This window comes from Beta vulgaris, chromosome 8 (assembly GCF_026745355.1).
Source record: "Beta vulgaris subsp. vulgaris cultivar EL10 chromosome 8, EL10.2, whole genome shotgun sequence".
Lineage (NCBI taxonomy): Eukaryota > Viridiplantae > Streptophyta > Magnoliopsida > Caryophyllales > Amaranthaceae > Beta > Beta vulgaris.
In genome coordinates, this window is record NC_079209.1 from 43,129,630 (window position 1) to 43,201,718 (window position 72,089).

General features: G+C 35.3%; 3 protein-coding genes and 3 long non-coding RNA genes across 6 annotated transcripts in view; 4 read left to right on the forward strand and 2 right to left on the reverse strand.

Moving 5' to 3' along the window:
* LOC104901563 (endochitinase EP3) overlaps positions 1-9,565 on the reverse strand; it is a 10,400-nt gene extending 835 nt beyond the window's left edge. The window contains exon 1 of the mRNA XM_010689152.4: positions 9,055-9,565. Within this exon, the coding sequence (XP_010687454.2) occupies positions 9,055-9,478 (424 nt within the window). The 5' untranslated portion in view covers positions 9,479-9,565. The remainder of the gene's footprint in view (positions 1-9,054) is intronic.
* On the forward strand, positions 2,361-6,329 carry LOC104892037 (uncharacterized). Its single transcript, XR_789881.4, has 3 exons — positions 2,361-2,406; positions 2,455-3,878; positions 6,011-6,329. It is a non-coding gene; the product is annotated as an uncharacterized LOC104892037 (long non-coding RNA).
* Positions 9,566-14,566: 5,001 nt separating the features above from the next.
* On the forward strand, positions 14,567-17,009 carry LOC125492210 (uncharacterized). Its single transcript, XR_007268651.2, has 3 exons — positions 14,567-14,848; positions 15,699-15,838; positions 16,787-17,009. It is a non-coding gene; the product is annotated as an uncharacterized LOC125492210 (long non-coding RNA).
* Positions 17,010-27,312: 10,303 nt separating this feature from the next.
* On the forward strand, positions 27,313-29,992 carry LOC125492211 (uncharacterized). The gene is made up of 2 exons (XR_007268652.2): positions 27,313-27,614; positions 29,098-29,992. It is a non-coding gene; the product is annotated as an uncharacterized LOC125492211 (long non-coding RNA).
* Positions 29,993-49,986: 19,994 nt separating this feature from the next.
* Positions 49,987-51,969, forward strand: LOC125492747 (uncharacterized). Its single transcript, XM_048635463.1, has 3 exons — positions 49,987-50,148; positions 51,249-51,455; positions 51,619-51,969. Exons 1-3 carry the CDS (start codon positions 49,987-49,989, stop codon positions 51,967-51,969), a joined length of 720 nt encoding a protein of 239 aa, XP_048491420.1.
* A 10,114-nt stretch (positions 51,970-62,083) lies between these two features.
* Positions 62,084-63,569, reverse strand: LOC104901561 (endochitinase EP3). The gene is made up of 2 exons (XM_010689150.4): positions 63,061-63,569; positions 62,084-62,682 (listed from the first exon to the last, which is right to left on the reverse strand). The coding sequence occupies exons 1-2, from the start codon at positions 63,464-63,466 to the stop codon at positions 62,282-62,284; spliced, it is 807 nt and encodes a 268-aa protein (XP_010687452.2). The 5' UTR covers positions 63,467-63,569; the 3' UTR covers positions 62,084-62,281.
* Positions 63,570-72,089: the final 8,520 nt, after the last annotated feature.

Genomic DNA, 72,089 nt, shown 5'->3' on the forward strand with positions numbered 1-72,089 from the left:
TTGTTGGATTGAATTAGATAAAAAAAAATTAGACCGGACTTGATTTCAAATTTGCGAGTTCAAATATTTTCGTACTAGATTTGGACTCAACTCTTTGAAGCCAAAAAAAAGTTCAGTTCTATCCAAAAATATTACATAGTGCATATATAGAAAAAATCTTTGATATTATATTTGAAGTTTTGGACTTTCAAATTGCAACTTTAAAGTCTGCTAACTAGTGCCTGATTTTAAATCACCTTAAAAAGTGAAAGGTCCAAAAAGTTTAAATTTTGTTATCTTGCTGAATGTTAAGAATTAAGATTATAAGAAAGGTATTTAATTATTATTTTTAAGTTGCGTTTTGTATTTTTAAATTTGCATTTTATCATAGTATTTGAAGATGGATTTAACATTATTTATGTAATGTATGTAATGAATTTGAATTTTTAAATTTCAATCATCAAGAAACATTGTGAACCTTAATTGAAAAATAATTAATATAATATTAATGGACTGGTTTCGAGCTCAAAAAAGTTTCGTACTAGACTGCACTAAAAAGCCTCTAGATCCAATTTGGACTCACTTACTCGAGTCCCAAAATCTTTGGGTTGTATTTGGATTTGATAAAGTCCAACCTAGTCTAACCAATTTATTCCTCGAACATATGTTATCTCAGAGTTGGTTAGTTTGGCTACCTAGTTGAAAAGTGCTCAGCCTAAAAGAACAGTGCATAAGTTTCAAAAAATTTAAAGGATTTTTTGATAATAACCACCTTATGTTTCACCTACTTTGATAATAACCACCTTATACTTTTTTTTTATTTTTGCCACCTTATCTTTACTAACTTTTCTAATTTCACCGCCACTTAATGTTTTCCGTCTATTTTTTTGGGAATTTGTATCATACACCCAGGTGTACCATGAACATGGTACACCCAAGGCTATATTTTTTCTCATTGCTCATTTATCATTTAAAACATCCAAATAAGCATAATCACATAATAGATAGAGCTCCAAATGAACAAATGAATAACAAATAGTCTTGGGTGTACCATGCACATGGTACAGCATGGTACACCCGGGCGTATGATGGATGCACTCTATTTTTCTATCCAATGTGACTCCACCTATTGATGTCCCTCAATTCCATCCTATAACTTCATGATTCTTCCATTCTCCTCAAACCTTGTCCAATCTCTCTCAATTGTCGAAATTCTTCCAACTAAATCTACAATTAGGAGAGATTAGATTCATATATTGACTTTGTAGTTCAATATATGACGAAATTTCAAAGATTACATTGACATATCGAGGAGGGATAAAAAGAAACAAAAGGAGCGAAACAATATTTTGGATGAAAAATGTTAGTGGTGCTGAAATATAAAAGGTTAGTAAAGTTAAGGTGGTAAATTAGAAAAAAAAAAGTATAAAGTGGTTATTTACGTAATGGGTAAAACATAAATTGGTTATTATCAAAAGTCCAAATTTAAAAAGTCTAAATTCAATATTTTTTTTTTGTTGAAACTGCTCCAAATGTAATGCTAATGAGTCCTAATTTTTAGGAGTCAGTGGCTATTGGATTGTTTCATTCTAATATGATCTTGTATGTGGTCAACGCCTCCCAGATCTTAAGTACCACATATCTGGTTTATAGAAGTACTAGAAATTGGTATCAAGATCTTGAGGTTACATCCACAAAATAGAGAGCAAAGAAGAAGACGGTAAACATATATAACATGAGAGATGTCATCGTGGAGTCCAATGGTTGAAACTCCCACCTCCCAACCTCATGGTCGAGTGTTTGACTCTCTAATCAGCCTCAATATGAAGAGTTTGTGTAAGTGTTTTGTTTCAGGGTATAAATTCCTAGTTTCCAGTAAACTCCTGAAAATTTTTAAATAAAGTTTAGGAGAGAAAAAAATTGTGGGTATTTTTGTAATTAACCATTGAAAGTAATATTTTCTTAAGATGTGTGGACAGGTTCCTCAGCATATGAAAAATAGGAGTTTCCCCATCCCATGAAATAGAGGACACTCTTCCTTTCTGGTGAGGGGGCAATCTTCACAAGCAAGTTAATTAATTAGATAATTTCCTATGAAAAATGGTGGAAGTTGACGTGATCAATATGCAAGACATACATCAAATCGAGTTGAAGGTGGGTAGTGCTCCAAATAGTCAAACGATTTGTTGTTGACGATGATGTGCATCAACAGCAAATGCAAGTGTCAGAGAAGTGCATCACAAATAGAACGAAAGCTCCAAAGTTGAAAGTTGGTGAAATGTGCTTCAACAATGAAAATTGATGGTTGTGATGCGTGCATAACAAAATTTTGAAGAGAGGTGCTCCATAAACATCAAGAAATTTGTTGGAGCAACAAGGGCGTGTCGATAATGCTCCAAAATTACCGTCAATGAGTAATTGCTAGTGGTTTTATTATCCCATGATCTTAACTGGGCAATGCCTCACATATTTAAGGTAGCACTCCGATTTCTTCTAGGAAGTGCTATTTAGTAGAAACCTACCTATATGTTACTAGTTGAATTATATAATTTGCAGTTCATAAAAGAAATGTGTGTTTTCTAGCCTTTTTTCTCTCTTATTTTCCATTTATTTGGCTTATTTTTCCAACATTTTTTAGGTTTGGATTTTTTTCTTTAATTTTAATGGTAAGGATTGAGTTTTCAAAAATATTTATGTCCTTTTTTGTGTTTTTCAAATGACAAAGGTTACTAATTTTTTCCGATAGTTAAAAGTGGTTCAGGAAAAAAAAAAATCAAGACACTACATGAAGCATGCACTGAGCGATTGAGTCCCCTCTTTTATTATGTTTTCTGAGAATTTTTAATACTACGTAAGACCAAATAAAAATAGTGTTTTGTAGGAAAAGATCTAAAGAAAATTTGATGTAAGAGTCGATCAATTTAGTATAATTGGTTGTTACTTGATGCTATATATATTGCAACATTCCGCAAAAAAAAATCAACTTTCACTACAAGAAAAGGCCAAAACAACGACGGCTTCACTGCGACGGCTCTAAAAACAGTTGTTATTCTTGTAGTCAGCGACGGTTTAAAACAGTCGTTGCCACCGACGGCTTTTATAGTGATCAGCGACGGATAAACCGTCGTTGTTTATCAACGACCGTTTAGAACAGTCGTTAGTTTTATTATTTTAATTTTTAGATTTTTTTCAATTTAAGCAACTGTGTTAAACGGTCGCTGATGAGTGATGACAAAACAAAGTTTCGTGTTCTTCAGATCTGCTCTCTCTCTCCTCATTCCTCCCTCTCCTTACTCAACCGGTCAACCCTAATCCCTCATCTCTCTCCTCTTCAGATCTGCTCCTTCCTCCTCCCTCTCAATCCAACAGAGCAACGAACGCTTATTGAAGAGATAGAGACTGAGGAGAGAGAAAGTGAAACGGAAAAAAAGAGAATCCAAAAAAAGGGTTTCAACTCCATCTCTAAGAAGGTAAGGGATTTTGATTTCAAGTTTTTATTTTATTTTTCATCGTCTTTTTTTTAATTTCTCGAGTTCTAGGGTTTCCAATTTTCGATTTTTTTGGGTACTGATCTGAAAATCTGTCACATTGTCGGCGGAGAAATCGTTCTTGAGTTGAAATTGTAGTACGTTTTTGTTTTTTCACTAATTTGATTTTCTTGTTGCTATTTTATCATGTTCCTTTATGTTTAGTTTTGATTTTTTTTTTTAGAAATTTTTGATTGTTTATTTTTTCAGGGTTTAGGTGGGAAATTCATGAGTCCCTCGGCTGTGAAAATGGAAGAATCAAAGCCTGCAATTTTGAACAGTGAGAACGGTTGTGAAATCGAAGCTCGATTCACTGAAATCTGCAATGTTCAATGTCTTCTTATCGACAGCACCACCTGACCATCTCACCAAGTAATTTTTTTTCTTTCTCTTGTATCCAAATCTCCCACTTTGAAGTGCAATTCAAACAAATTATCGTTACTTACAGAAAATACACTATATCTATATCTCTTTTGTTAATTCATTTGTTCCTACAATTTTAGATAATACTTGCTCACTTGTTCTTGTTGTCAAATCTACAAATTGATAAATACTCTGCTTTATGGTATTGAAATTAGAAGCAACTCACGCTCAATGTCTCTATCACGCTGAACTGCTAGTTTAGAATTGGAGAATACCTCTAGTTGTGAGAAGTAGAAACATGAAACATACACAAGCTGATTTCTTTTCCACTCAAAACAAGATTTGAAAAAAATGATATTTCTGATCTTTGAAAAAATATTGAAATCGGATGGCAACACATTGTTGGTCTTCAACAAAAGCTTTTTTTTGAAAAATGTTTATGGAGATAGTTTGTAAAGAGACTGAGATCCATCTTCAATCATGGAACTAATGTATGTTAGAATTCTACAGCTAATTTCATCTGTAGAAGGATGTAGAGTATTCGACCTCCGATTTCGGTCCATATTTTGAAGGACACAGAGACCTAGCTATCCACATGATGATGGACACATAGACCTAGTAAGAACCATGGTAGGGGACAGTAAGAAGATTGCCCCAAGATGCTGTGATTTTTAATATTTTAGTTCTGATCCATTAATTAAACAAGAGTACTGAGTATTGTTTTTATAATCATCTTAAAGTGTGAGTAAAAGATATTAACTGATTGTCATAGTTCAAGGTACATTTAGAAGTATGGTTTATTATCACTGTATGGCAATATGTAGCAAAGTATAAATAGAGCATTGATGCTAAATATCACTCGAAGTTTATGAATTATGATGACTCAGTGGCTATGTTGCCTTGTTTGGCTCCAGCTTGGAACTTTTTAGAAACCCTTGTTGCAGTACTGCAAATGGTGAAAATTGGTTACATACATACATATATGTGGTACTGTACGTACTGATGGAACTTCGAACATATTCGAGGTTATTGGAGGATGTCAAAAGTCGGAAATCGGAATCTAGTATGCGACTAACCCATTATCCTGAATATTTTAATTATAAGTTCATCATTGGCTGCAACTGGTAGAAGATAATTACTCTTGTGAGTCACACTTCTCTAAGAAAAATGGATTTAGGTTATTGAACGAAGAGAAGAAGAAAAGGGGGAAGGGTGAGTGGGGGAGAAACAACCTTAAAACATTGTTTGTGCCTGGCAAGTTGAATCATACTAACTTGAGGGACTTAGCTGCAGTGAGATTGGAATTCTACAGTAAGTAAGAGGCATAAACATGAAATGAGCCACTTAAAATTGTTGAAGTAGGGGCTCAATCTAGGTGTTGTTGGACTCTTATTCTGTAGCAAAGTAATGTACAGCACACTAAAATGCAATGGAAGTGACTTTATGTGCTGAAATGAGTTATAAACTAGCAGCATTTTGCTCTGTGGAATCTGAATTACTTTTAAATGCTTTAAATTGATACATGCATTGTTAAGTCATATTTTATGCATTGATCTTGTGGCTTGGGAGGGTCTGGAGTTTGGCCTATGAATTGAGGAGTGACTGTGGTGTATAATGGGTTTTCTTTTTTCCTACCTCTCTCTTTTGGATTGACAAATGGTGATAATATCCTCGCAGTATTGGTGGATTTGTTCCAGTAAATTTTTAAAGTGAAGGGACTTCTATTATCTTTTACATCTAGAACTTGTTTTGTAATAGACTAGGCCTATCTTACTTATCCAGAATGTTGGGTTGCTTCAGTACTAAATGTCCAGATGCTCGAATGGAATGGTTTAGTAAGATTACCACTCTTTTTTCATTCAAGTCAATTTTGCGATAGTCTATAAGATAATATATATTTGTGCTGCATTAGTAGTTCACTAACCAAACTAAACCAAGCATCAATTATTTCTGATAAGGTTAAGGCTCCTACAAAAGTATATTGCTCATTTTACGTTTTTTCTCATTAACTTTTTATGCTCATTTTAACTTGTGTTGTCATAATTCCCAAATTCGGTTATGTGCTTGAATGTGATTTGTTACCGATTTATTGATGGTTTGACTTATGCGATAAACTCATCGGATGATTTCAACTTTGACAGGTTGTACATACACAAGCCCATTATTTATCTGATGATGCAGCAAGCCATCAAGGAAGGGAAGTTAGTCCCTGCTGCAAAACATTTTTGTAATTTATGAGAGTTAGAATATGTGAAGAAATGTGACTTTGAAGCTTTTGTTGTCACAACATACTTATGATCTTTGTGGTCATTTTCAATCTTGCGTCTTCTGACTTTTAGGGAATTTTTGTGTAAATTAGTTATTTAGTTTATAAAGTACTTTGACCAATACTGTGGAATGGTAAAAAAATTATGTCTACAATTTTGCTTTGTGATATTAATTTGTTGTTGAATTCTCTAATTGAATGATTATTCAATTGTTATTCTTCATTCTTTTCTATTCTCAAGTTTCTTCCATTGCATTTTATTCTTTGTGATATTAATTTGTTATTCTTCAGCCTGCATTATAAAAGACTTGAATTAACGACCGCTTTAAGCAGACGTTAAACAATCAACGACTGCTTTAAGCAGTCGTTAAATCAACGACTGTTTTAAACCGTCGCTGATTTAACGACTGTTATAAACCGTCGTTGATTTAACGACAGCTTAAAGCGGTCGTTGGAATGAAGTCAACGACGGCTTCAGGACGCAGTCGGTGATTGGGTGCAGAACGGTCGGTGATACTTCACCGACGGCCGAACCGTCGTTGATTACTTAATCACCGACCATTTCTCCAACGTCCGACTTTCAACGACGGCTGGCCGTCGTTGATCATAATAGCGACAGCTTTTTTCTCATTAGCGACGGCTTTAAGCGGTCGTTGTTGACGTATTTTCTTGTAGTGTTTCGGGGTTAAATTTGTATTTTGTGCCGTCTTTTTTTTTTTTCATTTTGTTATTCAGTTAAGTGGTTTGACAAAGAGTCAATTTATTGTTATGTGGAATTGCTCAAAAAAGGACGAAAAATATAAAGGTGAAACAAGAAGTCAAACCCTAACTTCCCCTATTCCTTTTTTACCAGTTAAGGGATGTCATGGATGATTTCATCCATGGCAAGCCCCTCTTTCTTTTTATTTTCAATTTTTAGTTCATTGGAACAAAGTAGTCTCTCTTTATGAGATTTTTTTCAAACCTTGTTATGAGGATTTTAGTCTCTGTTGTGGAGATCTCCTTCTCCCATGTGAGAGTTGTGAGTATGATTTTTTGTCTTCAGGTATCAATAATTGTTCTCATTGGTTGAACTTCGAGACTCAACGTGAAGGTATTGAAATATCCGCTGCGGTTTACATGGCTCGATCAAGAATGGTCTTCTCAAACTATGTCAGAATGATAAACTTACTCATCAATAGCTACTTGATTCAACAAATACAAGGGGGTTGCGATATATTGCTCGTCTGGTTCATTGTAGTTTCTTGGAAGACGAATCTGATGTAACCTTGTTTGATTGTTTTTTAATTTGTTTTTTCTTTAATACCTATTGTATATTTCGTTTGGCCTTCAATTAATGAAATTTCTCTTTTAAAAATAAAATAAAATAAGAAGTCAACCTATTTCACTTTTTTTTAAGAGGTGCCAACATCTTTCACTTGAAAGTTGCAATTTGTTGTTTTTTCTATTTTTAATAACTTGTCTCATGTTTGTTCTACTATTTTTCCAGACATTTTGTTAATTTTTAATTAAATAAACCTTCTGTAGAATTTCTTTCTCAATTTTATTAGGTTTTCTTTTTTTTTATTTTGCCATTTCTCTCTACCTTGTCCGTTTTTCTATCACACTTTTGGACTTCCACTTTCTCTCTTAAAGTCAAGTGAGTAAATTTCCTTGAAAAAAAGTTATGTGAGTATGTTAAGAAGGAATGAAAGCAGTACTTATTTGGTTTCTTCATACCAAAGAAATAATTTGAACTTTCCTTACAAAATGCCCTAATTTACTCTAACTAGTTTTAGGCCCGATAATTATATATTTTTATTATAAAACAATAACATCAAGTATTACTTGATTTAGTGGTTAAGACTTCGAAGTTTTGTTAATATATACCACACTTTGGACACTTTTAAAAAATAAGTACCTAGGTTGTCTGGAATTTTATACAAATACCAACTTTCAACCATTGTTTTTGGAATCAGTACCACTTAATAGATTTTCGCAAAACCGTTTGTTTTGCTCCGTTAGTGACATGTGAAATTACTTTTTACCTTACATTATTTTCATCCACCACCAACATCTCCAAGACTCCATGAAACTCACTACTCTTGCGATCCTTTTCTCTCCTAACCACCATTACGATGTAGTGGTGATAGTATTGTGAGGTGGGTCGATTGTTTGGTAGGTGTAGGTGGTGGTGGTTTTGTAGTTGGTTAGGATGGTGCACTTTTAGAGTAAATTGGATGGTGGAGTGGGATGATTTTTGAGTGGGTGGAGGTGGTGATGGTTTTGTAATTGGTTGTGGTTGTGGGTGTGTCGATTTTTGGGTGGGTGTGGGTAGTGGTGGTGGCGGTAACGGTGGCAAGCATGGCTGTCGCATGTAGTAGGGGCGGTTGTGATGGTGGTGGAAGGGCAAAGTTGTAATTTCGTGTGCCACTAACTGAGCAAACTAATGTTTTTTGCAAGATTTGTTAAATGGTAGTGATTCCAAAAAAATTTAATCAACCTTGGTATTTATATAAAATTTCAGACAACCTAGGTGTTTATTTCAAAAAAGTGCCCAAAGTATGGTATTTATCAACAAATTTTCCTTAAGACTTTAGTTTATTTTTTTTTATTCGAATGAGTAAGACTTTAGTTTATGCTTGTGATAATAGGATCGAATCTTATACAATACATTTTCTATTTTTTTTTTATTATATGTGAATTAATAATTATATGGTGTTAAACACTCTACGAAAAAATACCACGTGGCATCATTTATGGTTTACGAAAAAAAAAACTCTCGTTTTCCTATAATTTAAATATTAAATCCACATGAAAGTACTAGTATTATTTTTCTTCATGGTTGTTGTTTATGCATTGATTGCATTTTATATTTCAATTGGTACTATAACTCATTCAACATTATTAATAGAAGGCAGGAATATTGTTAACACTTACGTCCAGTTTCATGAGTGACATGGGCAAAGAATGCAGCAACTTCACGCTTAGTAACGTCAGAGGATCCTCCAGTGCCAAACTGAGGATAGGATTTGAGAGCATTCAAGAAAGCAGACCTGGTGTAGAATCTCTTACCAGCACAGTTAGCGTCAGCTTGGCCAATGATCCCATTAAAGAACTGATCGGTCACCAAACTCGGGACCGAACCACCACCACTCGGGGTGGAGGGGGTTGACGGTGTGGGTTTAGAACGACAAGGACCTTGTTGGCACCCATCGCCGCAGTAGGCGTCTGTGGTGCCGCAGAAACCAAATTTGCTACAACATAAATTAGAGGCACAGCCACAGTTTTGAGCCACGACTAGGGTGCTTGACATACAAGCAATTGCCATGAGTATGGTAAAAATTGGACCAAGGGAAGACATTTTGGAGTTTGATGATAGGGGAGGAATGGCAAAGCAAGTGTGGATGAGGAAACTAGAGACGAGAAAAGAGGTTTATATAGAAAATGAAAGAGAGGTTATCTATGGAAATACTTTTCTTTAGGGGAATCTAAGGAATTACATTTCTTAAGTGGTTTAGCCACTTAATTACTAGCTCATATGCACGCGATTCGTGCGACGACATATTATCATCAATACGTACTGACATTAAAAAGCATTAGAGACGCTAATATTATTTTATTGTAATTTAATTTGATAATTGTAACTTTTTTTTCAATGTGATAAATAAACATGTATCATAGTATACTATGAGTTGATATTATTGGATGATATATAATAATGTTTTTATATATATGTGCAATTTATTGCTTAATATTACATTGAGAAATTGGATGGTATAAACCTATTTCTTTAATGTATATAAGATATAAACATATTTATAAATAATATATATATATATATATATATATATATATATATATATATATATATATATATATATATATATATATATATGACATATTTCTACTTAAACAAATAATGAGATAGTTTATCCCATCTAACACAAACAACTAATACGAACCCTAAAGAAATTAATTGATAAATTATCCTAACCGGCACATACGAAAATTATAAAATAAAGCCAAAAAAATTTAAAATAAAAAGAGGAGACTATCCTCTTATTTCTTGGTATGTTTATGGAATGTTAAATGTATGTTCTTTGAAATAGTAATTGCGAATCGAAGATTAGGTAGAAAAAAACTTTGTAAAATTTTGGTTTGTAATTGTTTGAAATTGCTTTAGTTATATAATTTTAATTTTCAATCAAAAATTTCACTTTTTAAGCATATTTTTTAGGAAAATTTTATGTATACATTACATCTTACTATAAGTTAGGAAATTTTAACTTTTCTTACTTCGCATAATTAGATTAGGAAGAAATTGAAGATTTTAAAATAAGTACTTTTTGATAAATAAAGGACAGAAAAGTAACTTTACAGAGGAAACCATAGCTTCCCCATAGCGCTTACATAATAGAGATTAGTAAAATTCTATTTTATTATTTCTTTTTTTTTAAAAAAAAAGTGAGTTATTTTGACAGAAAAAGAGTGGATATTTATTCACTCAAAGCAGCTATACATCAACCCTAACAAAGATTTGAGCTTCACATATAATCTCTCCAAGCCATACACACATGACATCTTACTCTTACCTAATACCTACTAGAAAGCCTTCTTTATTTTGACCTAAAACCTGTTAAACAAGTTAAATTACTTTTTTATTTTTATTGACACAGTTGGATCATGTAAGACATTCATATTACCCAATACACTTAGGGAGTGGCAGACAAGCTCAAAGATGAGGTGGCAGAGGAGTCAAAGGTTGGTAATGAAGAGTAATTAGGTTGTTCCCTTGTGGTAGCGGTGATTATGGTGGGTGTGGAAATTGAGAGGGGAGAACGATTAGTGTGGTGGTGATTGGAAGTTGTTAACGGTGTTTTTGTTGGGTGATGGGGTGGGAGCTGGTGGTGATTATTTGCTTGTGATAAAGCTGTCTTGGAATAGGATTGGTCAAGTGTAGCGGTGGAGGTGGTTATGATGGTGGATTAGTGGATGCAGAGGAGTAGAGAGGATTTCAGAAATTAAAATTAAAATTGAAATAAAATAAGCTTAGACTAATTAGAATTAGATACATATCCATTTTTATTTAATAAACTGGTTAACTCAATTTAACAACTAAATTAAATGCTCATCTCAAGAACATTATGAATAAAGGTGAGATTATCTTGAAAATATTTAAAGGTTACACAATTAGTAGTAAATCACCAAAAGATGAAATTATTAAAATCAAATTTTCTAAATTATTAGGTTTATTACTCCTTCTATGCACAAATAAATCCACCCAATATAGTCAACTTATCTAAATAAATGTTCCTTTACTATTTATCTCTCATGGATACGTGTTCTCATATCCACTAGATAATATAATACCCAAGCCATCTTCGCTTTCTCCAATTATTGAATGTGTATGTCTTACGTGTTATATTTTACGGTATAACTTATTATGTAACAAAATCTCATATGTGCAAATTATTATAACTGTTTCATGTCATATTAAACTCTTTTATACCATTATTAGTGTGCTTCATATTATTTCAGAGCTTTTTTAAATTTCTTTCATGTCATTTATTAAAAAAAACGTATGTCATTGTTTGTATGTTCATGTAGTTATTACTAAATTATATGTGATTTTTCAGCAAATTTTTATCATTTTCTCATATTTCATTATTAATTTTCTACTCTTTATATATATACCTCATCATTACACAAATTAAACTAATATCATTTTTAGAGAAAGGATAAATTATATCATTATTACGCACTTTTATATCATTATTCAACAAATTTGTAACATTTTATCTTATTTCATTATCATTTGTGAACTCTGTGAACTCTTTATATACCTTATCATTATCGACAAAATAATATCTATAAGAGCAAGGATATGATTTTATCCATTTTTATGTCATTTTTTTTTTTTCAAACTTCTATTATTTTTCCCTGCTTCATAATCATTTGTCAGCTTCTTTTATATACTTTATTTTAATTACATAAACTGATATTATTTATAAGATAAACGAAATCATTATCATTTATTTCAATGTCATACGTTTTAGCAACTTTATGACATCGTCCCCCCTCCTCCCTGTCATTTCCTTGTTCACTAATTTCATCTTATCTTCATTCTATCTCGAACACCTCCACCTTTTTTTCCTTAAATCCTACTCACTCTTATTTATTAACATTAACTTCCATCAGTTGGAGTGTTTGACCCATTTTTAACCCTTTACTTCTCCAGAGCATTTCTGATTATCCAGAACTTCTACTCTTCCCTGACAGCTAACTCATGCAGTCATACAAAGTTGCTTTAATTGCAAGAATTTTCTGAACCAAACTTCCTCAATTACACAATGACATTACAATCTCAAACCCTAAAATCGGAAAACAAAATACCAGGAAAGGAGAGAAGGCTAAACGAGATTATTATCAGTGCGTGATATTCTTCTTTGTTTTCTTCCTCTCCACGTTATATGAAGATTTTAGGGCAATTATAAATAACACACTAATTTTGAATGTCTTGATCAAAAAAAAAAGTGCATAAGATTAATTTCAAGTGTAAATTCTTAATTACTGTTTGATAGAACCTGAACTCAATTCCAATGCTATAATTTATCAAGTTTAATATGCACATGGTGTGAAACTAGAAGCTAGTATAAGAACGAAACTTGATCAACTACAAAAGACAGTACTCACAAATTTAGGTTTGACACGATTGCCAAAAGAATTAATTAATTAAAGATAATTTGTCGAAACTGAAGTTTTGGCAACCAAAATAATGATTTAGAAAGTCTTGGGTGAACTTGGTTCACGAAATGACTATGTCATGAAATGTCAACGACATTTAATATAAACTAACTATATTAGAAAATCGAATATATTATTAAAAAACTGACTATTCAAAAGGTGATTATATCATGCAAAAATTGATCAAAGAAAGTAACTATATCAAATAAAAACTTATTTGCATCATACAATACGCAACTCACACTAAGTTATTCTTTAACTGGTCCATTCAATTTCTTTTATTTATGGTTTGTGTCTTTTGATCGAATTCTCAATTCACAATTTATAAGATTACAACCTTTTATTTAGAACTCTAAAAGAAAAGATCATGATCAATACTTATACTAATTAAACTATATAAAACAAAATAGCTCCTAAACATACTCGTCATTTACTCCTAAGAACAAAATACTCATAATTAGTGCGCTTAATATAAGAAAAACCTATCTCCAATAAAATAGTAACAATTGGTAACCTTAATCCAACACGAATGCTAAAGAAAGTTAGGATATGCAGAATCCCACTGAGAGTACACTTCTGCTAGCTAGGAACTTCCAAGAATCGTCTTCAAGAATTTTCAAAGAATGTTTGAGAATCTTCCAAGAACCCTCCATGTAATGTTTGGAGGTAAATCTATTTTCGTGGCTTCTACGATATTCTATGCTACCTTTAGTTTCTTTGCAGTTGACAATTTTTTTAGGTTGTTTCACTGAGCATCCTTCAGTTTTATATTTAATAATAATGCACAAAGTGCTCTCAATGTTTTAAAATTCATCAAGTATCCTCAAGCTTTATACAAATATAATACAATATCCTTAATAACTGACGATTGTCAATTTCGTTAATCATAACTCCCAATAAGCTTAATTAAGAATGACTAATTACCCCATATAATCCCTTATTAACCCAATTAATCCCAAATTAACTTAATTAAGAACTAATTAACCCATATGATTCCTTGTTAACCTAATTAATCACAAATTAACCCAATCAACCCCCAATTCAACCCTAATAGGAGAAGCATGTGCCCCGTGTTTTAACATATCTTACCCTTTTCCCTCTATTTTTTTCTCAAATAACACCAAAATCACTTTTCTTATGCTTGAAAATAGCCTGAAATTGTATGAGTCAATGCATGAACATAGGCTAACGTTATATGATACAAAGAATTTTTTTTATTAAGGTTTAAATTGCCTGAAACATGTCCACCTAAGGTCCTGGGCAGGGTGAGCAACTGTACATGGCCCCCAAAATTTTAAGGGCCCAATTATTATCTTTGACTGCCCAAAGTAAAAAAAAAATTCCAATTTCACACTTTTTTAACATAAACTTGACGCTTTTTTTTACAATTCCTGAAACCCCATTAGTGATAGCTCCAACGTTTCCTATTCCCAAAAAAAAAAATATAGCTTACAGTACTAATCCTTAGATTTTTTCGCCTAAAAGAAATCAAAAACACAATAAGAATCTGCCATTGTAACGTCTGAATTTAGCGTCCGACAGTATAAGTGGACGATAAATTCAAAATTAGCGTCTGATATATAACAGACGCAAATTAGCGTCTGCTTTCTTGTTTTTAGCGTCCGTTCTTGTAAACATACGCTAATTAGCGTCCGTTTACAAAAACGGACACTAATTAGCGTCTGTTTAGTAAATTAGCGTCCGTTTGGCAGACGCTAATTTATTGGTCTTACCAAAATCAATCGACCGCTCCCTCAAACCTTCCAATTGTCCTAAATAAGAAATAAAATCCTCTCTTCACCGCTCTCACACTCAATTCTCTCTCACCTCAATTATTTCCTCTGTCTAACCCTTCATTTTCCTCATATCTGGTATTTCGTTATTTCTCTCGTTTAGATCTGGTATTTGGTTGTGGTTAGGGTTTTTTTTTGGTTATTTCTCTAAGCATCATCGCCGTCTTCAAGCATCACCGCCTCTTCATTATCAGGTATATTTTATTTTATTTTTAATTGTCGTTTGAATTTTCATTTTTGGATTTTTAGTTTTTGAATTCTCAGTTTTTGGAATTTCAATTTTCATTTCTGAATTTTCGTTTTCGGATTTCCGTTTTTCGATTTTCAATTTTTTAATTTTCGCTTTTTTAATTTTCAGTTTCTTAATTTTCGCTTTTCGAATTTTCATTTTTGGTTTTAAAATTTCAGTTTTTGAATTATCGCTTTTTAAGTTTTTAGTTTTTGAATTTTTGTTTTCAGTTTTCGCTTTTTGGATCTTCGTTTTTGGATCTTTGTTTTCGCTGTTGTTTTGGTTTGGGTTTTTGGATCTGTTTTTTTGGTTTGGGTGGGTCTGTTCGTGGGGTTGTTCGGGGAGGGTGGTGCTTTCCGGTTCGTGGGTGGTTTGGGTATTTGGGGTTAGGGTTTCACTTTTTTCATTGTCTTGTCATGTTCATCAAATTTCTGGTAATTGTTCTTCACTTTGATCTTTCCTCCATTAATAAACGTGTGGTTTAGGAACATCTATTAGTATTAGTATTATTTTGTCTTAGACCGATTTCAATTTCATCAAATTTCTGGTAATTTCTTCAATTTTTTCGGGCGAGTAGCATAATTATGTGTTAGACAATTATTCCTGCGATTCAAAAGTTTAATTAGTATATCTGAACCTTTGTGTATTTAATATTTTTTATGAGAAATGGAAATTACGCATGTACGCCCTATTTTTGTTGTTTTTGATTAATTTTTGGGAATGTTTTATTCTTCGTTTCGTACTGTTATTATGCAAAAATGTGCTGCTCATTATATTAAAACTCATAGATTTCCCTTGCTTTCTACCTAGTTTAGTTGGAGTGAGAAGTAAGAAAGTGTGTTAAAGGAGGAAGAACAGAATGATTTACAGAAAGTGGAGTCTGCTGAGCAGCATTGGGGTAATAGCTGGTGGCATCGTCGGTGCGGTTTTCCTCGGCAACCTCCTCTTTGTGAATGTTAGTCATTCTATCTCTTTGTTTTATAAAGCATAGTCATGGCCATTTTTGCATCTATGTTCTGAGAAAGTCTTTAGCTATTATTTTCCGTTTGCACCTTTGGTTTTAAGGTCTTTCTAGTTGTTATATAAAATTTAAGATAATACTTACATTTTCGCAATTTACGTTTCGTGCAACAAGATTAATGCACTATTACCCAAGTGCTACGTGCTCCCTCCATTTTAGAAGAAGTTCCTCATTACTATTTTAGGATGTTCTGAAATAAAGTTGCTTGCTTTATATAGTTCATTTATACGTGATAAGCTGGTTAGCATTAACAAAACTAAATTCGAACCAGACAGTCAATTGCAAGTTTCTGCATGATCTTTATTTTGATCTGACTCTTTAGAAATTAAAGGTCATATTGATATTATTTGAATGCTTGAATCAAAATGGTTTGAGGATGAGATTTGGATTGGTAGCTTGGTTGATTATGTCATGGTGTCGTGAAATTTGTTATTTAAGTTTTGCAATTTGATGGGTGTTGCTTAATTCATGCCTTCATGGTTGCATTCATTGTTGAGCAAGTTAAATCTAGTAAATACTAAAAATTGGTGTCGAGTTCTGATCCTTGTGTATGTACTATGTAGTTTTGCAAAGTTAATGATTTAGCCTTTTGGATTATGTTACAATTTGAGTGAGGAGAGCAGGGGTTTGAGATGGAACTCGTTAGTCATCATGCTTATACAGAAATGAAAATATTGATGGATGCATAATACTATATATCTTCAATAATTTCATCCACTATGATCCAGGCATTTGTCTGGTTTAACTAATATGCTTTTCGACATTTGTTCAGATCAGGCATCTGTTCCAGATTTATTTAGTTATTCATTTAATTTTTGTTAATAATTGTTTTTTTTTTTCTGGTTAATTTCATTAATTTCTTTGTTTTTGTTGATTTGCAAGGTTATGAGATTTGCGTTTGAGTTGCAGATTTGAAGTTGGTTTTGATCCAGATACCAGATTTAAAGTCTGTTTTGGTTCCAGATTTTGGTTGTGGAGTTTAAAGTGTACGTGTAATTATATGAGATTTGTATTAGATTTTGTTCTAAGTATACTAGAATTTAGTTCTAGAATTATTTTTTCACTTGTAATTACATTTGTTATCAATAATAATTGAATTGATTAATTTGTTTGCCTTAATAAAAAAATATCATATTTGCATCATTCCATATCTTATTACATTTAATATCAATTAATTAAAAGCAAAAAGCTATTACATTTAATATTAGTTAACCAAAAGCAAAAAAAAAAAAAAGAAAAAAAAGAATTGCAAATAGGTACCAAAAACAAAAAAAGAAAGTGCAAATGCGTATCTGAGAAAACGGTCGCTAATTAGCGACTGTCTAGGCGGTTGCTAATTAGCGTCCGTAGTTCACGGTCGCTAATTAGCGACTGCTAAGGAAACGGTCGCTAAATTCGAAATATCATACGCTAATTTTTTAGTGTCCGCTTTGCGGACGCTATTTGGAGAATTAGCGACCAAGGGTTTTGCATCAGCCGTTTAGCGTTCGTTGGCAGACGCTAATATATTTAGCATCCGATTCCGCGTTTTTAGCGTCTGATTTTTGCGGACGCTAAAGGCTGACATTCTTGTTGTGAAAAAAAAATCTTTTTTTGAATTACCTAACCCCATCATCCATGTTAATTACACAGCAAACACCACTCGCATCTTCTACTCGATTGGTTGATTGACAGGGTTTGATGGGTTGTAGCTGTTATCTCATTACTAGAGTTCAAAGATCCTAAAAGTGACATCCATAGATGAGTACAAGAGTGATATATTCAACAATTTGAAATAAGACAATGTTATATAATTCGATTTCAAACTTTTAGATGTATCTAAATTACATCATTTTTGGTTAAAAAGGACGTCTTATATCAGTATAAATTCTTATAAACTTCCTCGAAAGACGACTTAGAAATTATTTATAAGGTCGATTAAATATATGTCTTACTCTTACTATATTAGATTAATGGATTAATGTAACTATACTAGTCATTAAGCTCTATGCATTTGAAAACTGAAAACATATAATCGACATTAAATAAATTAATAGTGGATTAGTTCAAGGTATCTATGTGAATCGATAAGTTAAATCAAGACAATAGTACTCCATTTAAGTTAATTGTTAACAAGTTATATTTAATTTGAAACTCATGTCTCTTAGTCAAACTGAAAGAAATTGATGTTACATTAGATGAATGTATCAACATGTTAGTCAATAAATTAATTCAAGATAATAATAGTACTTTACTTAAGTTAATCATCTTTAAGTTGAATTCATTTCGGAATCGAAAGCATCTAATTCAATTGTAACAAATGTAGAACAATGTAACTCAGTATATTGGTTCAATATAACAATACTCCATTTAAGTTAGTCGTCTCCGAGTTCTTGTATTTACATGTTGCTTTATGTTCTTAAATTTTTGTTTCATCTACTTCATAAGATAACAAAAAAAATACTTAAGTACATCTAATTAACTTCATATTTTTGTTAAATCTCAACTTAGGACGATTAGTTTATGTTAGATGATGTAAGTGAGTGAAGGAGTGTTAATGAGCTTGAATGGCTCAACTTAGGACGATTAGTTTCGGCTCGAGCTCGAGACCATAACGAGCTGAGCGTGAGCTTCCTAAACTTCGGCTCGAGAGTTCGTGAGCAAGCTCGGAAATATTTTAGATAGTCTTTATGTAATAAAGCAATGTCCCGTATTGATAAAAAAAAAGTAAACACCAAACTTCTTTTCCCTATATAATCTTATTACCCTTTAAATCGTTGACTATAATTATTGTTTGATTTGTCTTATTTTATAATATTCGACAGTCATTAAATATGCAAGATCCAAAAACTTGAACTTACTTAGTATAAAATTAATTATTCTACTATAATTCCATCATTTTAATTATTTGTGTAAACATCTTGGAAAAAATGAATCAACAAACCTAACAAACCATACATATAACACTTGTAGAACACATGCATGGTGGTATTACATACGTGCAACAAATTTATTTAGTTGGTTTTAGAAATCCCACATCGGCTAGGAATGAAAGGTTGAACATCACAATTGCTTATATAAGGCTGAACCAGGCAAGCATCTCATAGACTTTTCTTGGCTCTTGCTGTAGCGCCAATAGTGGAATCTTTAGTTGAGACTTTAGTAGTCCCGCATGGCAGAGGAAGCAAGAGTAACAAGACACCAATGAATTAAAAGGGCTTGTATAGGTAGGAGTGTAATGTATGATTGTTGAGCCTTAGATATTTAATATGCTGAAAATTATACTAACTTATGAGTTTGACAATATTTTATTGGGTTTTTCCTAAATAAAGGCCCGATAGATGTAAGTTAAGTTGAATTTTCTTTTGATTTTTGAAATTCAAGTTCACGAACAAGCTTGGCTTTGATCTTTTCAAGCTTGAGCCAAGCCATCATTGAGCTCGTCGAGCTTCGAGCTCGACTAGAGCTCAATCATAATCATTCTCGAGCCCAGCCGAGCTTGAACATGTTCGGTTTCGGTTCGACTCATTGCCACCCCTCATGTAACTACGATCTAGTTTGAATCAATAAATTAACGTTGGTCAAGTTCATTATCTCTTTGCATGATCTTCGATTTTCATTTGTAATTTTCTGCTTTTTAGTTCTTTGAATTGGGTGGCAAGATTGTTTTAGCTTTATTTTCATTTTTATTTGTTTCTTGCTTTTCAAGTAAGTATTGTAATTTGTTACTTGGTTTATACTAACACTCATCGTTAAACATGCATGGAAAGATCCTCTAAGGAAAAAACTAATGCTACTAATACACACTCTACAATGATTCATGGCATTATATTACTCCTAGACTCCCACATCGAACATAATAATAAAGACTAAGATGGAATGGAGAAAAGTTGAAAGTTCTTTAGTAAATTAGTCATGTGCCTAGAGTCCCACATCGACGTGTGATAAAGAGTATGAGAGATGAAATACAAAAAAAAAAAGAGTTTAGAGCATGCATAAAAATTACACTTACGGGCCTAACAATTCCGAAGCCATATAGTCCTAGTTAGATGATGGGCTAAAGTAGTGGACAATAATTGAGGAATTGAAATCGTAAAATTAATTTTATTTTCTTTAAAAAATTTATAAAAAACTAAAAACCATGTTTACATTGTTAATTAGTTTCGTAGTAAGCAATCAAGTTGTGCTCAAGTCGAGTTTTTCGAGATAACTAAGTTCGAGTCAAGCTTTTCTAGCAAATCGAGCTCGAGTCGAGTTTCTCGAGCAAATCGAGCTCGAGTTGAAACAAATCTTAAAGAGCACGAGTCAAGGAAAAGTTTAACGACCTTAATGAGCAAGAGTCGAGTAGAATCATAAAGTTTACGAGTCGAGAAGATGTAGGCTTGGATCGACTCACACCCCTAGTGAGAATATATCATAAAGTTGAGTAAAATTTAAATTGAGTTTGGAGTACCAGTGAACTTGAAATAGTTGAAAATTATCAAGAAATTAAGTTATATGTCATAAATTCAAGTACTAATAAAAAAATTATCATGATAAAATTTGTATGTGAATTGGAATACAATCATAAATTTGGATAATATGTGAATTCGATTCGTGTACAGTTAAAAAATTATCATGATAAAATTTGTATGTGAATTGGAATACTATCATAAATTTGCCTAACAGCAGATGCGAGGAAATCCAAGGATAACAATGAGTTGCTGGAGGTCACCCCTCTTAGCCGGACTTCAGAGGAAGAGGTTGATCAGGAAGAACATGCGATTGATCAGGCGGTTTCGAAGCAAGATCATGCAGCAGCATTTGAAGCAGCACGAAGTTTAACCTCCTCTTGGGTAGCTTCGATTCATACTCCTCAGCTAGCACCAGTTCAACCATCACCTCACCCTATGAGCCAGTTGGAAAGTAATCCAGGTAATACTAGCTGGCGTAAATGATTATTTCATAATATTACGGAAGAGGGTCTTGATATCTGTTGAAGTAGGATAAGAGGACAAGTTAATGATGAACAGGGGTGTTGTGGGGAGAGAAAAGAGGGTGATGGTGTGCATATTACCTTTGAGGATGTGCAACCTGAAATAGAATATTGGGGGTCTGCGGTGGTTTGCTATATATTAGGGATCAAACCTCCGTTTCATATAGTGGATGGTTTTATTCATAGGGTGTGGAGAGCGCATGGAGTCCACAAAGTGGTCATGCTTGACAAGGGGGTGTTTATGGTGAGATTTAGATTAGTTGATGAAAGAGAGAAGGCGATAAAGGCATGTCATATCCTCTATGATAGGAAGCCTGTTATTGTGAAAATATGGTCACCTAAACTGGACATTTCTGTTGAAAGTGTCAATGTAGTGCCTACTTGGATTCAATTCCCAGGCATACCTCTGAAGTATTGGGGCCAGAGTTCTTTACATAAAATGGCTCTCTGATTGGGGTGCCACTTAGGACTGATCATGCCACAACTCAGAAGGACATGCTTGCATGTGCTAGACTGTTGGTGGAGGTGAAGTTGGACCAAGATTTCCTAGAGGTAATTTCATTTACAGATGAGAAAGGTCAGCTGCAGACCCAGAAAGTGGTTTATGAGTGTAAACCTATAATATGTAATGATTGTCATGGTATAGGTCATACTATGGACCAATGCAGACAAAAATGTTATGAGGTAGCCTAAAGAAAGATATATACTACCAAGGAAGTTTTGGGTTGTAAAAAAGGGGCCAGGGACTAGTAATGAAGTTGGGATGGCTCATGTTACATCGTAGTAGGCAGATTACCTACCATAGATGAGAATAAGGGGGGAGAGGAGGAAGTAATACAGAGTAATGTTCTTGTGCGATCTCTTAGAATTCATGGAGGGAAGGAGGGGCATAGTGGAGGAAATCAAGAGATGGTAGGGCATCTATAGATACCTCAGGAGAATTCAAAAGCTATTACTAAACAGGGTGAAGGAGATGAGAGGCCTACTGGTGGAGGGGGAGATGGGATGATTTCAAATGGATAGTGTATCCTTTTGGAATGTGCTAGGGCTTAATAGCCCTAATAAACATGGGGATGTGAGGTGTTTAATGCATCAACATTCTGTAGGGTTGTTAGCATTGCTTGAGACAAGAGTGAAAGCTTGTAATTTCTCTAAGGTGTTTCCTAAAATAAATAACAACTGGAGTATAACTACTAATTACCAGTGTCATTCAGGGGGGAGGATTTGGTTGTTGTGGAATCCAGCTAGGATTGGAATGAATATTTTAAGGGTGACAAATCAACTTATTCATTATGATGTGTATCATATAGGTTCTGTTAAGATGTTCTGGCTCACTATAGTATATGGTGTCAATGATGTTGTTGGTAGACAATAGTTGTGGAAGATTTCAATAATGTGTTAAATTTTGATGAAAGGATAGGGTCAGCTGTATCTTTGGAGGAAGTGGGAGTATTTAGACAATGTCTTAGGGATTGTGAGCTACATGATGCAGTGTGCTCTGGTCCCTTTTTCACTTGGTCTAATAAGCAAGAAGGTGTTGAAAGAGTATTTTAAAAAATTGATAGAATTTGTGTGAATGACATGTGGGAGGATATGTTTCCTGGAGCATCTAGTACTTTCTATCCTGAAAGTATATCTGATCATTGTCCTTGTGTTGTTAGGCTGGATAGCAGAGCGATGGCTAAGCCTAGGCCATTTAGATTCTTCAATATGTGGTGCCAGGATGGAAGTTTTGGTGCTATTGTAGAGCAAGGGTGGCAGAAGAGGGTATATGGGGTGCCTATGTATAGGCTGGTGGTGAAGTTGAATGCTCTTAAACGGGCTCTTAAAGGGCTGAATAGATCTAGGTTTTCAGATGTTGATAATGAAGTTTAGATGGCAGCTGATGCTCTGAAAATAATCCAAGCTCAAATACATGATAGGCCTCATCTTGCTGACTTGCACACTCAAGAAAAGGTTACGCGTGGGAATTATGATAGACTGAACAAGGCTAGGCTGAGTTTTTTAAAACAAAAAGTGAAGCAGGAGTGGCTGGGTGGAGGGGATGCAAATACAGCTTACTTTCATGCCTGTTCGAAGCAAAGAAGATCCTACAACCATGTCTATAGGCTGCAAAACATGTAAGGTGTATGGATGGAAACTCAAGTGGAGGTTGAAGAGGCTTTTCTGCAGTTCTATAAGGGCCTACTTGGTTCCTGTGATGAAAATAGGACAAAGGCTAGTCCTTCTATTGTGAGAGAAGGGAAGCTGTTAAATACTGACCAGCAAACTGAGTTATGCAGAAGGTTTGCTGAGGATGAGGTTAAGGTAGCTCTATTTGACATTGAGGATAACAAAGCTCCTGGCCCTTATGGGTACTCAAGTTGCTTCTATAAAAAAGCATGGCAGTATGTGGGTGCTGATGTTACTGAAGTAGTGCTGGATTTTTTCCTTACAGGGAGAATTTTGAAGCAAATAAATGTCACAATTTAGACCCATAGCATGTTGTAATGTCATTTACATAATCATATCAAAAATGCTATGTGCTAAATTAAAGAAGATTTTGCCTACTTTGATTAGCTCTAATCAGAGTGCATTTATTGAGGGGAGGATGATACTACATAATATCTTCTTATGCCAAGATATTATGAAACACTATAAAACGAAGAATCAACCCGAGAGATGTACCATCAAGGTGGACATGCACAAAGCATATGACTCCATTCAATGGAAGTTCATTAGAGAATTATTGCAGTCCATGAAGTTGAGCAATTTTGTAGCCTGGATAATGGCCTGCATTACCACTCCAAGTTATTCTCTCAGTGTGAATGGGGGCCTATGTGGTTTTTTTTTTGAAGGCAAGCAGGGGATAAGACAAGGGGACCCTATATCCCCCTTGCTCTTTGTGATTCCATGGATTACTTCTCAAGATTGATGATAAGAATGGGGAAGAGAAAGGAGTTTAAGTTCCACCCAAGGTGTGGTACACTAACTATTAATCATCTCATCTTCACTAGTAGAATAATTGCTAATTGCTGCGGTGGTATTGCTGCGGTTTTACCCATACGCAACAATATATCACGTAAAAATAAAACGTAAAATAGAAAATAAAGATATTGCTGCGGTTTTGGCTAAAAACCGCAGCAATATGCTTTCAATAGGAAATTTTGTGAAAAAATTGACTTTTTGACCAAACCTATTGCTGCGGTTTTGTCAAAAATCGCAGCAATATATTAAAATAATATTAAAAAAATGATATTTTAATATATTGCTGCGGTTCTGATAAAAACCGCAGCAATATCATTAAAAAAAAAGTATAAGAGGCGTGCGGCACTCTTGCTAATAACTAGGTTTTTATTTCTTCACATATTCTATCACAACCGCTTGCCTTCACCTTCCATCCTCCCTCCTCTCACCCTTCACCTTCCATCCTCTCACCCTTCGACACCCTTCACCTCCCTCCTCTCGTTATCGTCATTCACCTTCAAGACCCTTCACCGTCCTTCCTCTCGTCATCGTCATTCGACCCTTCCCCTTCCAAGTCCAACCTCTCACACTCCGTCGGCCGACTGGGTCTTCGCGGCATCATCGCGAAACGACAAACCGCATCTTCGCGGTCCAGATCTGGTGGGTATCGACTGACCCCATCGACCATGGCGAAACGAGAAACGCCGTCTTCACTCTCATTGTCGTTCACCATATCGGACCATCAACAACAAACGAATCCGACGACGATGAATGATGAACTTGCTATTTCGGTTTCGATCTGTCTTTTTCTTTTTTTTTTCCGGTGTAATGTATAGATTTTTTCCGGCTCTTCACGACATACGACGATGAATGATGAACTCGTATGAATTTTTTTTATTTTTATTATTTCAGATTTTTGGTCACTGTAATGTATATCGTATCTCAGATTTTTTTTTTTTTCAATAGTTTCATTTTTGTTTTTATTCTTTATTCAGTTTTCTTTTTCTTATTATTGTTTTTTCTTTGCTAGTTTCATTTTATTTTTGTATCTTGTTTTTCTCTTTGTTCAGTGGACTTATTAATTTTTTTTTCCTCATTCATTTCGTTTCATGTTCTGTATTGTTTTGTTGCTGGAAGTTTCTGATTTTTTGATACTTTTTTATTTTATGAATTTAATGGCAAAATGCAAAAAAAAAAAAAAAAATTTTGCGTACACATGTACCTATTGCTGCGGTTTTGGCTAGAAACCGCAGTATATTGCTAAGGTTTCTAGAGAAAACCGCATCAATACTGTGTATTTAATAATAAAAAAATAGGTATATTGCTGCGGTTTCTAGCCAAAACCGCAGCAATATGTTCAAATATTGCTGCGGTTTTAAACCGCAACAATATATTAATTACCTATTGCTGTCCCCTTAATTGCTGCACGTCCAAAACCGCAGCAATAGGTCACTTTTTGACCGCAGCAAACAGCATTTATTCTACTAGTGCTTTGCAGATGATTTGATGCTGTTTAGCAAGGGTGATATTCAGTCTACTATGCTACTGAAGAGAACATTGAAAGCCTTTGCAGCCACATCAGGGCTGGAAGCTAGCCACGCTAAGACAACAGTTTATTTTGGAAATGTAAATGAAGAGTTGCAAGGAAGAATTCTTTAGATAACTGAGTTTCAGAGTGGTGAGTTCCATTCAGGTACCTTGGTATACCTATAACATCTAGAAAATTAAACAAGAATGATTGTGATCTGCTTGTGGATAAAATGCTCAAGAGAGTTACCAGTTGGAGCTCTAGACATCTCTCCTATGCTGGTAGAGTTACACTAATCAATGTTGTTCTACTTAGCCTGCATACCTACTGGGCGCAAATTTTCTTGCTCCCTAAGAGTGTGTTGTACATGATTACTCAAATATGCAGGGCTTTTCTTTGGGATGGGAAGGTTTACTTAGCTAAAAGTCCTCCTGTAGCATGGTCTTGGGTTTGTATGCCTAAGAAGAATGGAGGGCTTGGCATTAGAGATTGTATAACCTGGAATATGGCTGCTGTGGGGAAGCTAGTCTGGCAAATAACTCAAAAGGAGGATGTTCTATGGATCAAATGGATTCATAGTGTCTATCACTATTACAAAAAAGGGTAAACATAACACCCCTAAATTAACTCTTATTTAAGGGCCTGTTCTCTTCGGCATAAAACAGCTGAACTGAACTGAACTGAACTTATCAAAGCTGAACTGAACTGAACTGAACTTATCGGAGCTGAACTGAACTGAACTGAACTTATCAGAGCTGAACTGAACTGAACTGAACTGAACTGAACTGAACTGAACTGAACTGAACTAACTGAACTGAACTGAACTGAACTGAACTGAACTGAATTGAATTGAATTAAATTGAATTGAATTATATTACATTGAAATAAATTGAATGTAATAAATATATAAATAATATTTTAAACAATAATAATATGAATATTAAATAATAATTATAATGATAAGTAATAATAATGAATAATAATATGTAGTATTTTGAATATCTTTAAATGATAGTTATAAATAAATAATATTAATAATCATAAATTAATATAATAATAATAATTAATGATAGTAATGATAATTAATAATAATTATTTTATATTATTTGTATTAATATATTAATACTTGACGATGATATATAATAACAATAATATCTAAGAAGTAAATTAATATTACTATTTTAATAATTAGATTTAATAATTTAAAAATATTTAGTAATAAAAATAATATTGGGTTGGACCGCGAAAATTACATCATAAACCGTCTTGACGCGATTTGATTGGTTTATGGGCTAAAAAAAGTGGGTTTATTTGTGCTTTGACCTAAACCATGTTCCTCCTAATAATAATAGTAATAATAATTAGTAAAGCTATAATAAAAAATATATATAGAAACAACAACAACAACAATAATAATAATAATACTTAATAGTAATGATATATATTTAAATAATAATAATAATAATAATAATAATAGTAATTAGTAAAATAAATTATACCAACATAATAATAATAATATTTAACAAAATGGTTATAAAAGAATAGAGCTAACTGAACTGAACTGAACTGATCTGAACTGAACTGAACTGAACTGATCTGAACTGAACTGAACTGAACTTATTGGAGCTGAACTGAACTGAACTGAACTTATTGGAGCTGAACTGAACTGAACTGAACTTATTAGAGCTGAACTGAACTGAACTGAACTGAACTGAAAATAAGCTGGGGAGAACAGGCCCTAAGCAACCGTTATGTAAAGTCTAAATTTAACGTTTTAACCGTAGAACTGTTATCTTAGGTTGTATTGATAATATATCACTTAACACTTATCTGAATTTGTGTTATCTTTGCTATGAAAATATTATGCATGAATCATGATAGATTAATTTTTTATGAGAATAATAAATTTTTTTATCTTTGCTTTATTATTATTAATAATAATAAATTTATCAAAATAATTAAATTAAAAAAACTGTCATGGCTGAAAATTAGGAGCACTAAGTACATAATCTTAACCCCCCGTTTTCAAGTTCTAAATTGTGTAAACCCTTCATCTTCCTTAAATGAACAATTCTTGAATTACCTGGAATTCCAGGCAGATAAAATTCCACCGGGAAAACGAGCATCATCACGTACTACCTTCGGCTCTCATCTCCCGCGACGTTCCACCTCAATTCCATTGCAGCAGACAACGTCGAAAATTCATCACAATTCGCAATTTAGCAAATCGTTTTGGAAGAAACCGACTACTATATCACAATTCGTACGCAATTTCATTATAGGTAATTCTTAATTTTCAAGTTGTAATTTTCACAACCGGTTTCGCTTTTCCCCCATTTTCTAGCTTTTTAGTCATGTAGTATTCCGAATACAAGTTTAATCTGACTTAAAAAAAATTGATCTTACTTAATTTCGCAAAAGTTGATTTCTTCAACTTCTAGGGTTCCAATTCAATTCCATAACATAAGCATAAAATTAACGAGATAGTAGCAAAGCACAAATCATCAGAAGTTTGTATCCCACCAAGAGAATATGGTGTGCGAAAAGTGTAAGTTTTTCTCTTCCTTTATGTAATCCAATTTCATGATATTCAGTTTTCAATTGCAATATTTCGTTTATTCAAAGACCTGAATCACGAGGCATCAAAATTAGAACTGAGCTTTGCTATGATTTTCTTTTATATTGCAAATTTAGTCTGTTCTTTGACATCAGTGTTCAATTAGTTTGGATATTGAGGACAAGTCGGCAACCCAATTTTTTAAAGGGTTAGGTTCTATGTATAAGCAATCGATGTCTTAAGCACTTTGGCTGCTAGTGCACTAATATCTTTTTAGGATGTATTAGCTACTTTCATCAATGTGTATGTTTTATGAAAACTCTTGATCTCAAGTTCCAAAAATGACTATATCCTCAATAACCATAATTTTGGTGGGTATGGTGAAAACTATAGGAAATTCTTACAATTTAGCCATGCTTAAGGCAGTAAAAAAGTTTACCTGTTTGGTACCTTGTAACCATTCCCGTTTATTGAGAGTGTTGATTCCTATGGTGATAGAAGAGGGATTGTTCTTGAAGTTGTGCCATAGAAAGGCATGGTATCCAACACTTAGGAACAGACTCAAAGGAACCAAGATGGTATCTAAATAATTTGCCACTGCCATATTTTGAGGCCTAAAAAAAATGTAAGACAACTTCTTTGGAGATCTATCGAAGGTTAATTAATTAACTAGAGCTCCCAAAAAATAAATGGTTTGGAAGTTTGGTGAGATGAGTATTGCTTAATAGTCCTACGAATACTAAGGACAGTGGAGTCTTAGTCATGAAAGCAAATTAGTTAAAGCTTTTATCTGATGGAAACCAATAATCCAATACTATAGTTTGTTCTATTGCTTGGTGAGATGAGTATTGCTTAATAGTCCTACGAATACTATAATCTATTCTATTGCTTGGTATAAACGACCTATACTCTTGTTCAGTTTACTTCAAAAAAATATGCAGTAGAAACTTATTGGTCTATCGGTATTGTCTTGACTGTGCAGCAACATAACAAAGAGCTTTTAGTTGGTATGGTGAGACAACAATTTAAAAAACACGTACATATCCAGAAACTAAAGGATGAGTAAGTTTTAGCTCCATTCTCCTGAGCACTTGCACTAACACAACAAAAAATGTAAAATGTCGCCTCTAAAATAGAAAGAGCAACCTTAGTATCATACTAAGTTGTTTCAAGACCGTCTCATACAAAACTTGCGATAAAATTTTCAGTGTGCAAAGCTAAGGAGGTGTTTAAAGTTGGTTACAACAACATATGGAGCACAAGCACTAAGAAGTACACTGCTAAGGAAAGTTATAAATAGCTGAAAGGTCAATATGAGACTGTGGGTTGGCATCATTGGGGGAATAGTCTTAATATTCCAAAACATGCCTTTATAAGCTGGCTTATTGCATTGGGAAAAGTTAAGACAAGAGATAGGTTGAAGGTTGCTGGAGTCTGTAATGATGTGGCATGCTTATTGTGTAACAGTGGGACTGATAGTTGTCTGCATCTTCTCTTTAGGTGCCACTTTAGCAGGACAGTGTGTGTAAATGTTATGAATTGGTTGCACATCAAAGTGGGGAATGATGATTGTTTATATACTGCATGGAAAAAGTGGGGAAGAAGATACAGAAGTAGAAAACAACAACAGATTTGCTATAGTGCACTGGCAGCTTCTGTTTACCATATATGGAGAGTAAGGAATCATTCTCTGTGGGGAGAATGCAGTGCTTCAGCTTGATAGAGTGGTGTAGTGCATAAATCAAGTAGAGGTTGTTGGTAGAGTCAAAATGCAGATGAAAGAGTCTTGGCCTGAAGCTGTAAGAAATTGAGTAACTGTAATCAGTGGCTAATGTAGCTGCTTGTGTGTGGTGTTTGTGTGTATTTAGTTGTTTTTGTTCTGCAAGTGTTTGTACTAGTTTGGCATAGGCTATAATGTTGTCTGTTGGCTCTCAATAGTTTTGATAATATAATTCTTACATTTTACCAAAAAAAAAATCAGTTTAAAACAATTTAAATTTAGATTGGTTTAAATTAAGTTCAGTTTCAGTTTGAATTAGTTCAGTTAATTCAGTTACATATTCAGTTCAGTTCAGTTCAGTTGATCGATCAACTTTTTAGTTTTTTTCCCAGTTATTTTCAGTTGCAGTTTGTTTTAAAACTGTTGCAGTTCAGTTTTGGTTTTTTATTTACAGTTTATTTCAGTTTCAGTTCATCATTTTTTCAGTTGATGTCAGTTACAGTTACTCTCTGTTCAGTTTAATTCAGTTCAAATTTCAATTATGTCAGTTCAATCAGCAGTTCATTAACCAAAGTTACAGCTCTACTTCCACCCAATTTCCTGGGTGAGATATGCTAAGAAGGCAGCAACTTCACACTTTTTATCGTCATCGGTCTTCCAGTGCCAAACTAAGGGCTCGTTTGGTTGAAGTTGGGAAGTATAAATACCCATGAATTTGCATTGCCCATGACATTTAACTTCCTGGGAATTACATTTTTTTGTTTGGTTGAACATGGGAAATTCTATTTCCCATGGGAACTTCCACTTACTTAGGGTGGCCTAGGTATGTTATTTCCTCCATTTTGTAGGAAATAAAACTTCCTAGGAAGTTTTACTTCCCATGTTTTTGTCAACCAAATAACAACACATTTACTTATTTCCTTGGAATTCTTATTTCTTAGGAATTCTAATTTCCCATGCATTTGAAGGTTAACCAAATAAGCTCTAAGTACAGAAACTGATAACTTGTTTGGTTGATCACCACATTAAAGAAACAACACCAGTTGTGGTGGTTCAGCAATAACATGGACATTATCGGCATCCTTCGCGGCTGTAGCCAACTGTGTTGTCGCAGTAATCAAATTTGCTACAACATAATCCAACGATACAATCACGATTTTTTTGGGTATAATATAAGTATATATTACCGAATCAATAAAAAAGCCACCAATTTACATCCTAAACTGCAGAGAAACAGAACTCCTCAATGCAGTATAGACTAACAAAATCTATACACACCTATTTACAAGTATATTAATCCAGTATCATTTGTTCCTCATCAAACCACTATAATTCTACACAACTATTGAATCTCCCATAAAGTCTCTCTGTATCTGTTTAATAATCTAAATTGGACTCTTAACATCATCATTCCACAACACGAAATTTCTATTGTGCCATATATGATAAACCAAGTCAGTAAGGGTAGCATAACAAATGTTTTTGTTGTTTTTTATTTTTCTATATTTAACCCCATTTCTTCCATCAAACATAATGACTCTCTTGAGTAGTATATGTAATTTCCAGCCAATCCATAATACCATGGCAGACTAGCATGCTACCTTCACATATGAAGAATAGATGTTCACAGGTCTCCTCTTCAATACCACAAATCATACAGTTCTTATCGTGACTTACACCAGCTCTACAAAGTTTTTCTTTTGTTTTCAACTTACCAAATGCTGCAAGCCATGCAAGTGTTTTGGAATGTTCAGGGTATTCCAGGCCCTATGATGCCAAGGAAAGTGCACTTGTTTCCCCTGTAGCCAAGCAAACCCGTCTTTGATAGTGTATTTTTTTTGTCTGTGTGAGCCAAGTGTTGGTGTATGCAACCTTAGACACATCCTTCATCTTCCATATTGCTCTCCAAACCCAACTTGCACTGGATGGTGGTACAACCGCAATTTCGTGCCATATATAACTAGGGCACTTTACAAACAAGCTAAGCAACGGCCAAGATTATGGCATATATTGGTCCAAAAGAAGACAATTTGGAGAAGTATGATGATAGAATGATAGGGGAGGAAAAGCAAGCAATTTATGAGATGAGGCGCCTAAAAATGAACAAACTTAAAAAGTGTTAGGTATAAGAGCGCAGCGGAAACGTAATAAGATCGAGAAATTAATAAGAAAAATAATGCAAGAAAAGCAATAAGGGACACACAATATTTAACGTGAGAAAAATCCTCAAATAGAGGTAAAAAACCCACGGACGACGAGTACCCAAAATCCACTATATAAAATTATGAGAGTACAAGTACCCCAAATTAATAGGGTAAAGATAAAATTACAACTCCCACAATTGTTAATTACAAACTCACAAAGGAGAAAATTAGAGTGAATAGTGGAGTAGGATATTGTGTGGATGGCTTTTTGTAGATGGCTTTTTTTGTAGTTTTTATGGGATAGCCAAATGAGGTTCAACACCTCTATTTATAGGTGTTCAATGTCGGCTTAGGAATAAAAAAAATCATTAGAATGCTCTAGAATTTTATTTGATGCATTTGTTCTCCAAGAGCCACGTAACATGTTGTTGGAGAATTCTAGTGGGATCATGACAAATCATGATCAAAATATTGATCTTCATACTACCAAATATTGATGGTTTATGATATAAACCGACATTAGCTTGCGGGCTAATGGAATTTGGGCCATCTTGACCCAACAATCTCCACCTTGGAACAAATTCCGTAGGTCACTCGTCGTCTGATCCCCAACGGGCCTAGCAAGCATGAATTCCCACTAAGTCTAAGCAATGATCGAACTTAGTGGTAGGAAGTGACTTTGTAAGCATATCTGCTGGATTATCTGAAGTGTGAACTTTTTTGACAATAATGTCACCTACAGCAATTGTATCTCTGACATAGTGGTATTTGATAGAAATATGCTTAGTCTTGGAGTGATATGCATCATTCTTGGTGAGAAAGATAGCACTTTGGCTGTCAGAGAAGATGGTAGTGATACCTTGTGAAACACCACGATCCATAACAAGACCTCACAACCATGTAGCTTCGTTTATACCTTCTGTAGCTGCAATGTACTCTGCTTCAGTTGTTGAACGAGCAGCTTTAGATTGCAATGAAGCTTTCCAGCTTATTGCACCAGAACATAGAGTGAAGATATAACTTGAAAGTGACCTTCGACGGTCCAAATCACCACCATAGTCAGAGTCAACGAACCCAACAACATCACTTGAAGATGTTAGAGTCCTATCAAAGACCAACCCCAGATCTATGGTACCTTTTAGGTAACGGAATATCCATTTAACGGCATTCCAATGATCTTTTCCGGGGTTGTGCATATACCAGCTCACCATGCTAACGGCATATGCAAGATCAGGTCTAGTGCAGACCATGGCATACATGAGACTACCAACTGCACTAGCATAGGGAATGCTACACATTTTTTTTTCTTCCTCTGATTGTGGACATGAAGTAGATGATAATTTAAAATGAGCAGCAAGAGGAGTAGAGACAGACTTACAGTTATTCATGCTGAATTTATCAAGAATTTTCTTGATATAATTCTTCTGTGATAAGTATAATTTTCCGGCTTGTCGATCTCGACGTATCTCCATGCCAAGAATTTTCTTTGCTGCGCCAAGATCCTTCATCTCGAACTCCTTACTTAGTTGAGACTTCAAGTTGTTGATTAGAGACTTATCACAAGATGTATCATCATGTCATCCACGTACAACAACAAATATAGACATACACTCCATCAAACTGTTGGAAATAAACACAGTGATCATATTGACTGCGTGTGTAGCCATGTCCAATCATGAAAGAGTCAAATTTCTTGTACCACTGTCTGGGAGCTTGTTTTAGGCCATATAAGGATTTCTTCAAGCGACAGACCAGGTTTTCCTTTCCAGGAACAACAAATCCCTCGGGTTGCTTCATGTATATCTCTTCTTCAAGATCTCCGTGAAGAAAAGCAGTTTTGACATCGAGTTGCTCTAACTCCATGTCAAACATAGCAACTAATGCAAGAAGGACTCTAATAGAGGTATGACGTACAACAGGAGAGAAAATTTCATTAAAGTCAATACCTTCTCTTTGATTGCAGCCTTTGACAACAAGGCGTGCCTTCCATCTTGCAGGTTCGACCCCGGGAATTCCTTCCTTTTGCTTGTAAATCCATCTACATGTAAGCGCTCTTCGGCCTTTAGGTAGCTCTACCAGATCCCAAGTGCCTTCTTGTGGAGACTTTCAATCTCCTCATTCATAGCCAGAGCCAATTAGATGATTTGGTCCGAGATGGCTTCAGAATAAGTAGATGGCTCGACCCACTGGAGTTTCTTCACCTACGTAAGCATAAGCAACCAGTACTCCTCTTCTGGATATCTCGTGGATCTCTTTTGTTGCCTTCTCGGACGATCTCGTGCGAGATTATAATCCGATTGTTGTGGCTGGATAGTGTCTGTGGTACCTGGAGCACGATCATCATCGTGTGCATCATGGCTGGATTGTGGGGTCGAGGAAGAGTGAGCATCAACCATGGGAGACTAGTACTTGTCTCCAACTCCACCTTTTCGCCTGCACTTTCCTGATCACCTGTGCTCGGAGAAGAAATAGAAGACTCCGATCCAGAAGATTTTAACATAGCATTTTCATTGAAAGTGACATCTCTACTAAGAATAATTTTCTTAGTTTCAAGACACCACAATCTATAACCTTTAGATTCAGAAGAATAACCAATGAAAATGCATTTCACAGCTCTAGAGCTAATTTCCCTCATTGATATGAGCATAAGCGGTACAACCAAATACTTTGAGAGAAGAATAGTCAACAGTTGTACCTGACCATACTTCTTCTGGAATTTTGAAGTCGATAGAAGAGTGTGGAGATCGGTTGACATATAAGCAGCCGTGGAGATAGCTTCCGTCCATAGATCACGGCGATGCCACAATCCAGCATTAGAGAGCATACAACGAGCTCTCTCGAGGAGAGTTCTGTTCATACGTTCTGCTACACCATTCTGTTGAGGCTTGCCGGGTAATGTTTTGTGTCTAGCAATGCCGGCTTGTGCGCAGAATTCTTCAAATTCACCATCACAGAACTCCAAGCCCCGATCAGTCCTGAGCTTCTTGACTTTTCTGCCAGTCTGGTTTCACAAAGAGCCTTCCACTTTTTGAAAGTAGGGAAGGTATCATTTTTATGTCTTAAGAAATAGGTCCAGACTTTACGAGAAAAGTCATCAATAATGGTCATCATATAACGTTTGCCAGAATAAGATGTGACCCTTGAAGGTCCCCATAAATCAGAATGAATATAATCAAGAATAGCTTTGGTACTGTGAGTAGCTGTAGAGAAACTTACTTTCTTTTGTTTCCCATAAACACAATGCTCACAGAATTCCAGCTTACCAGTACCAGGTGTAAGAAGACCACGCTTGCTCAGGATTTCCATACCTTTCTCACTCATGTGGCCAAGGCGCATATGCCACAATGAGTGAGATCTGAATCAGAGAGTGAGGATGAAACAGCTGCTGAACCTGTCACTGTATGTCCCTGCAAGACATACAGACTGCCATATCTACAGGCTTTCATGACAATCAGGGCACCTTTAGTAACCTTCATAACTCCACCTTGAGCTGAGAATTTATAACCAAGGGACTCAAGAGTGCCCAATGAAATTAAGTTGCGTTTTAAGTCAGGAATATGACGAACTTTAGTTAAAGTCCTGACAACGCCATCATGAGTCTTGATTTTGATTGAACCTATTCCAATAGCCTTGCAGGGAGTATCATTTCCCATTAAGACAGTACCACAATCAACAGATTCATAAGTGGTAAACCAGTCCCTATGAGGACACATATGATAGGTGCAACCAGAATCAAGAATCCATTCATGAAGACCCTTCTTTTCAGAAGTTACCAATAATACGAGTCACCTTCAGAGTCAGTTTCAATGAAACTGGCTTCGGCGGATTTTTGAGGTTGTTTTGATTTTTCTTCTTCTCTTTTTTATTTTTCAACTTATAACACTCAGAAATTTCATGCCCTGACTTCTTACAATAACGACAGGTTATGTTTGATTTATGTCCCCTTGATTTAGATCTAAATTTCTTTTTATGGGTACTTCCTCTTTCTTGTATCTCCCTCTTACATTTAAACCTTCAGCTTTATCATTAGTATGCACTTCAAGGTCAAATTTTTCTTTTGAGAGTAAATTAGACTTAACATCTTCAAAGATAAAGTACCATTATTAACATATAACATAATTTCCTTAAAGTGCTTGTAAGAGGGAGGTAGGGACACAATTAATAAAACAGCTTTATCCTCATCATCAATCTTGATTTCTAAATTTTCAAGATCAATAAGAATAGAATTAAATTCATTTAGATGAGATTGAATGGAAGTACCTTCCGCCATACGAATTGTGTATAGCCTTTCTTTGAGACGGAGTTTATTTGCGAGGCTCTTGGTCATATAGAGAGACTCCAACTTTGACCATAACCCGGCTGTGGTCTCTTCATGGATGACCTCGCGTAACACCTCCTTGGCTAGACATAATTGGATCGCCGACATTGCTTTTTCATCCATCTCTTCCCATTGCTCGTCAGTCATTGTTGCCGGCTTTTTAGTTTTTCCTTCTAAAGCCTTTTTTAATCCGTTCTGGGTAAGACGGCCTTCATCTGGATCCTCCAGATGCTAAAGCTTATCTTGCCATCAAATTTCTCGATGTCGAACTTAGTGACAGTCGACATATTGAACCGTTAGCTCGGATACCACTTGTTAGGTATAAGAGCGTAGCGGAAACGTAATAAGATCGAGAAATTAATAAGAAAAATAATGCAAGAAAAGCAATAAGGGACACACAATATTAACGTGGGAAAATCCTCAAATAGAGGTAAAAAACCACGGACGACGAGTACCCAAAATCCACTATATAAAATTATGAGAGTACAAGTACCCAAATTAATAGGGTAAAGATAAAATTAAACTCCCACAATTGTTAATTACAAACTCACAAAGGAGAAAATTAGAGTGAATAGTGGAGTAGGATATTGTGTGGATGGCTTTTTGTAGATGGCTTTTTTGTAGTTTTTATGGGAAAGCCAAATGAGGTTCAACACCTCTATTTATAGGTGTTCAATGTCGGCTTAGGAACAAAAAAATCATTAGAATGCTCTAGAATTTCATTTGATGCATTTGTTCTCCAAGAGCCACGTAACATGTTGCTGGAGAATTCTAGTGGGATCATGACAAATCATGATCAAAATATTGATCTTCATACTACCAAAGATTGATGGTTTATGATATAAACCGACATTAGCTTGTGGGCTAATGGAATTTGGGCCATCTTGACCCAACAAGAAGTTACTTCTATGTTCTAATCCATTTAATTTTTTGTCTTCCATTATTTAGATCTTTTTTAGGGAGCTTTTCTATGCTTGTTCCACTAACTTAAGAAGTAAGATTACTTGTCAACAACAAACCAACTTAAAAAATCTATTTTAAAAAAAAACATATTGAAAAATTTTCCATTCTTGCTTAGTTACTCATTAATTGAAAGACATATAACATTCATAATTGAAGTCAAGTTTAGAATATGATTGTTAAATCTGATATGAAAATTATTCATTATTTTCATATGCGGCCTTGGGTGTGGTTTGTTTGATTCAACTAATCATAGAAGAGTTGGTATTTATTTTTCTTTTGATGAAAAGAGTTGGTATTTGTTGCGACCATATATTCATACCAATCAAATCATCCATTTGTCGTAGAAGGAGATAAAACAATTGAACTTGCACAAAGAGAGCTAGAGATAGTAAAACCCAATATACAAGTAATGTCCTCCTTGATTTGGGTACAAATAAATTCAAGTCGCTAGGTTAATAAATCAATTCGGTGTTCGGTATAGGTCCTCAGCAACATTAGACTGGATGCTTTCTTTGGTTATATGTCCACATCTATTCGAATTATTCTCAATTTAAACGACAGTCGATTTGAAGGAATCTCGCAATTTGACGCACTACATTGGCGCCTTGCGGTGTATAACTCATGAAGTGTTTGATCCGTTTACACTTCATAGTGTTGACATTTGACTTTGCTAGCTGGAGTGCTGGATCTTATTATCAGTTATCAGTTATCAGTTATCACTTAGGCCAACCTAATCTATACATATAATTATATGAATATAAGTAAGTTTGACTTGTCAAAGCAAATCCAAAGAAGCGAATAACGTCAAAGAAAATCTGTAAGAAAGACTAAAAAAAAATCCGACAAAGCGATTAAGAGGTGAGACTTTCATGAGTCAAGTAATTCTTAATTTTATTGAAATGAGACTTCCATGACCAACCTCCTTTTTCTTTTGATTTTTACAGTTTCAATCGAATCGTCATTATTTTCATCTAATTCTGGTGCACTGATGTAATCAGTTGAAGGAGGTGCATCAATATCATAATGGTTATGTGGGTCAATTATATCAACTATCCATTAAAATTTCAGAAATGCGTAAAATTTTTACCATTGTGAAGAGCAACATCAACAAAAGTACATTTCTTATTGTTTTCCTCAATTGAGAAAATTCTAACCACAAGCACCAACGAGAAAGAGAGAAGAAGAAGCTTCTAGAACCCTGGAATCCAACAAGGTGATTTCATTGATGACACGTGGCATGTATGTCATGTAAAAATCGAAATTTATGGGATTGAAGAGGTGAAGATTGTTAGTACCAAATGAGATTAATATGACAAGCCAAGATTGAGAGGGATGAGTTCAGGGCCGTTCCTGAATATTACTGGGTCCGGGGCGATATATGAAAAAAGGGCTCCTAATGTATAAGAAATTTAGTAAAACATGCACGCTATAGAATAAAAACTAATTTAGAATTGACTAACTCATATTTATCAGAAACTGTTTCTTCAAAAAAAAAACATATATATGATTAATATTATATCTAATACTCCCTCCGTCATAGAAAAATCTGAACACTTGTTGGGTCACGTTGTTTAATGTGATAAGTTGTTGTGAGGTTCTGAAATGATATTCTTTTATAGCAAAAAATAGATGTGATAGGAGTTGGTGGGTATTTTTTATTCAAAAAGAGAGAATTCACATAATAATAGTAGGACCATACCAAAAATAAAAGTGTTCACAAATAAAATGGAACAAACAAAAAACAAAAGTGTTCAAATTATTGTGAGACAGATGGAGTAATATATAATAAACTAGATAAACTGATAATTGGACGAATCGAAGCGGAATATCGAAAAAAATAATACTTTATCACCCAACGCCTAAAATATATTAGAAGTCTAATTATAGACTTTAGGTTGATGTATACTTTTATTTCTAACAATTTACAATTTTAAAGTATATTAGATATAAAATCATACTAACTAGAAAAATAAATAATATAATATGATTATAGAAAGGAAAATTAAGAAGCAAGCTCGAGTTATTGTAAAAAGAAATAAACGAGAAAAGAATAAGAAATAAAAGAGAGAAGAAATAAAAGAAAAAAGAACATTCAACAAGCAAAATGAAAGAATGTTATGACTAGGATTCGAACCCGCAAAGTATTCAGCAATTCCAACATCCCAGATAAATAACTACCATCTTGGCCAAGCTTGATATTTGCATTTCTATTGCTGAATTAAATACTTATCCAATTTCAAATATATGGGCCCTGGACCGGCGCCCCGTCTGCCCTGCCCCAGGGCCAGGCCTGGGTGAGTTTGATTGGGTTGAGATAGAAGGTAGAAATGGAGTGAGCAAAAGAAACTAATCTGACAAGCCATGAACAAGAGGGATGAGTTTGATCTAGTTGAGATAGAAGGTAGAAATGGAGCGTGCAAAGGAAAACGGGTTGACGGGTCTGGTAAAGTTGGAGATAGGGCATTTCAGTGAAAGTAAAAGAAGGAGAAGGGAGGAGAGATAGCGCAACGGGGCCGATGGGCGAGGAGAGAGAAAAAGGATGGTGGCAGGGGAGCCGAGAACCCGAGAGATAGGGGTTTATTAATTAATACACCCTTATTAGTTTCATACTTCCATACTTCTATAGTATAACCCCCCCCCCCTTTTTTTTTTATCAAGTGTCCAAAATATAAGTCGGATTTCTATTCAATCAATAATTATGTTCAAAATACCTTATGAAAATAACTTAATTCCCAAAAAATACTCATAATTTCAGCTTCCAAGGCACCATTAGTAATGATAAAATGAAATCTTTGACTCCATCAAACTTCTACACATCAAACCATGCAACATCAAATGTTCAGTTTTTATTTTGGAAAAATTGATAGAACAGTCCCAACTCTAGGCGTTTCGCAATTTTCAGTCCCAACTAAAGATTATTTCTGAGCAGTCCCAACTATATATCTTTTTGCCGAAATTGGTCCCAGCAGGTTACTGACTTGGTACAACAGGTAAAATGATTTTTTTTACTGCCACAACCTCTTACTTCTTCCTCCACTTTTCTCTCCTCCCTCCTTGCCTCTTCCTCCTCTTCCCCTCCCTCCCACTGAACCCACCCCCGAAGCCCCATCCTCTTTCTTTCTTTATTTTTCTCTTTCTGTCTTTTCTCTTGTTTCTTTCATTTTTTCTCTATTTCTTTGTTCCTTTTGTTGAAATATGAAAACTTGGATGAAAACTAACCTTGGTAGAGCTCTTGCATGTTACCCTTTTACTGATCGAAACTCTCAAACTCAACTTCTTTTTGGTGTAATTGGTGCTCCATTGATTCCTCTTCCAATTCCCCTAGATCATAAAAACAAATAAATCAAAGATCAACCAATTCTGAGTTCTTACAATCCCATAAATTATTTTTTCTGTTTTCTTTTCTGGGTTGTTTGGTTCTTGTTTGCACACGAACTGTTCGCTGAAATGTGTCAATGAAAAAAAAAAAAATTTTTTTGTTAATTTTTTTTTAGAGTTTTTGAGTTTGTTAATTGACTATCATGTGTTTGATGATATGTCTCACAGAAATCTTCGATGGCGAAATACAATCATTCATCAGTATATTGTGGCACTTTGAAGGGATCTTTGGGGTCCTTGGGGAGGGGTGGGATTTCTGGGGTTGTTGAGAGGGAGTGTGGGGGGGGGGGGAAAGGAGGGGAAATGGGATTTCGGGAGCGGCTGAAGAGGGGTAGCAGAGGAGGAAGAAGATAGGAGAGAGAAAAAGGAAGAAGGATTAAGAATTTTTTTTTAAAAAAAATTAACCTGCTAAACAGGTGATAAGTCACCCGGGACCAATTTTGACAAAAATAATATATATTTGGGACCGCTCAGAAAATAATCTTTAGTTGGGACTGAAAAGGGCGGAACGTCCAAAGTTGGGAATGTTCCTATCAATTTTTCCTTTTATTTTTCTTAAAAAGAAAAAAAACGAAAGTATTCCCCAATAAAAATGGATCTATTTATCAAAATAAAACAAGATTCCACTAACCTTAATTCCCGTGTAAAAACATAATCATGACTTATATTATGGGACGGAGGGAGTAAATGTTAAAAAAATAGACTGTCGAAGAAGAGTGTAACACATATCACAATTCACCTGTTATGTCAGTCACGAAAAGGTTATAGACCATTATGAGAACATAATCCCAATAGGATGGATTTTTCATAGTTAATCAAAAGGTGGGAATGTTTAAATAATGCCGGCTAAAGGTTGAATGATTGGATTTCATTTTCCATAAAATAAATGCAACAATGCTTTATTTGAGATTAACTTTAATGTATATCTATATTCATCGCATGAGTCCCTATTTCTATCTCTTTCTATTGATCTACTCTCATTAGTCACTAGTACAGAAAAGACAATTTGCGTCGGACTATGGTGCGACGCCAAAGCCCTTGACGCAAATGACTCAGAAACGATCTGCGTCGTATGCGGAAACGACGCAGATTAGTTAGCTATTTGCGTCGCACGTTGTATACGGTGCGACGCAGATGACTACCCAGCCCAACAACACCAAGCTCAAAGGGTAATGTGCTTCGCACATCGCCTAGGGTGCGACGCAGATGAGTGATTTGCGTCGCACCTTGGGCTACGTGCGACGCAAATTGCAATTTTTTTTTTAAATTTTTTTTAATTAAAAAAACTTGAAATGGTACAACAACAGAGATACAACAACTCAAAAATTGGAAGAGGATCGTCAAGAATACTGATGTGCTTCATCGAACAAAGAAATTAAGAACTAAAAACAAAATCAAGAAGCGAACACATGTAGAAACGAAATCAGAAATTAAACACAATAACAAAAAACGAGATGTAACAGAAACGAAATTAAACGAGATAACATACAATCTTGCGTCGATTAAGAAACGAAAAAAATTCTAACAAATATCAAAAATAAAAAATTCAGATCTAACATACAACAAAAAAACGAAATTAAAAAACTAAACCTAAAAAAAACCTAGATCTAACAAACAGAATTTCACTAAATATATTTAAAAAAAATTACAAATCGCGAAATGGAACGAACAAATTCGCCAAAAACCAGATCTCGTTCTTCTCAAATCTCGTTCTTCAATCTTGTTCTTCAAATCTCTTTCTTCAAATCGCTAAAAATCAGATCTAACAGAAAGAAATCTCGTTCTTCAAATTTAAAAAACAAACATAAATATGACAAAACGAAGAAATTCAGAATAAAATTTGAACTAAAAAATACCTGAGAAATTCGGTGCTCTTCTTCGAATACTACAGGTGGTGTTCGACGGAGATTTGGCTTTTGCAACGAAGAGAGAGAGACGGAGGCGCTACTGCTACAACGAATTCGACGAACCTAAAAGACGTGCGAATGAAATAAGGTTTCTGATAGACGTGCGACGGAGATTTCGTTCGTTCAGCACTCGAATTCGACGAAATGGACTGATAGACGCGGTGTTCGAGAGAGAGAGAGAGAGAGAGAGAGAGAGAGGCTCTGAGATTGAGAGGGAGGGAGAGGGGCTGAGAATTGAGAGGGCGTGTGACCAAGTGAGGCTAGGGTTTCTGAAGTGGGCCTCATGAAATAAAATGGGAGTGGCCTTAATATGCGTCGCACATTAGAGAGGTGCGTTGCAAATTGGGTATTTTGCAACGCACCTAAAAGACGTGCGATGCACATAGTTTGAATTTTTTTTTAATATAGAGACAATTTGCGTCGCACGAGTCAGGGTATCCGACGCACATTTGGCTTTTGCAACGCATGTAAAGCAGGTGCGACGCAATTGGGCCATATTGTGCGTCGCACTCCTCCCACATGCGATGCAAATCCCAACTATGCGTCGTTTCCGTGTCTGTGCGACGCAAATCAGGGGATGCAAATCGTTCTTTTTCTAGTAGTGAGTTCTTTTGCCTCCCTCCCCCCCAATGTAACACTTATTCTGGAACAAGTAAACATAATATTTTCATAATATATTGGTAATCATTGGATATATAGAATTTTTCATAGAAAATGGAAAGTATTTGAAGTTACTAATCATATATACTAACTCTTTCCATAAATATTAATTTTGACCAATTGCTATGTATTTTTTAATGCCGACCTTTTCAATTACTTTATGTAAATGTTCTTATAATTTTTCAACAAGCATATATAATAGTTATTTAACAAACCTCAACCCATGAATGACATGGGTCCCAAGTCTAGTGACTTAAAAAAAACACTGAATTAATCTAATAACTTTGGATAAGTTCAAAACATGTAGATTAAATCCAAGACCGTATAAATAAAGTTCAGTAATTTCAAATAACTTTTAATAAGCAAAGTTATGTTCAGTTCAGATGAGTTCATGAGAAACCAGGTGAAAAACACACCATAGATCTCTTGCTTCCTTGATAATCATAATATTCGCCTACTAGGTTGTAGACTATACTAGGTGTGAAGAAAAAAGCGGATACCCGGTTCCAAACCTGAAATTGATAATAAGGACCCGTCAGGTTCATAATCAAAACTGGTGCGGTTGGGACAAGCTCTAAGCCAAATTTTAATATCTAGTTACAATTTGGTGTAGGCCAAGTTCTTATGTTTTGACATTTATCGAAACAATTGTGTCCCAAAGTGTAGAGCATATAGCTAAGCAAGCTCAAGCTATAGTGAAATTGAGAATTAGAAATGTCATGCCACAAAAAATTAGTAGAAGAGATCCTAGTTAGTTTAAAACTCAGCAGGTGTTGGTTTTATACAACACATGATTGTAATCCTCTTGGATTAGTTTTCCTACTCTGAGTTAAAGGGTTCAACCTAGTTGGTCCTCTTGCTCTTTGGTTGGCATAAAAGAGTAGAATAATTGCTTATTGCTGCAGTCATTAAGTGGCCTATTGCGGCGGTTTTGACCGCGCAACAGTAAGGGGGTAGAAATAGGTAAATATTATATTGTTGCGGTTTTTAACCGCCGCAATATTTCAACATATTGCTGCGGTTCCTAGCCAAAACCGCCCAGCAATAGGAACTAGTATAGGTTAATATTTTTTTTTTTTTTTGCATTTTACCATCAAATTTGAAAAAAAAAATTGCTGAAAACAATAAAACACTAACAAACTCGAATTCTAGCACTTTGTTAACGTAGAATTAGGTTGAATTATTTTCCTTGCCTTTCTCCTTCACCTCAAAGGTAAAAATATATAGATATACAGAAAAAATAACTTTAAAGAAGATATACAGAAAAAATACACACAAAAAAAACCAAAATAAAAAAACCTGACATTTCATTCTTAAAAAATAAAAAAATATCAATAAAACTAAAACATTAGATATGGACAATAATAATAAAGAAATAAAAAAAAATCCTAATACAAAACCGCTGTGATAGCCGCTAGTGGCGAGCCTCGAACGTTGAAACGCCACTAGCGAACGTCGTCGAACGAACGAACCGATCTGGCGAGTGACAGAGAACGGCCGATCTGGCGAGCGACAATCATTGAAACTCTGGCGATCTGGCGAGCGAACGTTGAAACTCTTGTGAGTGACGAACCTGCCGACCAATGAACTTGGCGAGCGATGAACCTGGCGAGCGAACGTTGAAACTCTAGCGAGTGACGAACCTGGCGAGTGACGAATGAACCGAAAAGGTGTGCGTGGAAGAGAGGAGGGGGGAAGAGAGGATGAGAGAAAGATAGAGAGGAAGAAAGGATGAGAGAGAGAGGGGGGGGAAGAGAGGAGAGAGAGTGTGAAACTGAAGAGGATAGGGCGTGAAATCTGAAGAGGAGGGGGCGTGAAAACTGAAAAGAGAGAGAAAGAGAGGAGTGTTTTAAAACCCTAGGTGACCTTGTTTTTATTATCAATTTCAAAATCCTATTGCTGTGATTTTTGGTAGGAACCGCATCAATATGTTCAAATAATAATTTTTTTTATTATTTTAATATATTGCTGCGGTTTTTGTCATAAATCGCAGTAATATGTTTGGTCAAATAGTTAAAAAAAATTCAAAAAAAATTCTTTCAAACCATATTGCTACGATTTTCGGTTGAAACTGCATCAATATGAGTATTTTATATTTTTTCTTTTCTTTTTACGTGATATATTGCTGCGTATGGGTAAAACCGCAGCAATAAACAATTATTCAACTAAAGCTTGTTGCTTGCATTATGAAATCATTAAAAACAAAAGATAAGGAAACATTGCGGGAATGGAAACTATATACACACATATGTATATGTATATGTATATACATATATGTTATACGTTTACGTATATATTATATGTATACGTATATGTAAATGTATATGTATATGTATTTGTATGTGTGACCCAAGAACGACAACAGTATTGCAGAGAGCAACTATCATCATTCTCACGCATGAACCACAACAATATCTAAGTAACAACATTAAATCGAAACAGAAGCTAACATCAATAAAAACACCCTCATCCCTCTAATGAAACAATACACCACCTATAGGCATGGCTCATCATAAACATTCGAATGAAACAAAAACATTACAATACCTCACAACCATAAATTTAGGAAATTCCAAGAAGATAACCATGCTAATATATGTATAATTTTCCCTCCTATATTTCTAGCATTATACTTGTTGGGAATGTTCATCCCAAAGTCCCACATGGAAAGAATAGCAAGTGGAGGAGCTATTCATATAGTGGTGCTCAATACACTAGTACAAGGCCTTTTGGGAAGGTGCCAAAAACAAATCTCTGCGGGTTGGGCCCAAAGCGGATAATATTGTACTAATGTGTTTATGAGTGTGCGTCCGCGGCCTAACAATTGGTATCAAGAGCAAAGGTTTTGACTTGGGAAAAGTGATTTAGTGTTGTGTTGGTAAACTAGAATTTGTGGTTGAAAAATTAAAGTTTGGATTTTTGGTGTAGAAAAATTAAATTTTTAATTTTTGGGTAAACTTAACAATGGAAGAAGGGAAATTGAGTATTAAGAGGTTTGATGGTAAAGATTTTGGCTTTCGGAAAATGCAAATGGATGATCTTTTGTATCAAAAGAATCTTTACTTGCCTCTTAAGGGAAAAAGACTAAGTGGTATGCTTGAGGATGAATGGAAAGTTCTTGATAGGATAGCACTTGGAGTTCTGAGATTGACATTAGCCCAGAGTGTGGCTTTCAATGTCAAGGATGCTAAAACAACGGCGGATTTGATGGAAACTTTGTCAAGTATGTATGAGAAACCAACGGCTATCAACAAAGTATACTTGATGCGTCATTTGTTTGATATGAAAATGGTTGATGGTACTTCAGCCGCCGAACACATCAATGAGATCAATTCAGTTTTGGGTCAATTGTCTTCGGATATCGAATTTGAGGATGAAGTGAAGGCATTGATTTTGTTGTCTTCTTTGCCCTTGTCATGGGAAACTATGGTGACCGCCAGTAGCAACTCCTACGGCAAAGAGAAGTTGAAGTATGATGATGTGAGGGACTTGATTTTGAGTGAGAGCATTCGAAGGAGAGAGTCTGGCGAATCATTTGGCGGTATTCATAGTAGTGAAAGTAGGGGGAGAAGGAATCAACAAAAGAAAAATGCAAGTCATGGAAGATCGAAGTTAAGGGGACATGGTAAACCGGATGGGGGGAGCTCATATGATGTGTTGAGGTTGTGGTGATGAAGGGCATTTGAAGAGATATTGTCCAAAGAGTGTGAATGAGAAAGGGAAGAAGAAGGTTCAAGAAAGTGATGATGAAGAAGAGGCATCAAATAACTTGATCTCAGAGTACGATTCGGATGTTTTGATGGTAAGCATGGATGATCCCGATAAGCTGGTTGGGTGCTCGGGATCATGGGTCTTGGATTCGGGTTCTTCTCATCATTCGTTACCATGCAAGGAGTTATTTTGGAACTCCAAATACGAAAAGCTTGGAGAAGTTTGAAACTCACTCATGGTGGCTCGTTGGAGTTGAAGGATGTCTAGAACATCCCAAAGTTGCAGAAAAGCTTGATATCGGTGACCCAACTTGCTACATCCGGTCACAAGGTTGTGTTTGATGGTGGTTTTGGGAAGCTTGTCAAGGGAGCTATGGTCATAGCTCAGGAAACAAGAAGTGGAACACTTTACACCATTGGGAGCACAGGAAAGAGGCCCGGAATTGGCGTGGGAACTTCATTTAAGGTGTCATTTGGTTGGAAATCTATCGATAGTGGGCCAAAGGATGATAACCCCGATGAAGTGGTGTCCCATTGGCAATTTGACCGATAAAGGGTGTTTTGTTCACAAGCATGTTGTGCCAAAAATCCTAAGTGGAGCAAAGGGTGTTTTGTTCGGGTGGGAGCAAGGTGAGTTTGCTATTAGAAGAATGACACACTTCTTTGGATTAGGTGGTAATTTACTTTATTTAAGTTAGATGATACTTCAATATGCTTCCTTGGTTGTAGAAGAGGTGGTTATCTTCCTTAGTTGTATAGGAAGGGTCTTCATTTGGTTGTGCTTGTCTCTTCAATTCGACCTCCTGGGTAGGAAGGTGTATAGGTTCATGGAGTGGGGGTGCAATGATTTGGAGGTGTTGTTGAGAATCAAAGTCGGTGTAGACCTTGATGTCTTTGTATTGGAGTTGGTGCAAACTTCAATGTCATTTTCTTGGTGTAGAAAAGATGAGTTTTATCATGGTGATGCTTAGTCTAGGTGGGAGCATGGTGATAATGCTCGGGTTTCATCTAGGTGGGAGCATGACTGTTATGGGTTTGGAGTGATGTTGGATCGGGGTTGGTTGAAATCTCGGTGTTATTTTCCTTTGGTGAAAAGGAAGCGGGATTGGCTATGGCCATTGTACCGAGAGGTCATGACAATTTATGGTAGGATATTCTCTTGCTTAACCCGATCTCTAGGTGGGAGATTGTTGCATTGATGGAGATAGGCAAATAAGCCCAAGCGAGGAAGAGCCCAACCCTAGTAGCCCGAGCGGGTTGGTGCGTGGAAGATTTTGCCTCGAAGGCAGAATGTTTCCTCAAACCCTGCATCGGGCGGGTTCCTTAGCCCGGGAGGGTGAATCTTGGGCCCGGGCGGGTGATTCTTCGAGCTTGCCCGGGCAGCCCAGTCTGCACGTGAGTTTTTTACGATTTAAGTTTGAATTGTGGTCTTTGGATTGGTTTTATTCCTTGATAAATACCCTAAATTTCTGGTTTTAGAGAGTTTAACACATATATCTCAACGTTTAGACTTGGAGCCTAAACTTTTCTAGGGTTTTAGGAGAGAGAGTGAGTTTGTGAGAGATTGTATGTTCACCATTGATTCTCCATTGATTCCATAGTGCAAGTTTGTGGGTTTTTCTCTCGGAGCTCGGGTTTCCCACGTTAATTTTGGTGTGTTCTTTCTTATTTTCTTTCCTTTTTGCATTACTTGGTTATTATTTCAATTTCATGTTTCTACTTCATTATTGTTGATTATTGCACAAACTAGTTAGCACTTGTTTCTAAATCTCAACAAATGGTATAAGAGCCGGGTGGTTAGGTTCGGGGCGGGAGGCTGCCGTGGAGTATGTGTGGGAGTCCCTCGTGTGTCCTCGAATTCGGTGATCTGGTGGGCCTGTGTATCGAAAGTCCTCCTGATGGTGTTCTGCTGTATTGACCGGAGGTTGCCCTGAGACTGGTGGGGGTTGCCTTGTAACTCGTGGCCAGAGCGAGTGGGCATGATGTCCAGTAGGGCATAGTCCGGTATGGTCTGCTGGTTGGCCTTGTAACTCGTCGGGATCGAGTGGGAATGTAGCCGAGTGCGAATATTGGTAGCAGATGGTGTGATCAGGCAGCGGGTCCCATGGTGCAGTAGCGGTACTGAAAGGGGCAAGTAACATATCAGGTTTGTAGTTCGGGTGAAGGCCATATGAGTTATGTGTTCCTTGGTCCGAGGGAAGGATTGTTGGGAATGTCGTCCCAAAGTCCCACATGGAAAGAATAGCAAGTGGAGGAGCTATTCATATAGTGGTGCTCAATACACTAGTACAACGCCTTTTGGAAAGGTGCCCAAAAACAACTCCGTGCGGGCTGGACGCAAAGCGGACAATATTGTACTAGTGTGTGTATGAGCGTGCGTCGGCGGCCCAACAATACTAGCCCCAAAAAAGTTACCCATTAAAATTAAATTACATCGTAAATGAATTCGAATCGTACTAGGATCGTCGTTAGTTAACAAGCCAACTACATTTCTTCCTCTTGGGAAGGATTGTCTTTGGAATGTCCGCCTTCTAGCAACCCAAACACGAGCTTAGAATACCCAAGATAAACAAATATGAGAAGATGAATATTTTAGTGCAAGAATGAAGGAAAAATGGTGGATTCTTGTGGAGTAACATGGATGAACTTCTCTTATTTTTCTCGCCTCTAATGGGTAGTTGTAATGGGACTTATGGTCTAATCCTTGATGTGCATGAAACACCGCATTAAGAGAAAAGAGAAAAAAAAAAAAGATGAAAAGGGGGTTACAATAGCTGAAAGGATGGGAGTTAGATAGCATTAAGATGGGGGTTACAAAGGATAGGTAAAAGGGTTTAAAACATTATGATAATATATTCTAAAATTCTGGAATTTCGACCACCATGATTAAATATATGGCAACGCACTAAAATATCGATAAAGTATAACAGGTTACTTAACCGCGTACTTTTAATTACTAGAAATATATAATTTTTAAATAAATAAATTATATATATATATAACATTTCAAAAGTTTTTTTAAAAATGTATTACAAAATAATATGTTTAAGGAGTAACATCTTAACATTTCAAAAGTTTTTTTAAAAAATTAATTATGATATAATTTGTTTAAGGAGTAATATATTCTAATAAGAACGGAGAATAATACTTAAGGGAAAATAACTCGATAAAATTAAGAGCGAAAATCCTTGGTGTGGTATCAAAAAGATACAAAAATTTTATGATTTTTTTATCGTGAGGTTTTAAAGTACACTTGGCTTCCACTACAATATGTGATGGACGAGATTTTAAAGGACAATGGTGGTAAAGTATAAGAACCCATACCATAGGAAAAAAGAGGTTGGAAAGGTTGGGTCTTATCCCAAAAATTTCATAGTTGACCAGGCATTGCTTGAGGAAGTTGTTCTTTACTTGGCTAAACAATCAGATATGATCATGAATGCTGACCAATATTTTGAGGTGAATGTAGTTTAGGTGATTATAAAGTTTGTGAATATTTAACTTTTTGGGTAAATATGGAAGTGTGTTGAATAAATCTGTAACTTTTTAGGTGAATAGAAGTTAGTATATTAGTGTGCAATGTTTTTCGGTATATGAAGTAAAGTAGGCATGACTACTACAGAAATCTTCTAAAATTAGGTGTGCATATTTGCTTTTGAGGTGTGTAAGAAGTAAGTATATGTTTGCATAAATGCAGTCTAGTTTCGAGAAATAGTACGTTAAGGTGATTTAGTTAAACTATATGATAGAAAATTTTGTAGTTAATCAATTATGGTATGTAAAATGATTTAAATGTTTACTTTGTATTTTCATGTGATTCATAAAAATTGATTATGATTCATCCCATCAAGGATATGCATTTCGATAGAACATAAAGGCATTGGTTATGAATTTGATCCTCAAAAGAGTGTAAACCACTTCTAAATCAAATCAAACCAAGGTCCTCATTCATATGAGTCCTATCATTATTAGAGTTTTTGGTGGTGCATCGAGTGCATCTCCCATAAGAAAATCCAACATCCACACCAATTCAACTTGGTTCTGTATTGCCAGATTTAATCTCCCCTAATCAAGGTGCCTTCATATCAGGGAGAAGTATAATGAGCAACATCATGCTGTATCAGGATTTGGTAAAGAGGTTCAACAGGAGACAGAATCAAGAGAGAGGGATTATGATGAAGATAGATCTCAGAAAGGCCTATGACTTAGTGGAATGGCACTTCATATAAGAATTATTGCAGGCTCTCCAATTCCCTCCTCATTTCATAAAATGCATTATGAGCTGTATTACAACCCCTAAGTTCACCTTGCTCATTAATGGTAGTACTAAGGGTTTCTTGCCTGCTAAAAAGGGCTTAAGACAAGGGGACCCCATGTCCCCCTTGTTGTTTGTGATCTGTATGGATTACTTAACCAGGGTCTTGCACTATGTTGGCAGAATTCAAGGTTTTAAATTCATGAAGGGGTGTGCCTCCCTAAATTTAAATAATCTATGCTTTGCAGATGATATGCTCATGTTCTGCAAGGGAGATGTTCAATCATCTTATCTACTATTACAGGGATTGAAACTCTTCTCTGAAACATTTAGGCTGCAAGCCAATAATGCCAAATCGTCCCTTTATTGCAGTGGTATAAGTGATGATGAAGCAAATAGAATTCAGCAGTTTTCTGGATTTTCTAGAGAGCAATTGACATTCAGGTACCTAGGGGTATTTAGCAACAAAAAGATCTCTATTGCTGATTGTGAAGGATTGCTAGAGAAGATGGTTTGCAGAATTGGTACTTGGATTACTAGGAACCTGTCTTTTGGAGGGAGGGCCCAACTCATTAATTCAGTCTTGATGAGCATTCATAGCGATTGGGGGCAAATATTTATCATTCCCACCTTTATTATCAGAGAGGTTAATGCTATGTAGACATTTTCTATAGAGTGGTAAAGTAGTTAGTGCCAAGAGTGGTTATATTAACTGGGATCAGGTATGCTCACCTAAGAAGATGGGAGGACTTGGATTCAAAAATGTTGCTCAGTGGAACATAGCTGCTGTGGGGAAGCTTGTGTGGCACATTGGCATTAATAAGGATGACATGTGGGTTAAATGCATTCATTCCATTTATATTAACGATCAGAATTGGTGGAGTTTCAGTGCTCCACCCAGTGCAAGTTGGATTGTGAAGCAAATTTGTAAAGTAAAGAGTGCACTGAGTGGTCTTAATATGCAGAATTGGCAGCAAGATAAAAAGTATACCATAGCAACTGTGTATCATACTATCATTCATTAGGGAGAAGTTGTGCACTGGGTGCATGGTGTTTGGCACAGAATGGCAATTCCGAAACACGAATTAATTGTTTGGATAGGTATTCAAGGAAGATTGCAGACAAGGGAGAAATTATTCAGAATGGGCATTAGTCAGCAGAGCACTTGTTATATTTGTGAGAGGACAGAAGAAACACATTCTCATATGTTTTTTGAATGTGAGTATAGCAAGCACTTACTGGTTCAGATAATGGTGTGGATAGGTGATAGACAGAGAACCCTAATCCAATGGCTCATGTGATAAGAAGATCATATACAAGCTCGAAGAAACATGGCGTTCTGGCAGAACAAAGTAAATAGCCTACAATATAATGTAAATAGTATTCAGCATATAGTGAAACATAGAGTCTTGTATTGTCTCCTAAAGAAACGTAGTACAATTGATTGGAGGTGGATAACAAGTCTGTAATGAGTAAGCCTTAGCTTACAATGTTGTTTGTCCTAGGTAGCTGTTTCCTAGGATGTATGCGTTTTGGTTTGGTGATTAATATACTAGCTTACTCACCAAAAAAAAAGAAAAAGAAGTGGATTTGTGTGGGGCTTTAGTATGCTCCTTTTATTTTATTATGCGTAACATACTTTTAGAGACAACGAACACAGCTGACAAGTCCTTTATACATGATCATTGTCCTATGCTCAATTGTTTTATTTTATTGCTTGCTACCTAACCTCTTTCTTAAAAGTGAAGCTTTGTTTCCACACTGAACCTTGCTACAGCTTCTGTATACTTACTTGATGTGCTCCAAAATTTGCTTATGCATCTTGTTGTCATATTTAGTTATGTTAAAGCTGATATGATTGACCCATATTGCAATTTGTGTTGCTTGCCACTATTTAGAAGCCAACATAACACATGGAACTTGTACTCACTTTTGAGCCTACGACGCTTGTGATGATTCAATGTAGTAGGTTATTGTTGACTAATAATTTATAGCTTAAAACTTTCCACTTGTCATGGTTACTCATTGCTCTCTAGTTCTTCATTGAATCTAAATGGAAACCAACGAGTCCCGTGGTTAGATCAAGTTGAGGACCATCTTTAACAATGTCCCCTTCTATTTTTTATTATATTCATGAATCTCATAGAGCACATCCTCAACAGACCAATCATTGTTTAATTTGAAATATGAAGTTATTGAACCTCCACGCAATGATGTAGTAGTAAGGAAGTGTTTCCTTTTTGCGTGTGTGTGTTTTTGAGGAAGTTGTGTAATTAGTCCCCTCCTCTATATTGATACGAAATCAGTGAAGGAATCAATAGTCATTTTTTTTTGAATTAATATTTCCTTCCAAAAGTTCAGTTTTGGGAGTATTCATTGTAACGATCCTCTCTCCAGATAGCAACTTAATTAAGACTTATTATGAGTAATTACGGAGTTAAGTCACTAACTATAGAGGTTGTTACGGAAGATTTCCGCACTTCTCCTACTTAGGAAAAGATAGGAAACCTTATAGTATCAAAACAGAATTATGAAAACAACTAAAGTAAATACTTATTACAACATGAATTAAGTTATTATGTGGTAGAATAGAAATTTGATCTTAACAATACATGACTATATTGCACATAAGTCAATACACAACAACAAAACATAAAACACGAACAAAATTTAACATTAATGGAGATAATGTTCAACCTTCAATCTAACCCTGAAAAATAGATGAATCTGCCCCTTATCAAGACAGGGTTAAAGAACAGAACATGTCAGCTTATGCTTGTACACAAGTTCCACCAGTACTCAAATACTTAGATCATAATACTCAAAATACTTTTACTTAATTCATAATACTCAAACACTTATAGCTCAAATATCAATCATACTTTTGAAACAAGATTTTTCACGCCAAGCTATCCCTAACTACACAACGAAATGGTTTACCATAGAAGGTTTGATTTGGGAAATACCAACAGTTTCATACGTGATTTGAACTTCAAATTAGGCCTTCAATGAAGGCAAAAACGAGATGGATAATGAAATGCAAAGTTCATACAATAAGGCATCTAAGAATATGATATAATTAGGTTAGTTTATGAATACAAAAATTGCAATTACTCAAGGTACCATTGTTGCGCCAGACGCAATGCTGATGCATTAGAGGCATGAGCTCTATACAAAGCGAGCACACGACCAATGCAAAATCATTGATTAGTGAAGCTTTATTGTATTTGGACTTTATTGAATTTGGTGTGTGAGAATTGCGGTTTTTATACGATGGGGTCATATGACGTGATTTTGTTATGTTGATTTATGATATATATACATTTGACGATAAATGTGCAAGTATACTGGTGGTTGTTTATTGGTTTTGTGTTCTATATTGTGATTTTGAAGTTCTTGAAACATGTTTCAAACTCGTATTTGATGGGACTTGGTTATTTCATGGAGATTTTGAGGTTATTATACTTTTAATGAGAAGAGAGAGATTTTATGATGAATTGAATTACATAAGTAGGTGATTCTAGTTTTTCTGCATATTTAGGTGTAAGGTTGTAAGGGTATCCCTATTGATATTTGGATTTGAAGAATTATTAAGTGGAGTTTATGATTTATTCTTTAAAGATGCAAGATATTCGATGAGATTAGATTTAGTCCTCGATGAAGAAAAACATGCCATCCAGCACCCAGGTTGAGGTATAGGGGTATTACCTGGGTTATTTTTGTTATTGCTTGAGAGGTTAGGAATTATACAAATCTGATGCATATAATTCTTCTCAACTTTAAAAGATATATAGACAAACCGCAAAATAATTCAAATCAAAATGATGAAACAACAAAATTCAACAGATAATCACATGATTGTAATAGAATCCAAACATAATGCGATAATTTTGTTCGTTAGATTTTCCAGAAATTTAGAACTTACCAGTTTAAAAGAGGTCAAACACTCTTCTTCATATTATCAAAATGACCAAAATCAAACAAAAATCATGCATCAATAGAACGTAAATGTAAATCGATCATTCATCCAAATGATGTAGAAATCACAGGAAAAAAATGAGCATGTGAAGAAATTGGATATTTACCTTTAAGAAACTTGTGCAAAATTGAAGACCTAGAGATTTAATAAACCAATTATTGCGATCAATGCAGATACTGCAAGCTCCGATTTCAAATCTTCCATAAATTCTCTAGATATTTCAATGCATCTTCGAGTGTTGACTTTTGATTTGATGTAAATTTGATCAAATCTCTCTAAAAAACGACAATGTGCCTTGAATTTGGTTGGCGATGATTTTCGATTAGTGAACAAAAATAAAGGAAAAATTAATAATAACGAGTAAATTTCAGCTTCATACTTTTCGTAAATGGCGAGAATGAGAAAGAGAGAGAATGAAATTTGTTTCTTGATAATGTGTTTCGTAAAAGAGAAATGGAGAGAGAAAACGTAGAGAGAGAAAACTCTCTCTAAAAGGAAAACCCACCACCACATACCAAAAGCGACCCAATCGCCCTCAAGGCCCAAAGTGAGACAACCAACCTGAGTCTCCCAAAGCTGACCTGCCACATTCAAGCAAATGCTGGTGTTAGAGTCAACCCAGAGCATGCATCAGACCCGCCACCGCCGCCGTCACGGAAGACCCAGTCCTTCAAGGACGTCATAACCAAGTAGTCTATAGGGGAAAAATTGCTGCCTTCTCGAAGGTAATTCCCCTTGAAGGTCCAAAGGTTCCATATGGAATGTCTTAGCCTCATCAATGTGGGGGTGACGAAGTGTTCATCCCAATATTGGAGGAGCAATACTTGGAGTTGGTTAACCCTTGGAGTGAAGCCATCATATGCAAAGCGGTACGCCATTCTTTCTCTTATGATTTTTTGAAACAGGAACTACAAAAATTATAGAAAGGGGAAGGGAAGGTGGATCTTATATCTTTAGGGAGGGGTTTCTATAGCATGAAGTGTAGCTAAGGCAAGAAAAGATCTCGAATCCTTGCAGAGGGACCATGGTTTATCATGGGGTCCTTGGTTTGGGTTCAAGCATGGCTACCCGGGTTCAAACCATCCAAACCAACATCTTATAATACCCTATTTGGGTGACCCTCCCGGAGTTACCGCTTGAATTCTATCGAAAAGATATTTTGCAAGCCATAGGAAACTCAATGGGGAGCACTATAAAAATCGATGGCCATCCTTTAGAAGGAGACCGTAGATAATACGTGTCACTTTGCGTGCTTATGAGGTTAACCAAAATCTCCAGGGAAAAGTATGGTTAGGGGAGACATGTCACGAATTAAGCTTCTCGGATACACCATGGGTATGTCACGCTTGCCGGAGAGTGGGGCATAACCTGAAAAATTGCCCGCAAAGAAAGAAGGGAGAAAAAGCTAAGCTAGAGGCAAGTAAACATGAAGAAAGGGGTGCATGTGTGCATGGGAAAAAGTCAAAGGGGTTTGCAAAAAGGAGGAAAAAAGAAGTGGGGTCCACATCCAGGTGGACACCTAAGAAAAAAGGAGAGGAAAGTGATGTTTTCGATAGATGAAAATCTAAGAACCTGCAATAATTAAACCCCCAAAAAGCAGGGTGGGGCCTGAAGAACTCAAAGTTCCCTCCAATCCCACTGTTAACAGATTTTTGGTATTAGAAAATCTTCAGGAGGTGATTGGTACCTCTACAAAAATAAAAAGTTGTGAGAAAGATTTAGCAGGGGTCATGTCGTCGCAAACCTATTCCCCTACCATGTCATCTCACTTTACCAAGAATCATTTGCTCTCTTCCCAGTCTCCCCCCCCCCAACCCAAAAAAAAAAAAACTGACGTTACCCGCTCCCAGCTATTTAAAACCCACCATATGGATAACCCTAATCCAAACAGACTAAACCCCTTTACCAGCACGATGATGCCTCGTACCCAGAAGAGCTCAACCTATCCGGATCTTTGTCCCCACCACCTCCTTTGTCTCCTTCAGATTCCCTACCCGGACCTCATGTAATGGTGGTTCATTCTCAAAACCCGATGATGTTCTCTTGCCCGCTCCGTCCCCTCAAACCAAAAAATCAACTTGGAGACTGTGGAATATTACTTACCCGATTGTCTAAAAGACCGGAACGAGTTCCTTACGAAACTCACTCGCTAAGAAGTGAAAGCACTTATTGCAAACTCGATCCTAAACCCCAAAACAGTCGATCTTTTGATGATATACTACAACTCCGAATTCCGGCCAGCCCATGTCCCTCAAGTGCTAGTTGCTACTCATCTTCCCCTAACCATGAGATTGTTCTTAAAGTGGTTTCTAGAGAAAGAGGTCAGAGTAGAGAGCGAGGAACCAGCTATGTAAGCTAGCCTAGGGCCGTGGTTGGACCCGATACCTCTCCTACCCGTGATTTGCACGATGATTCGGGTGGAACAAAAGGATGTGCGTATGATGGCTCGAAGCAACACAATGCAGTGCTACTTGCTCGACTCCATCTGCCGATGGAACAACTGGGAATCACGACAACTTAAGAAGAGGCAAACGGGCTAAAAACCCTTGAGAATTCGAGGTAGTCCTTTGGTCACATAGAAGGATGTGGACTTGTCCACAAACAGGAGCCGAAATCGACCCATGGGTGGTAGGTAATGAGGGGATTCTAAAGAACCTCCTCGACAAGAAATTCTTGAATATAGGAATGACAGTCCTTTTTTGGAATGTCAGGGAGTTGGCGAGGCCCTCCTTCAACCAAACTTTCGCCTTCTTATGCAACAACATTACCTGTCCTTGGTTATTATTGCCGAAACTTGGGTTGGGCGTAAGAAATCGTATGCTATTTCGGAGACTTAGGCTTTGATTCGTGGCATTTGCTTGAACTGGATGGGTTTCTGCGTGGCATTCTCCTATTATGAAAATCACACATCCTGGATTTGCATGTGATAGAGGAAGGTGCTCAGGGAGTCTACGGCGTGGTTGAGGTAATTTTTTCTAACACCTCTTTTGTGCTAACATTAATTTATTCTAGTACTAAATTTCATTTTCGTCAGAACTTGTGGAACGATCTAGAGAACTTTGCTCAAGATTTGGATAATCCTTGGTTTGTATTAGGTGATTTCAATGAAGTCACCAATCAAAGTGAATAGCCGGGGGGGAGACCAATTTCTAGGCGTATAGATGATTTGATTGCTAGTAAGATGGATAGATGTAATCTGGTTGATCTTGGGTATAATGGCCTGAAGTTCACATGGACCACAAAAGAAAGCAGAACCCGATCTTTGACAGACTTGATAGAGGATGGGTGAACCCTGAGTGGATTCAGTTGTATCCTAATGCTAACCTCTGGCACTTACTGAGAGTCACGTCTGACCATTGTCCTATTCTCCTAAACATGGAAAACTCTTCATTCACGTAGGATGAAAAACCATTCCGGTTCAAACCCATGTGGCTCCTAGATAGTCGGTTTAAGGATGAATTACTTAAAACCTGGCCTAGACCCTGTAACACCATCCATGATAGTTTGCGTTCATTTAGGGTATTGAGTGGAACCGAGGCTCATTTGGTAATACCTAGCGTAGACAACGCACCCTTCTTGCTCGCTTGAAAGGAACCCAATCATACATCCATGACCACCCTTTGTCCCAATTTCACCAGAATCTGTAAACGGACTTCCAGAAGGAACTAATGGACACGTTGGACCAAGAGGAGGTGCTTTGGAGAACAAAGAGTAGGTTGGACCGGGTCGGGGTAGGGGACCGAAACACTACGTTCTTCCATAGGAGTGTGCTGATTAAAAGAAATACCTATAGGATCAATAGTTTAAGGAATGACGTAGGAGAGGATATCAGGGACCATGAAGGTATCCATAATCTGATTCTCTCCTTATACAAGGGTTTGTACACAACGGATTCCTTCTCATGTATAAGAAACCTTGATAGCTTTATGAGTATGGATGTGAATGTTGGCATGGAGCCCTTTGCAGTTGAAATTAGGGTTGCACTCTTTCTAATGAAACTTTCTAAAGCCCCAGGACCGGATGGTTTCCACCCCGTCTTATTCCAAAAATCCTGGGATATTTTGGGGGATGACGTATGCACTAAGCTGAGGAAGTGGTTCAGGTAATGATGGATTCCTGAGGATCTTTGTCAAGCTTTGATGTGCCTCATTCCTAAACAAAAATCCCCCAAGACGATCAAACAGTTTAGACCTATTAGCCTGTGCAACACGTTCTACAAACTTGTCACGAAAATACTTGTCACTCGCCTTAAAGCTCTGATCCCGTTGTGGATTTTGCAAAATCAAAATATCTTCATTAAGGGGAGGGGAATGGACATTAAACTAGTTGTAGCCTCTAAGATTTTACACTCCATGCAAAAGAAAAAAGGGAAATCGGGATGGTTTGGCCTAAAAATCAATCTCACTTCGATCTTAATCAATGATAGAAAATCGGAAGAGTTTAAACACTTAAGGGGGTTAAGGCATAGGGACCAATGTCCCCGTACCTATTCAATATATGCCTAATAGCCCTAACAAGTAAGATTAACGAGGCATACCACAGTAAGATTTGGACCGTGTTCTGGGTTGGTCGAGGGAAAGTCCCAGTCTCCCATTTACTTTTTGCCGATGATCTACTTCTATTCGGAAGAGTGGATGAGTCAACGATATTTGCGGTTTGGGAAGTGTTAGAGAGTATCTGTCGAGAGTCAGGTGAGAAAATTAATGAGGCTAAAAGCAAGCTCATCTTCTCTCCAAATACTCTTGAGGACCATAAGACTTTTGTTTAAAAAGACTTTAAACAGTAAGGAGAATAGTAATCTCAGGATGTATCTTAGGCTTCCCATCTCGCACAAGAGGCCTACGGAGAGCCCAGGTCCAGTTTATTGTTCAGAAGGTTAGATCTTGACTCCCCAATTGGAAAGCAAATATCTTTCCGAAGCAGGGTGTCTTTACCTGATTTCCTCAACTCTGGACACTATTCCTGCATATTACATGTAGGTGACCTATGTCCCGGCTACGACCCTCAACGACTTCCTATGGGGCGAGGAGGGAGGAAAGAAGAAGCTCCACCTAGTTAGTAAACAAACCACTTTCCTTCCTAAGTGTGAGGGGGGCTATGGATTCGAAGCCATAAGCTTATGAACAAGGCATGTATGGTTAAATCTAGCCCAGGATCAACCCAACCTGGACTAGAAATGTATCATGTCCAAATATTTGTATAGAAATCATGCCATAAAATTCAAAATCGGTTCCGTCATTTGGAGAAATGTTGGCCTAGGCTAGGATGTCCTAAGTCAGAATAGCCTCTGGTGTTTAGGAAGTGGTCTATCAATAAATTTCTGGAATGATGATTGGCTATCAATTGGCCCCCTACGTAACTGGATCCACGGCCCCCTAGGCTATAAGGAAAGTGTCAGGAAAATCCATAGTATAGTACATCTAGGTAACTGGGACTTATCCCCCTTAACTATTCTCCTTCCATGGCATATTGTCAGTCGTATCCTTAGTATGCTCCCTCTTACCCAAACCTCTTCGGAGGATATTCTCGTCTCAAAGTTTGCCAACCATCAAGGTTTTGTAATAATATGTGCTTATGCTTCCCTCCTCCACCAAAACCAGGATGTGGCGTACATGTCCTAGATCTGGAAAGGAAATATAGAACCAAAAATTAAATTTTTCATGTGGCTACCATGGTAGGATCGTATTCCCCATAGACACCTCCTTGCTGTTAGGGGAATTATTGTTCATGATCGTATTCCCCATATCCTTGCCCTAGGTGTCAAGACCATACCAAGCATGGCGCTCATATCATGCGGGACTGTGCGAAGAGTAGTGAAATTTGGAGGTGTCCTGGGATGCCTGTATTACTTAGAAGGGATTTCCAAGACTGGATTTATGAGAATATGTCATCGCCGTCAACATATTGAGAGACTCCCTAGGGGAGTGCCTGCCCTTACCCTTGTCATGATTTGGAAGGATAGGATTAACTGTGTCTTCCATGGCCGAGAATCTTTGTCGGTAATGGTGTTATGCTTTTGGACTATGGGTCATGCTCGGGAATATCTTTCAACGCTGAGAAGTAGTAACACAGTACAACCTGTCCCCACAAAGTTTGCCAATCCTCCGGATTACTTGATGATTCATGATGTTTGACGCTTTTTTGTTGGTCTATTAGAAATAGCGGGGATTAGTGGGGTGGTTTGTCAAGAAAATGGCACATGGGTTGTGGTGTTTGAGAAAAGAATTTACGCACATAATTCCCTTTGCAGCAGAATTTCTTGTAATCCTCGAAGTCTATACTTTGTGGAGACACATAATCTACCCAAGACTATTATTTATTCGAACTGCCAAAATGCAATCGATATTCTTACATTTGGTAATTGTGATTTATATGCAAATGTGATAATTACATACAAGTTGTGGCTAGTGAGATGGCCGGAGATTCAGATTAAGTATTGTAGCAGAAAGCACAACCAAATGGCGGATAGCATGGCCAAGACATGTAGGGTCATAGATGGTGACTGTCTTGTAACTAGGGTTTTCCCCCAACCCCCTAGTTATTATAATGAACAATTTATCACGTATTGTAATATGTTGAATTCTAATGTTTAATGAATGAAGGGCTTTGTTTGCCAAAAAAAAAAAAAAAAAGATAGTGTGTTTCTTAAGAGAGTGGAAAAGTTACTTTTTTAAACAATTTTAGATCAATTATCTTAAAAAATTTTGAGACGATTGGTTCAAAATTAAAATTTTGTCTCAAATTAATTAGTAACAAAAAAAAAAAAATTGTCTCCTATTAGTAATGGAATAAAAAACTTCATCTTAAATTGAAATCAAAGAAAAAATTTGTCTTAATTTAGTAGCGGAAACCGTCTGGAAATAGTATTAGGAAAAAGTGCTTTTCAAATTAGTAACGCGAAAAAAATATTTCGTTTCAAATTAGAGACTGAAAATATAATTCCATCTCAACACTAGACAGTTTATTTAAAATTCGTCTCAAATTTGGGACATCATAATAATTCGTCTTAAATTTCGTTTCTAGTAACACATTATTTTGTAGTGTTAGTTTGCGGACATACTGTTTGGCTTTACAGTATTTTGTGAGTTCAGGGATGATTTTATGATATGTTGGTAGAGTATTTACTGATGATAGTTTCCATACTTTAATAAAAGCATGTAAGAAGAGCAATAAGAACATATATAACTAGCTCATCACTGTACCCCTATTAATAGCGTAGACTTGAAATATATATAAATAACAAAGTGATGCATATTTTCCTTACGGCTAAGAAAACAAGTCAGTTCCCTCGATTGTCTTTTATTTTCCTTATACTAAGACTTGTAAATATTGACCACGGAAACCCTTCGATGATGTGACTAGCAAGAGAGGTTATTCCCAGGTGAAACACCAAGCTGATTGCAATACTGAGTATAGTACCTAACACGAGCGTTGACAGCCGGTGTGTTCCCCCCACCACATTCACCTCCATTGATAGCTCGAATGGTGGAGCCAAACCCTTTGCCGGAGACAATTCGAGAGTGGACATTGTTCATCCAAAACCAGAAGGCTGTCTTAAAGGCGATAACAGCATCGTTGGCAACTGTTTCAGGTGCATTCAAACCATCAAATCCAATGCTTCGACCTGCTGGTCCGTAGTTGTAGTTCCATGTGATTTGGAGAGGCCCACGTCCATAGTATTGCTTATTTGTGGTGCATGGCCATGTTGTGCTCGACTGACAATAGGTTGATTTGGCAATCTCCTCTATGTAGCAAAAATCTACAACACACAAGTTGAATTCATCAGTTGAGTATATATTTTTCTGTAACTCAAGGCATTCCCTTTGATTTAGGTATCGCTTAATTCAACTTAACATAATAATATCAATTAAATCAGTTTTAACTAGCAAACTAAAAACTAGTTTCAAATCTTTTGTCTCATTTCTTTTACCATTATACGTCACTCAATATTATTGGTTCGCAATCCACATAATAGATTTAGACATAATTCTCAATTACAAAAAAAAATTAAGACAAAGAATAATTGACATAAAACAAAAAGATTAAGCTGAATAGCTAAGTGTGCAAATGAGCGGGGAAGAAGATTTTATTCGATTTCAATTCTATCAAAGGAGGCATTAATAATGTTAACACTTACGTCCAGTTTCATGCGTCGCATGAGCAAAAAAGGCAGCAACTTCACGTTTAACCTCATCGGAGGATCCACTGCCAAACTGAGGATAGGAACTGAGAGCACTCAAGAAAGCAGACCTAGTGTAGAAGCTCTTACCAGCACAGCTAGAGCTTGCTTGGTTAATGATTCCATTAAAGAATGCATCGGTCACCAAACTTGGGACCGAAACACCACCACTCGGGGTGGATGGCGTTGAGGAACAAGGACCTTGTTGGCACCCAGTGCCGCAGTAGGCAGCTGTGGTGCCGCAGTAACCATATCTGCTACAGCATAAACCAGAGGCACAGCCACAGTTTTGAGCCACAACCAGGGCGCTAGACATACAGGCAACTGCTATAAGTATAGCCAAAAAAGGTCCAAGAGAAGACATTTTGGAGGAGTACAATGATAGTAGACTAGTAGAGGAACTTTTGAAGCAATGAGTGGGTTGTGGAAACTAGACACTTGAAGATGAGTTTATATAGAAAATGAAAGATAGGTGATTTAGGGAAGAAGCTTACGAGTTAGCTAGTTGTATAGTGTGATGTGAATGGAAATATTGTTTGATACGTTTAAAATGTTGACATTTGACTTGATTTGTTTTCTTATGTCGAGTTGACATTTGACTTTGGCCAGTCATTTTATGCAATGATTCGTGTTATTAGTTTGACTTGTTCAAGGAAAATGAAACGACGGATATTTTGTTGTATATGGGTCCATTACGGTTCTTCGTTAACTGAACTTATCATGTAAAAATGTTTCCCAACCGGCTCCGTTTTTAAGTTGTATCAAGACTCAAGAGGCATTAACACATTTTTCAACCAACAATTTAAAAAATTAATATGATCAATTTATATATAAGTAAATATTATGATAACTTTATATTAAGGAATTACAAAAGACGAATTCATTAGATTTTATGTAACTATGTTTTTCCTTATTTTTATTTTGTGAGAAAAGAGGAGAGGGACACCAAACTCCCATAAAAAAGCAATAATGTCTCAACTTTACTAAATAAAATAAGAATAATTTGTGAAAACCAACCTTTTACTTAATTATAATACCACTTTTTGTGAAATAACAACTTTTATTATTTTTTTAGGAAACTTAAAACTCTAAACTTCATTTTTTATGTGATACAACCTTACCTTGTTTTCAACACGCCAGTTCCCTTTGTTGACTGCATCGATTTTCGGGTTTTGATGTATCATTTTTTCTATTGGTGTCGCATGTGCATCGACTTTTTCTGTTTTTCACCCTTTCTCCTCCATTTTCTCCTCAAAAGAGTGTAATAACCCGAAAAACGTGCATAGCATATCGAAGAAACAAAAACTAGTACATAAAAGGTGTATTCTAACAAAAAATTCAAAAGATAATAATAAGAAAAACATAAAATCACTAATAAGCTGATTATTCAACCCTGAGAACATTAACTTTCAAATCAATATTATGAAAATTTATTTATTTTTAAAAAATATATGTTATTTTATTGTACAATTTTCTCTCCATGATTAAAATTACAAATAATATTACAGTTATTAGAAAACAAAAATATAAACAAATTATAGATTTTTCCTGCTCTTACTTCTATAATTTTCTTCGTCTTCCCCTTTCTAATAACTATTATTGTACTTTAATGCATGACTTTATATGTTTTTGCACGTATCATGTGCATTTAAATTAAGACTACTTTAAGTAATAAAACAAGGTCAAATGACATAGATAAATATTGCCAAAACTATTTATAGTAGTAGAACTAAATAAAACGAGGAAGTACTACATGTTCCACTAACCAACTAAAATATGGCGAGTGGCATACTTGATAAATCATATGAAGACTGCTTTACCACATGTGTTCAGAATAATTGCATTGCTAACCTATATCCAAAGCTGTCGGAGAGCTAGTGTTTGAGTTCTTTTTTTTTATTATTGTAAAATTAGATATTATATGGGCTGTTATCAAGCTTAAGATTGCTCAGCTCGGCATGTTTGATTTTTATTCGAACTCGAGTCGAGTTTCGAGCTTTTTTGAGGTTAAATTTCTATTTTTATTTTTTACTTTAAAATCACTCAACTTGAGTTATAAAATTGTATTACATATATTTTATAAATACATTTAGACTACATTGAGTTTTTTTTTTCTTTTGATAATTTGTTAGCCATTTCATTAATGAGAGTGAAAGTCTTACAACAGCAGTGGTAGTAGAGTTGTTCCCAAAGAAGCAATAGTCCCCCCCTCCCCAACCCCCCAGCTGTCACAAAATCAAACCACTGTAACTCCACATTTTTAACAAAGAAATCAAAACCAAGCTACAAAGTCATCCACCCTGCTAAGGCCTTGTTTTGCCAAAGTATACGCTACCATATAACTCCCCCTCTTCTTGTGCTTGATGATGAATGGAGGATTTGATTTCGCTGCATTACGGATGAAGTTCAAAATGAAGTTGAGGTTCCATGAACCTCTGAATTCCTTGGTGCACCAACCTACCACATTACAAGAATCAGATTCCACAATCAATGCGTTGGATAAATTGATTGCAACTCAATGTGAGCTTTTAGAGCTCGGTGGATGGCAACGCTGAATTAATTTCCATAGGAGGTATGTGAGAAAACAATACGCACTGGAAGTTGCCATTCTTGTCAAGCAAGAAACCTATTGCGACATCTTGAATAGATGGATGATAAGAAGCATCCACATTCCATTTCATCACATTACTCGATGGAGGACTCCATTGGATCATAGGCCTAGGCTGTAACCTAGCAATGTCACACTGCCAAACTTCAGCCTAAGAGAGACACCTTGGGTTGCGCATTAAGTCATGAAAGGAGTAGGGGGTGGGATTCTCCAACCTTTATCTACCAACTCATTCTAACGAGGATTAATTCTTACAATTGAGATATTGATGAGATGGAATTTGCAAAAATTCTTGAGTTTCTTTCTTTTCAAATGGTCCAAACTATCAAGTAAAAACTAGCCCCATAACATTTTGAAGAAAGCACCATAAGAGGGGGGATGCCATTGAACATATAGGTCTTTCAAAATTGCCAGCATGACCCTGTTTAGATCCCAAGTACCAATCCACTATAACCAAAGTTTTCATGAAAAATAACATTGGGTTAGAAGGTGGTCACAAGTTTTAGGAGCTTGTTCACAAAGAAGACACATTTGATCCAGGATTGGAATGATACCCATAGAGATAAGTTCCATTTTCGAATTTATTTTACCAAGATTTGCAAACCATATAAATAGTTCAATTTGATGCGGAACGAGACCCCGCCAAAACCCTTTCCGAGAGAAATGATCAGTTGTTGTGAATTATTTTTTAGAAAATCACCAGATTTTTGAGGCATCCAAACGTATGAATCGTCCACATAGCGAGAGAGGACCACTCAATCAAGTGTAGCCATAAGAGATTGTTCTTTCCTCTCGTCTCGAGGCCTTACATTTCTCTTCCAATTGAAGCATCATTTCTAATGAAACCCATCCCAAAAACTAAAGGAAGGTATTGTGGCATTTGGGGTTGGAGATAGAAGGGAAAGTCTCGGATAAAGGAGTTTTAAAGGTTGGTCACCAACCCAAAAAGTTACGCCAAAATAAAGAATCAGAGCCATCTCCCACCTTCTTCCTTATCCAATTGGTAGAAGGTAGACAGGGGTCTACCATTAGGATGGTAGACTCGGGCCAAAATGCAGCCCAAAATACATAAAACCCGCGCTTATTAAGTGGACCGTGAATTCAATGAACAACAATTGTTCTATGAACATCGATCTCTAATGAACATCTTGAATCTCCAATGAACACCGAGAAACATAAAATCTATTTTTTGAATTCATTACTTTCATTTTTCCACACAAATTTTCGGAGACTTTCACAATAAGAATCCTCCTTTTTACCGTATGAAATTATCGTCCGCCTATATTTGCAGACGGTAAAATTAAAATTACCGCCCGATTTGTATTAGACGCTATTTACCCATCCGTTATCCCAAATTTACCGTCCGATTTATATTAGACGCTATTTACCGTGTGATTTTAGAGGGCTCACCGTCTGATTAGCGGACACAAACAACGTTTTTAAAAAAAAAAAAAAAAAAATAAGAAAAAAGAAAACAAAGTTACCGTCTGACGGTTCACTTTAGAGGGTTCACTAGGCGCTTGTTGGTTTAGATATCTAGTCAACCCTTACCCTTATCCTTTCTTTATTCTCACTTAACCTCTCCTTCTCTCTCCTCCTCTCAATTACGGTATCCCCTCTATTTTCTCTTCTCTCTCATCCTTCTCCTTCTCTCTCATCATATCTCTAAGGCTATGTTCGGTTCACCTTATTTTTGCTTATTTCAGATCTAATCAGATCAGATCAGATTAGAAAAAATAAGTTCAAATCAGAAAAAATAAGTTCAGATCAGATCAGATAAGATCAGATAAGATCAGATCAGATCAGACCAGACCAGATCAGATCAGTTCAGATCATGCTTATATTTAAAAACTCATTATTATTATTATTAAATATCTTTCATTACATATTAGTAAAAATTATAATAATTGAATATTAATAAAGTACTCATTGAGACGAATCAAACAAGACCCCACATGACTATATTTTTCTTATATATTGAGAAAAATCTAAAAGATTCTCTCTAATTGTGAATAGTGTCAAGATTCTAAGTGAGAAAGATAAAAAAATACAAATGGAGTATTATTATTTACTAGTACATTTGTTAAAGAATTATTATTGTTGTTGTTGTTGTACTTATTAATTATTAATATTGGCAATTATTATTAATCTTGTTGTTACCATTATAAATGTCATTGTTATCATTATATTAAGTCATTTTGTTGTTATTAAATAATAGAAAATTAAAAGCAATGTGTTAATAACATAAGATTGACGCAAAAATATAAAAAATATAAAATATGATATCTCAAATTCATGACAACGAAACTACTAAGTTCGGATTACATTTCAAAATAAGCTAAGTATGAGATACAAATTATAAATTTAGATTCGGTATACCTCTTCCTACCGAATTCTAAATCTCTCTAGCTATTTGAAGTTGCACGATATTTATTTCTTTTTTGCTCAAGTCATAGTTGTTTGTATATCTTATTTTATTTTATATGGAAAAAAAGAGTTGAGTTTGCCGACTTCTCAAGTGTGAAACATTTTTTTTAAGGGAAAGTGTGAAACATTGTATAAGTGCTCTTATAAATTAATGACTTGAGTTATATAATTATTTTTAGTAATAAATAATAATTATGATTATAATTATTATTGTTGTTCTTATAATAATGATAATAATAATTATTATTCATAATAAAAGTTGTGTAAAAGTTGTAATAAAAATAAAATGATAATAATAGTAATACTATAAAGAAGATCTTATAATGTATTGCATAATAATGATTTACAAAGTAATAATATAATAGTAATAATATATTTTATAAAAGATAAGATCTTGTAAATCAAATCAGTTCTGATCAGATCAGATCAGAAAAAATAAGTTCAGATCAGATCAGATAAGGCTATGTTTAGTTCACCTGAAATTTTCTGATTTGAACTTATCTGATCTGATGTGAACTTATTTTTTTTGATCTGATCTGATCTGATCTGAACTAATCTGATTTACAAGATCTTATCTTTTATGAAATATATTATTACTATTATATTATTACTTTGTAAATCTATTATGCAATACATTATAAGATCTTCTTTATAGTATACTATTATTATCATTTTATTTCTATATAAATTTTACACAACTTTTATTATTAATAATAAATTATTATTATCATTATTATAAGAACAACAATAATAATTATAATCATAATTATTATTATATACTAAAAATAATTATATAACTCAAGTCATTAATTTTAAAGCACTTATAAATGTTTCACACTTTCCCTTAAAAAAAAGTTTCACACTTGAGAAGTCGGCAAACTCAACTCTTTTTTTCCATATAAAATAAAATAAGATATACAAACAACTATGACTTGAGCAAAAAAAAAATAAATATCGTGCAACTTCAAATAGCTAGAGAGATTTGGAATTCGGTAGGAAGAGGTATACCGAATCTAAATTTATAATTTGTATCTCACACTTAGCTTATTTTGAAATGTAATCCGAACTTAGTAGTTTCGTTGTCATGAATTTGAGATATCATATTTTATATATTTCTTATTTTTGCGTCAATCTTATGTTCTTAACACGTGGCTTTTAATTTTTATTATTAATAACAACAAAATAACTTAATATAATAATAACAATGACATTTATAATGGTAACAACAAGATTAATAATAATTACCAATATTAATAATTAATAAGTACAACAACAATAATAATTCTTTTGAACAAATGTACTAGTAAATAATAATACTCCCTTTGATTTTTTTATCTTTCTCACTTAGAATCTTGACACTATTCACAATTAGATAGAATCTTTTAGATTTTTCTCAATATATAAGAAAAAATATAGTCATGTGGGGTCTTGTTTGATTCGTCTCAATGAGTACTTTATTAATATTCAATTATTATAATTTTTTACTAATATGTAATGAAAGATATTTAATAATAATAATGAGTTTTTAAATATAAGCATGATCTGATCTGAACTTATTCTTTCTGATCTGATCTGAACTGAACTGAACTTATTTTTTCTGATCTGATCTGATTTGATCTGATTAGATCTGAAATAAGCAAAAATAAGGTGAACTGAACATAGCCTAAGTCTCGACTCTCGACTCTCATTTCTCTCTCTCTCTCTCATCAATTCACTCTCGGTTTTCTTTCATCTCTCCTCCGTTTTTCATTCTTCTGGATCTAGAAGCATTGCCGCCGCCGCCGCTTCGTTCCCACACAACACCATCTTCGTTTTTAACGTTAGTTTGTTTTCTTTGTTATGTGGGTTTTTCGATTTAGTGGGTTTTTCTTTTTTTATTTTGGTTTTTCATTTGTTTTACTCGGGATTTTGGTTTTTGATTTTTTTTCGTTTTTTTTTTTATTTTGGTTTTTATTACTGTTTTCATTTTTCACATTTTCAAATTTTTTTTATGTCCGATTTATTGTTTTTGTTTTATCGGTTTTGAAATTTTTGGATTTTCGTTTTCAGTACTGATTTTGTTTTTCTTCTTCTATTCGTTCTTTGTTTTTCTTCTTTTTCGTTTTTCTGGTTTCTATTTTCTTTTGTTTGTCTTCTTTTTGTTATTTTTTGATTTTTGTAGATCTGGGGTTTTCAAGATCTGATTTTCGTTTTTTTCTTTGGGACTATTAATCCGTCTTTCGCCTTTTTGTTTTAGGGTTTTGGTTTTTCTGTTAGACATTTTTCTTTTCGGTTTTTCATATTTCGTTTTGGGTTTTTGGTTTTTGTGGTTTTTGGTTTTGATTGTATTTCATTCGATTTATATAATTTTTTTTCGATTTTAATTCTAATCTTTTTAAGATCTAGGTTTTTCTGGATTTGGGTGGGGAAAATTGGGGTTTTTTCGATATTAATTTTGATTTTTTTTTTTTGGGTTTTCGATTTTAATTTTGATGGTTTTTGGTGTTTTTCTTGGGAAATTTTGATTTATTTCTTTCTATTTCTTGTTTTTCGATTTTTTTTCTATTTTTTTGTATTCAAAATTTTCAGATCTAGGTTTCTTTTTATGTTTTATATGAGAACTGATTTGATTTTATGTCGTTGTATTTGTTAGGACAGGGGGAAATTTGGAGTTTATAGTGAAAAGAGTTACTATGTCTAATGACAATAGCTCCAAAAGTTTGGACGAAAAAAGCGTTCCCTTTTTGAAGAACAACAATAATCATTCAGATTACGGTGTTGTTAAACCATCAAAACAGTTAATACTACAACATACAACTCCTAATTATGTAGATGACAATTTGGTTGAAAATGGCACTCTTGTAAGAAGAAGTTGGGTTAAATCCAAGAAGTTATGGCACGTCGTCGGCCCTTCGATCATCAGCCGAATTGCGTCATATACTATGTTGGTTATAACCCAAGCTTAATTATTTTTTATTTGTAAATGTTATTATTTTTTATTTTTATTTAGTGTAAAGTTGTAGATTTTAGTTTATAATTGTATTTATTTTTAAGTTGTGTCAAATTCAGAGTAAATAAAATTGAAAGTTTTATTTTTTATATGAGAATTGATTTGATTTTATGTTGAATTTGATTTTATGTTCTTGTTGTTTTATCATTATTAGGTTAATACTAATTTGTCAGGGAAAACTGCAAAGGAAAAAAAATCTTTACAAAATTTACCGATCGCTAAAATTAATTAAAAACATATGATCAATTAGTGTCTGCTACACTACCTGTAGCGTCCGTTTCCTCTGACGCTAATTAGCGTCTGATATCAACGAACACTATTTAGCGTCTGAATTTGCGGATGCTATTTACTGTCTGCTTATATTCGGACGCTAAATTCTGAATTTCAGACGCTAAATATTTAGTGTCCGCTTTGCAAATGGTATTTGGAGAATTAGCGACCAAGAGTTTTGCATCAGCCTTTTAGCGTATGCCAACAGACGCTAATCTATTTAGCATCCGATTTCGCATTTTTAGCGTCTGATTTTGGCGGACGGAAAGGAGTGGCATTTTTGTTGTGTTTGTCTCTCTTTTTCCCAAATACTCCAACATCTCTCTAAATTCTCTCTAACCTATCTCATCAAACTCTTCAAATTCTTCAATTTCTTGCACACAATTTTCGTACATGAAGATGAACACAACTAGTTTGAAAGAAAAATCGACAACATGAGGTATTAAATCTATGCATTTGATAAGAAAAAATAACATTTTTTTACATTTTGCACTTTTGTTTCTTATTTTCCCTCTTTTCTAGTGAAGATCTTGATGATAGTTTGTGAAAAAAAATGAAAACTTCCTTGCAATTAATGTCCCAATGAACGAATGAGAGAGCCTAGTGAATGAAAAGGGTGAACGAGTTCGACATCAGGAAAAAAGGCCGTAATCAGGTAATGTTCATTATACTGTAAATATATATTCACTGTAT

Coding starts and splice junctions, on each gene's coding strand:
- LOC104901561 (XM_010689150.4), bottom strand. CDS start 63,466: ATGTCTTCTCTTGGACCTTTTTTGGCTATACTTATAGCAGTTGCCTGT. Junction 62,683..63,060: donor TGCGACGCATGAAACTGGAC/GTAAGTGTTAAC, acceptor TGTGTGTTGTAG/ATTTTTGCTACATAGAGGAG.
- LOC125492747 (XM_048635463.1), top strand. CDS start 49,987: ATGGTGGTAAAGTATAAGAACCCATACCATAGGAAAAAAGAGGTTGGA. Junction 50,149..51,248: donor ATGCTGACCAATATTTTGAG/GTGAATGTAGTT, acceptor CTACTATTACAG/GGATTGAAACTCTTCTCTGA. Junction 51,456..51,618: donor AAGGATTGCTAGAGAAGATG/GTTTGCAGAATT, acceptor CATTTTCTATAG/AGTGGTAAAGTAGTTAGTGC.